Genomic DNA, 72089 nt, shown 5'->3' with positions numbered 1-72089 from the left:
CTATTAACCGGAGGCCCAGCCCAGAATTGTTGTTTTTCCCTACTTCAGTGTTTCGAAGAAACGGAATATCAAACGGAGTCCAAACGGAATGAAACCTTCGGGAACGTGATTTTCTCACCGAATGTGATCCAGGAGACTTGGACCCTACGCCAAGGCATCAGAGAGGCGGTCACGAGGGTGGGGGCGCGCCCCCCCTAGGGCGCGCCCCCTGCCTCATGGGCCCCTCGGAGCTCCTCCGACGTACTTCTTCCTCCTATATATACCTACGTACCCCCAAACGATCAGAACAGGAGCCAAAAACCTAATTCCACCGCGGCAACTTTCTGTATCCACGAGATCCCATCTTGGGGCATGTTCCGGAGCTTCGCCGGAGAGGGCTGGCATCACAGAGGGCTTCTACATCATCATAGCCTCCCCGATGAAGTGTGAGTAGTTTACCTCAGACCTTCGGGTCCATAGTTAGTAGCTAGATGGCTTCTTCTCTCTCTTTGAATCTCAATACAAAGTTCTCCCCCTCTCTTGTGGAGATCTATTCGATGTAATCTTCTTTTTGCGGTGTGTTTGTTGAGACCGATGAATTGTGGGTTTATGATCAAGTCTATCTATGAATAATATTTGAATCTTCTCTGAATTCTTTTATGCATGGTTGGTTATCTTTGCAAGTCTCTTCGAATTATCCGTTTGGTTTGTCCAACTAGATTGGTAGTTCTTGCCATGGGAGAAGTGCTTAGCTTTAGGTTCGATCTTGTGGTGTCCTTTCCCAGTGACAGAAGGGGCAGCAAGGCATGTATTGCATCGTTGCCATCGAGGATAACAAGATGGGGTTTATTTCATATTGCATGAATTTATCTCTCTACATCATGTCATCTTGCTTAAAGCGTTACTCTGTTTTTAACTTAATACTCTAGATGCATGCTGGATAGAGGTCGATGAGTGGAGTAATAGTAGTAGATGCAGAATCGTTTCGGTCTACTTGTCACAGACGTGATGCCTATATACATGATCATGCCTAGATATTCTCATAACTATGCTCAATTCTATCAATTGCTCAACAGTAATTTGTTCACCCACCGTAGAATACTTATGCTCTTGAGAGAAGCTACTAGTGAAACCTATGGCCCCCGGCTCTATTCTCATCATATCAATCTCCATCACTTTAATCTTGCTTTGTTTTTACTTCGCTTTTTACTTTTCACTTTGCATATTTATACCAAAAATACCAAAAATATTATATCTATTAGATCTCACTCTCGTAAGTGACCGTGAAGGTATTGACAACCCCTAATCGCGTTGGTTGCGAGTAGCTATCGTTTTGTGCAGGTACGAGGGACTTGAGCATGGCCTCCTACTGGATTGATACCTTGGTTCTCAAAAACTGAGGGAAATACTTACGCTACTCTACTGCATCATCCTTTCCTCTTCGGGGAAATCCAACACAAGCTCAAGACGTAGCAAGAAGAATTTCTGGCGCCGTTGCCGGGGAGTCTGCGCAAAAAGTCAACATACCAAGTACCCATCACAATCCCTATCTCCCGCATTACATTATTTGCCATTTGCCTCTCGTTTTCCTCTCCCCCACTTCACCCTTGCCGTTTTATTTGCCCTCTCTCTCTCTATCCTCCCTCTCTATTTGCCTCTTTTGCCCGCTTGCCTTTTTGTTTGCTCGTGTGCTAGTTTGCTTGTCGTCATGGCTAGTCTCATATCTTCTCCATTGTCTCCGGAGAGTGAAGTTTTAAATTTTAAACAAAGGGAGAGAGAAAATCTAAAAGATGCTTGGTATAGAATTTGCAATGCTCAAAATAGATCTACTAGGAAGCAATCTACCTTAGTTCTTCTCCGCAATTTTTATGTAGGTGTTAATCCTTGGTATAGATATATCCTCGATACCATTACCGGAGGGAACTTCTTGGGTAGCCATACTTTTGATTCTTATAATGCTATGTTAGATTTATTTGGCTCACCACATCTTTTGGTTAATGGAACCATGTTAACTTTGGAGCATGTTATGCAAAGACTTGAAATTGTTGAAAATAAAGTTGCTACTATTGAATTAATTGAAAATCTAGATAAAAAGATCCACAATCAAATTACTCAATATGGATCTAAGGTAGGAATGACTTTGAAAAATATTAAGGAAAAGGGACCCATAGTTAATGAGAAGATAAACTTAGATTCTACTAGAGTTGGTAAACTTGAGGGTATCATTACAAACTTGGGAACCGCTTTTTCTTCCGTAAAGAATACTCCAAGTCCTCCTACTAAAATTGCCAAGCTTAAGTATGTTCCTAAAAATAAGGGTAAATCATCTAGTAAGGAAACTGCGGATCTTAAATCTATAAGTATTCATCCCAATCTTTTTGCTATCATTAAGGAACCAATTGCTACAAATGAATTTTTCGATCTTGTGCCTAAAAGTTTGATAATCACTAGAAAGAAAGACATTACTAAGGGAAATAGATGCCTCATCGAAGAATTGCCTACTAAAGACGGCAATACCTAGATCTATCCTCGCTTTTATGCCTAGCTAGGGGCGTTAAACGATAGTGCTTGTTGGGAGGCAACCCAATTTTATTTTTATTCCTTTATGTTTGCTCCTGTTTAGTAATAAATAAATTATTTAGCCTCTGTTTTGGTTGTGTTTTTTTGTGTTTAATTAGTGTTTGTGCCAAGTAGAACCGTTGGGAAGACTTGGGGAAAGTCTTCTTGAACTTGCTGTAAAAAAACAGAAACTTTAGCGCTCACAAGAACTTCTGTCATTTTTATTTTAAGAGTGATATTTAGTTAATTCTTTTTTAAGATGATTAATAGATAAATTCCTCACATCCATAAATTTATTTTAGAATTTTTGGGGTTCCAGATCTTACGCTAGCTTCAGATTACTACAGACTGTTCTGTTTTTGACAGATTCTGTTTTTCGTGTGTTGTTTGCTTATTTTGATGAATCTATGGTTAGTAAAATAGTTTATAATCCATAGAGAATTTGGAATACAGTAGGTTTAACACCAATATAAATAAAGAATGAGTTCATTACAGTACCTTGAAGTGGTCTTTTGTTTTCTTTCACTAACGGAGCTCACGAGTTTTCTAATTTAAGTTTTGTGTTGTGAAGTTTTCAGGTTTTGGGTGAATTCTTTTGATGGATTATGGAACAAGGAATGGCAAGAGCCTAAGCTTGGGGATTCCCATGTCACCCCCAAGATAATCCAAGGACACCAAAAAGTCAAAGCTTGGGGATGCCCCGGAAGGCATCCCCTCTTTCGTCCACTTCCATTGGTAATTTACTTGGAGCTATATTTTTATTCACCAACATGATATGTGTTTTGCTTGGAGCGTCTTGCATTATTTGTTTCTTTGTTTGTTAGTATGCCACAATCATCCTTGCTGTACACACCTTTTGAGAGAGCCATACATGAATTAAAATTTTATAGAATACTCTATGTGCTTCACTTATATCCTTTTTAGCTATGTAGTTTTGCTCTATGTGCTTCACTTATATCTTTTGAGCTAAGTAGTTTTGCTATATGTGCTTCACTTATATCCTTTTGAGCTATGTAGTTTTGCTCTATGTGCTTCACTTATATCCTTTTGAGCTAAGTACTTTTTCTCTATGTGCTTCACTTAGATCTTTTAGAGCATGGTGGTGGATTTGTTTTAAAGAAACTATTGATCTCTCATGCTTCACTTAAATTATTTTGAGAGACTCTTAATAGCATGGTAATTTGCTTAATAATAATATGCTTGGTATTCAAGATTTGTGAAACTTTCTTTTGAGTGTGTTGAATACTAAGAAAAGTTGGATGCTTGATAATTGTTTTGAGATATGGAGGTGATAATATTAAAGTCATGCTAGTTGAGTAGTTGTGAATTTAAAGAATACTTGTGTTAAAGTTTGTGATTCCCGTAGCATGCACGTATGGTGAACCGTTATGTGATGAAGTCGGAGCATGATTTATTTATTGATTGTCTTCCTTATGAGTGGCGGTCGGGGACGAGCGATGGTCTTTTCCTACCAATCTATCCCCTAGGAGCATGCGCATAATACTTTGGTTTGATAACTTCTAGATTTTTGCAATAAGTATATGAGTTCTTTATGACTAATGTTGAGTCCATGGATTATATGCACTCTCACCCTTCCACCTTTGCTAGCCTCTCTAATACCGCGCACTTTTCGTCGGTATCATACACCTACCATATACCTTCCTCAAAACAGCCACCATACCTACCTATTATGGCGTTTCCATAGCCATTGCGAGATATATTGCCATGCAACTTTCCACCGTTCCATTTATTATGACATACTCCATCATTGTCATATTTTGTTCTAAGTATCGAGTTGTAATTGTTGAGTTGTAAGAAAAATAAAAGTGTGATGATCATCATTATTAGAGCATTGTCCCAAGTGAGGAAAGGATGATGGAGACTATGATTCCCCCACAAGTCGGGATGAGACTCCGGACGAAAAAAAGAGGCCAAAGAAGCCCAAATAAAAAAAGGAAAAAAAGAGAGGCCATAAAAAAAGAGAAAAGGCCCAAATAAAAAAATATAAATAAAAAAATGAGAGAAAAAGAGAGAAGGGACAATGTTACTATCCTTTTACCACACTTGTGCTTCAAAGTAGCACCATGATCTTCATAGTAGAGAGTCTCTCATGTTATCACTTTCATATACTAGTGGGAATTTTACATTATAGAACTTGGCTTGTATATTACAATGATGGGCTTCCTCAAATTGCCCTAGGTCTTCATGAGCAAGCAAGTTGGATGCACACCCACTTAGTTTCTTTTCGAGCTTTCTTATACTTATAGCTCAAGTGCATCCATTGCATGGCAATCCCTACTCACTCACATTGATATCTATTGATGGGCATCTCCATAGCCCGTTGATACGCCTAGTTGATGTGAGACTATCTTCTCCTTTTTGTCTTCTCCACAACCACCATTCTATTCCACCTATAGTGTTATATCCATGGCTCACACTCATGTATTGCATGAAGATTGAAAAAGTTCTGAAAAAGTTAGAGTATGAAACAATTGCTTGGCTTTTCATCGGGGTTGTGCATGATTTAAATACTCTGTGTGGTGAATATAGAGCATAGACAGACTATATGATTTTGTAGGGATAACTTTCTTTGGCCATGTTATTTTGAGAAGACATAATTGCTTTCTTAGTATGCTTGAAGTATTATTATTTTTATGTTAATATAAAATTTTGTCTTGAATCTTTCAAATCTGAATATTCATATCACAATTAAGAAGATTTGCATTGAAATTATGCCAAGTAGCACTCCGCATCAAAAATTCTCTTTTTATCATTTACCTACTCGAGGACGAGCAGGAATTAAGCTTGGGGATGCCTGATACGTCTCCAACGTATCTATAATTTTTGATTGCTCCATGCTATATTATCTACTATTTTGGACTATATTGGGATTTATTTTCCACTTTTATATTATTTTTGGGACTAACCTATTAACCGGAGGCCCAGCCCAGAATTGCTGTTTTTTGCCTATTTCAGTGTTTCAAAGAAACGGAATATCAAACGGAGTCCAAACGGAATGAAACCTTCGGGAACGTGATTTTATCACCGAACGTGATCCAGGAGACTTGGACCCTACGCCAAGGCATCAGAGAGGCGGTCACGACGGTGGGGGCGCCCCCCCTAGGGCGCGCCCCCTGCCTCGTGGGCCCCTCGGAGCTCCTCCGACGTACTTCTTCCTCCTATATATACCTACGTACCCCCAAACGATCAGAACAGGAGCCAAAAATCTAATTCCCCCGCCGCAACTTTCTGTATCCACGAGATCCCATCTTGGGGCCTGTTCCGGAGCTCCGCCGGAGAGGGACGTCATCACGGAGGGCTTCTACATCATCATAGCCTCTCCGATGAAGTGTGAGTAGTTTACCTCAGACCTTCGGGTCCATAGTTAATAGCTAGATGGCTTCTTCTCTCTCTTTGAATGTCAATACAAAGTTCTCCCCCTCTTTTGTGGAGATCTATTCGATGTAATCTTCTTTCTGCGGTGTGTTTGTTGAGACCGATGAATTGTGGGTTTATGATCAAGTCTATCTATGAATAATATTTGAATCTTCTCTGAATTCTTTTATGTATGATTGGTTATCTTTGCAAGTCTCTTCGAATTATCCGTTTGGTTTGTCCAACTAGATTGGTAGTTCTTGCCATGGGAGAAGTCCTTAGCTTTGGGTTCGATCTTGCGGTGTCCTTTCCCAGTGACAGAAGGGGCAACAAGGCACGTATTGCATCGTTGCTATCGAGGATAACAAGATGGGGTTTATTTCATATTGCATGAATTTATCTCTCTACATCATGTCATCTTGCTTAAAGCGTTACTCTGGTTTTAACTTAATACTCTAGATGCATGCTGGATAGCGGTCGATGAGTGGAGTAATAGTAGTAGATGCAGAATCATTTCGGTCTACTTGTCACGGACGTGATGCCTATATACATGATCATGCCTAGATATTCTCATAACTATGCTCAATTCTATGAATTGCTCAACAGTAATTTGTTCACCCACCATAGAATACTTATGCTCTTGAGAGAAGCCACTAGTGAAACCTATGGCCCCCGGGTCTATTCTCATCATATCAATCTCCATCACTTTAATCTTGCTTTGTTTTTACTTTGCTTTTTACTTTTCACTTTGCATCTTTATACCAAAAATACCAAAATATTATATCTAGCAGATCTCACTCTCGTAAGTGACCGTGAAGGGATTGACAGCCCCTAATCGCGTTGGTTGCGAGTAGGTATCGTTTTGTGCATGTACGAGGGACTTGAGCGTGTCCTCCTACTGGATTGATGCCTTGGTTCTCAAAAACTGAGGGAAATACTTACGCTACTCTGCTGCATCATCCATTCCTCTTCGGTGAAATCCAACGCAAGCTCAAGACGTAGCAGCTGGTTGCCTAGTGTGGGTGCGGCCATGCCGCGATGTGCGCGAGCTCGTAGAACGCAAGGCTACGACGGACGGTGGTTCTAGGGGTCGCGGGAACGGTTGCTAAGGCATGGAATTGGAGGGGTAGGAGGAGGGGGAGGACGCGGTGCTCACCGCCGTTGCTGGGAAGGCCTGAGGGAGAGTTGAGGCGGCCAGAGACGGCGACGATGGGCAGCGGCCCGAGGAAGAATCCGAGTTCGGGGCGGTATCGTGGAGGCTTCCGGGTCCTTGTGGCTCGGTGGCCAGAGGAAGAAGGGGAGGTCGCGGAGGTCGGGGACACGCCGACGAGGTTGGAGGGGCTCGGTGGCCGCGGCGGTGCGGCGTTGGGACGGAGTGGATCCACCGCGGGAGAGAGTGAGGGAAGGCGAGATCTAGGGGAGCGGATCTGGGAGGCGAGTGGGCGAGTGGGAGAGGGGATCGTGGAGGTGGGGCCGCTAGAGGCCTCAACCTCCCCGCGGCGACGTCGGCGAACTGGTCGGGGTCAACCTCGCCCCTGTAGCAACACAGAGCAGAGGAACAGGAAGGGAGGGAGCGACCGATGGAGGGGTTAGGTGGGCTTGCTGGGCTGTTTTGGCTAATGGGCCACATGGCCTAGTAGATTAGTTTTGTTTTCATTTTCTTTTGTCTTTCCTTTTGTTTTCTATTTCATTGCTATTTTATTTTAAGTTCCTATTTTTTCAGTTTTATAAAAATGAACACTAGCACCTAAAGTTGTACTTATAATCATACTACTGCCACATTAATGCTCAACCCAAAAAAATAGTTTAATATTTTATAAAATTCAATAGGCATTTATTTAATTGTTTTAACTACTATTTTAATTATCTTAGATCCTTTAAACATTTTAACAAAGTTTGGTTTCTTCACCATAATTACCTATACAATATTTGGTTCACTCCGAACATTTTAGTTTTAATATTTGAAGACTTTTATTGTTTGCTTGATTTTGAATTTTAATTTCGAATCGATTTTGAGCTAACACGAGACTTAACAACAGTAACCGAGGTGATGTGGCATCATTACGAGGGGGTTACTGTAGCTTAATTATTCGGACGTCACAATTCTCCTCCACTACAAGAAATCTCGTCCCGAGATTTAAGAGGGGGGAACTAAGGGGGAAAGGTCTTGTTACGAAACTTAACCAGTCTTCTCGGTCTTGGTTGCTCTTCTCGAAGTGGTTGATCCATTACCTTGATGTCTTTAATTTTCTGCTTGAGGTCATCATGATGAATTCGGCATCCTTTCTTCGAGAACTCCATCGTACTTATGAAAGAATAAATGGTGGGTATGTTCCAGGAGAACGGACCTCTGCAAGGTTGACTATCTGGTAGCTAACATCGGGGACGGTAGCGGAAAGTAACTCTCGAACTGAAAATTAAGAAAATATCAAGAGTAAAGTAAGGAGGTTACCTGAGAAGTTTCAAGCGGGTAGGCAATCGTTCGATGCCTGAAACAACATGTGAAAGGGGTTCAAAGCAACGGGAATAAGTATTATGTCTGATACCAGAATTGATGATCTCTCGGAGGGTGGCTCGTGAATTACATACGACGTCACGCGCGAGGAATAACTTTGGAAACTGAGGGTGTACAGGAGAGTTAGGTTTCCATCCTGTGGAACTATGGGTTATGGGCCCACCATGTGGGTTAAAAGTAGGAGGAACGGTGACATCTTGCATGGTCAGGATAGTAAGGCATGTCAGAGGGTAGCCTGTCAGTTATGTCGGCAACAACGTCGGTACCAAGGGCGAGGGACGAAGAGAACCATTTTCCTGCTTGTTGGACGAGGCGGACCAATAGGCAAAGTTCTCGTCCATCGGTGGCTACCGGAATGTCATCAACAATAGTAACAGGGTCTTGCTGACAGAATCGTACACCGAGGTGTTTACATAAGCAGAAGAATATTACCGCTTAGATCATATAGATCACAGGAAAGGTTAAACCAAACAACGGAAAGAAAAATATGATTATCAGATTAAACAGAACAATGGAAAGGAAAATGTGTTTATACACATATTTCAAGAGTATATCCTTCCCAAGGACAAGCAGAGCACGATATCCATGATAGGATATAATGTAGAAAACTCTTTTAGGTAAGGGGAGAGAAATTTCAGGACATTACCCATACAACGGTGTTTGGATAATTGAGCAGGAAACATTTAACATTAGGCTTCAAATGTTCTTGTCGAAAATTGGAGTACCATAGACATGCTTCGAGATAGCATTGACATGGTCCTCCAGCAAGTTCGGGCTTTGGATACACAAAGGATCCATCAGGAACAACTTATAAAATAAGTCTTACGATTTCCTCATGGAATAATCGCTAAGCTTGCTAAAAAGGAAACTATAACAACAGGTCCTCCGGCCAGGTGTGCTGGGCATGACATCATTTTACCGGGTCATATGAAGACCAATGTTATGACTCTTGGAAAACGTTCCAACCATCATATCTGACCGAGATTCAGATCTGATTGGTGTCGGGATACCACAGACTCAGGATGCCTGAGTAAGGAAAGGTGCAACGCCATTGACGAGATGACACTATAAGATTCTCGAGCAATGATCTATGGAAGCAAGTTCTGAAACAAGAGTTCATCATTAAAACCAATGAGAGGATGAAAAGGTGGCTGATGGACTCAGCGACAATTCATCGAGGTTTCCGAAAATACGGATTCGCACAATTATGAGAACAAGGAGAAAACATTTGTCAGATCAAATGTTATATTGATGTATGCTCGAGGAAAACCTACACAATTAAATGTTGGTTGAAAGGTGCACGCGAGATATGGGTTTAGGTAGCATGATCAATGCTAGAATGGTGATTCATTAAATAATAGTCTAAGAATGAACTGTTGACCATTAACTCCAAAGCAATAGGGTTGCTAGAAGTTTTGAAGTCGCACACCATAGTTCAATTGTCAGTTTTCCGGTTAGAAACATCACATGGATCAAGGAATGAACGTATATGGCAATAAGTATCGCCTATATCAAGAATTCTTAAGAGGTGGTGAAATTCTCACGACATTCTTGACATAAAAGATGGTAATACTCCAAGGTAAGGAACCAATGCTGGATAGCAAGGATCTCAAGGTATAACACGAAACACGAACAAGTTTGTGTTGAACAGAAGGCAATAAAGTGGTCGATGATAAAACAATTCATCGAGGGCAAGGATGGTATTTCTCATCATGAATTCGATATATATCTTGGAAAAGCTTAGGATGTTGATGATGACCACGACACAGTTGTCGATAGATTTCATGAAGATGTAATCGATTGGCGATGACATCAAGTCAAAGGTATGATGAAGCGAAAGGTTAATGGAACCAAGGGTACGACACAAACTCCAAACCAAGCTTGCTGTCCAAAGCAAAATGATGGGATGAGGAAGATCGACGTAAGCTTAGCTCATCGTCAAAAATTGTGCTCTGGGAAGAAGGACCAGGTAGCACAATTAAATTTTAGCACGATAATGATATAGCCGATCAGGCTTGGGATGACTTGAAGGATTATTAAACTCATAAGCAACAAAATTTTTACTTATAGTTATTGAATCGGAGTGCGGAATCAATTCAGCTATCGGTGTTCTCGAGTGACTAATAACTCATGACCCGAGGAAAAATTTGAATCAACAAGAAATAATTGTAGATGAAGAACTCATAAGGAGTTATGTAGTTTCATGATATTCTCGAGATACCAGAAGGTAAAACTCGAAGGTAGAGCAGAGTAGAGGTTGGGCAGGCGTATTTGAAAGTGCAACTATCCCTAGGTGGTTTTGGTAATTCATAACAACATATGGCTCATTGAGCTAATGCTATTCCAAGATGATTATTTCAGGAAAGCTCAATGATTGGCATGGCATGGATGTGAAAGTGGAACCCTCAAAATGCTAAGGACAAAGGATTGGCTCAAGCTCAAAATCTCAAGACTCTTCATTTTATATTTTAGTGATCCAAGATCACACTGAGTCTTTAGGAAAAGCCAATACTATCAAGGAGGGATGAGGTGTTGCTTAATGAGCCTCTTGCTTCATGTGCTTAGTGATATGCTCCAAAACCCTCAACTACTTTCCCATATCCACATATGACCTAAACCCTAAGCCAAACTCGGTCCTACCAATTCTTTCTATCCGGCGCCACCGAGTTTCACTTGTCATAAGCCACTGCCAAACCCTAGCAAATCGGTTCTACCGATAGGGATCTCGGTCTCACCGAGATGGGATTGCAAACTCTCTGTTTCCCTTTCGTAACTTTTCGGTCTCACCGAAAGAGCGAATCGGTCCCATCGAGATTGCAATGTAAATTCAGTGTTTCCTTTTTGTAACTTTTCGGTCTCACCGAAAGAGCAAATCGGTCCCACCGAGTTTGCCTGACCAACTCTCTGGTTAGCTTATTACCAAAATCGGTCCCACCGAGTTTGTGTAATCGGTCTCACCGAGATTACGTTATGCCCAAACCCTAACCATATCGGTCCTACCGAGTTGCATGTCAGTCCCACCGAAAATCTCTAACGGTCACTAGGTTTACCTTTTCGGTCCGACCGAGTTTGTTGATTCGGTCCCACCGAGATTGGAAAACTGTGTGTAACGGTTGGATTTTGTGTGGAGGCTATATATACCCCTCCACCTCCTCTTCATTCGTGGAGAGAGCCATCAGAACACATACACAATTCCAACTCATATGTTCTGAGAGAGAACCACCTACTCATGTGTTGAGACCAAGATATTCCATTCCTACCATATGAATCTTGATCTCTAGCCTTCCCCAAGTTTCTTTCCACTCAAATCTTCTTTCCACAAAATCCAAATCCTATGAGAGAGAGTTGAGTGTTGGGGAGACTATCATTTGAAGCACAAGAGCAAGGAGTTCATTACCTACACACCATTTGTTACTTCTTGGAGAGTGGTGTCTCCTAGATTGGCTAGGTGTCACTTGGGAGCCTCCGACAAGATTGTGGAGTTGAACCAAGGAGTTTGTAAGGGCAAGGATATCGCCTACTTCGTGAAGATCTACCGCTAGTGAGGCAAGTCCTTCGTGGGCGATGGCCATGGTGGGATAGACAAGGTTGCTTCTTCGTGGACCCTTTGTGGGTGGTTGCTTCTTCGTGGACCCTTTGTGGGTGGAGCCCTCTGTGGACTCGCGCAACCGTTACCCTTCGTGGGTGGAGCCCTCCGTGGACTCGCGCAACCGTTACCCTTCGTGGGTTGAAGTCTCCATCAACGTGGATGTAGGATAGCACCACCTATCCGAACCACGGGAAAAACATTCGTGTCTCCAATTGCGTTTGAATTCTCAAAACCCTTCCCTTTACATTCTTGCAAGTTGCATGCTTTACTTTCCGCTGCCAATATACTCTTTACATGCTTGCTTGAATTGCGTGATGATTGCTTGACTTGTCCTACAATAGCTAAAATCTGCCAAGAACTAAAATTGGGAAAAGGTTAAGTTTTTATTTGGTCAAGTAGTCTAATCACCCCCCTCTAGACATACTTTCGATCCTACAAGTGGTATCAGAGCTTTGGTCTCCATTTGCTTTGATCTCCATAGCTTTTGGTGGTCATAGCCTTAGTTTCACAACCTAGGAGAGTATGGCGTCTAGCGAGGGAAATTATCACCGTAGAGGTCCTTACTTTGATGGTACTAATTTTTCTAGTTGGAAGCATAAAATGGAAATGCATATTCTTGGACATAACCCCGCCGTTTGGGCTATTGTGTGTGTTGGATTGCAAGGTGACTTCTTTGATGGGAAAGAACCAAACCGTGAAGCTACCGCGGATGAGTTGAAGATGTTGCAATACAATGCTCAAGCTTGTGATATTCTCTTCAACGGATTGTGCCCCGAAGAATTCAACAAAATCAGCCGTCTTGAGAATGCAAAGGAAATTTGGGACACTTTGATTGATATGCACGAAGGTACCGACTCCGTCAAGGAATCCAAGTTGGATGTGCTTCAAAGTCAACTTGACAAGTTCAAAATGAAGGATGGTGAAGGTGTCGCTGAAATGTACTCTAGGCTTGCTCTCATCACAAATGAGATTGCCGGCTTAGGAAGTGAAGAGATGACCGATAGATTCATCATCAAGAAGATTCTAAGAGCCTTGGATGGAAAATATGATACCGTGTGCACATTGATCCAAATGATGCCCAATTACAAAGATCTCAAACCAACGGAGGTGATTGGAAGAATTGTTGCTCATGAGATGTCACTTAAGGATAAAGAGGAACTTCACAACAAATCAAGTGGTGCCTACAAAGCCTCATGTGAAGCCCCTACATCATCAAGTGAGAAACAAAACTTCAATGAAGAATTGAGCTTAATGGTGAAGAACTTCAACAAATTCTACAAGAGTAGAAGCAAAGATAGAAGCTTCAAGTCAAGGTCCTACAATGACAAAAGATCTTCTAGTCGAGAGCGAAACTGCTACAGTTGTGGAAGACCCGGACACTATTCCAATGAGTGTACGGCTCCCTACAAGAGAAGAGAAGATTCTCCAAAAAGAAGAAGCAAAGAATCACCACCAAGAGAGAGAAGGAGTAGAGATGATCGTTATGAACGAAGATACTCACGGAGAAGCAAGGATTCAGAAAGGAAGGAAAAATCATCAAGGAGCTACACAAAATGAAGACATCAAGATCATGTTGGTGAATGGGTATCCGGCTCCGACTCCGACAGCTACTCCGAGAGAAGTTATCACTCCGACTCCGAAGATACTCAAGATGAAGGTGTTGCCGGTCTAGCACTTGTGTCAACCAACTCCTATGACATATTTGACTCACCAAATGAAGGAATTGGAAGATGCTTCATGGCCAAAGGTCCTAAGGTAACACACCCCGAGTATGTTGATTTCAATAGTGATGAAGATGACTTGTTAGGTGATGATTTGCTTGTTGACAACTCTAGTGATGAATACTATGATGAAACGTCAATTAATCATGCTAATCAAGATAAAACGAATGACAATGATAAGGAGAAGATTGAGGCTCTAACTAAAGAACTAAACACTCTTAAGTTAGCTCATGAAACTATCTTCGAAGATCATCGAGAACTTTTAAGAGCTCATGAGAAATTACGCTTTGAAAAGCTCAATCTTGAGGAAGAGCATGAGTTCTTAAAAGCAATCAATGATGATCTCCGCAAGAAAAGTTCTCCTTACATTGCCAAGCGTTTACTCTTATCCACTTACATGCCTCAAGTCAAGTCTAGTAACAAGGACAAGAAAGATTCTTCCTCTAGCAGTAACAATGATCATGCTAAATCCAATATTGTTGCTTCTAGTAGTTCTCTTGATTCCACTAATGATTCTCTTAGCCAAGTTACACTTGAGCAAGAAAATAGCTTATTGAAGGGAATTATAGAGAAAGGAGTGTACAAAAGCCTTGCCGGGAGTAAGCAATTCGAGGAAATTGTGCGCAAGCAAGGAATGCACCAGAAGAATCAAGGTGTTGGTTTTGAACGAAAGTTCAATGCCAATGGAGTTGAGTGGGAAGAAGATCAATACCCCAAGACAAAGTTTGTTCCTCAACAAGAGAAGTATGATACTTCTTTCAAGGGGACACAAGCTCAAGATGATCTTCCACAACAAGACTACAAGCAAAAAGGCAAGGACAAGCTTCAAGAGGAAATTGATGCATTTGAAGAAGCTCCTAAGACCTTAGTCAAGTGGATTCCCAAGACTACTTCAAGTTCCACTTCATCAAGTACGACTACAACTCCAAGGATTCCCATCAAGATGGTGTGGATCCAAAAGAAGAAGAACTAGAGAGTTCTTGAGGGTGACTCCGCCAACATACTTCACTCTTATCATTTTGGCAAGAACAAGTGCAATCAACTTCCACATCTTGCACTAGTTCAAGGAGTCACAAACCCTCTTGTTGGTAAGACAAGGGACAAGGTAACCTAAAAGTTTTCATGGACATCATCTTGTGTGTGCATCACTCTATGTCTATGGATATCCTTGTTTGTTCCTTGCGGGACTAACCCATGTAGGTATTGAAAGTGCAATTCACTCAAATGGATAGCTCCAAGTGATCTACATCAACATTGAGCATCCACATCTTCAACATCTACATGAAGTCATCATCAACAAAACCCGAGGTTAGTTCATCCCTCTAAGGGGGGATATCACATCTAGGGGGAGCTTTACTCTAAGACTTGAGCTAAAGCAACTCTAAAGATGTGAACACAACAATGCTTTATGTAAAAGTGGTAACCCCACTTGAGCTTAAACGATGAGTATGACCTATGGTCAAGTGTTCTCACTTGACTCCTAAGTCAATATACTCATATATAGATGACCTTGTCATCGCAAATTGCTTGATAGATGCTAGAATTGGTTATGCATGCCTTGTCACATATTTCATTTGCCATCTTATTGTGTGAGCATGCTGGTTGCATATTTTACTCATTCGAGGACATCCACTTGTTGCTTTGATTGTTCGGTTTTATTTCCTTTTGCCAAGTGGATGGACAAGAATGCCTAAGAACCTCCCTAGCTATCTATGCTTCTCTCGTCTCAAACTCTATTCATGCTAGATCACAAAATTTGATCAAGTCAGATTCGAACCACTCTGTGTGAGGGGCGCTCGGAGTCCCCGATTCATCATAGACTTAAACTTCCAAAACCTCTTTATGATTCTCGGTCTGACCGATACCCTACTTTCGGTCCTACCGAGATCATTAAGTTGATCTATGTTTTCGATCTCGGTGCAACCGATTTGAACCATTCGGTCACACCGAGTTGCAATAACTGTATACAGTTTTGCATCTCGGTGCCACCGAGTCGTTCCACTCGGTCACACCGACAGGGTCGGGCTATATATAGTCACGGGCAAAAATTTGGAAATTTCCCCGAACCCCTTCGCCCGCGCAATAGCCTGCTCTGCCAACTTGGTCTCCGGATCATCTCCTCGCCGCCAGCCGCCTCCAGTCGCTGGTCTCCATCGCCGTCAACGGAATTCAACCCCGCCGTTGCCGCCGTAGCGAGTCTCCGCCGAACTAGGGTATGGACTCGATCACAGTGCTATTCCCCGTCCGATTCCTAGCACATTGTGTTCTTAATGATTCTTGCCACGATTGAAACACTCCTATCCAGTCAATGCGTTCGTAGATTAGTTTTGATTCGAAAATTTTAGGGTTAGGTTTCCGCCGAGACCATCTCGGACCCACCGAGTTGAAAAACTCGGTCCCACCGATTTGGCTTATGCCATTGCACAAGTGAGACTCGGTCTGACCGAGAATTACTTATCGGTGTGACCGATTTTGGAACTCTGTGAAACCCTAGCAGTCTCGGTGCCACCGAACTGTGACTCGGTCTGACCGAGTTCACTAGTTTAGGTTCCAAAACTGCTTCGGTATCACCGAGTTTAAAAATCGGTAGATCCGAGATGATTTCAGTGGGAAACTAAAACTAAGTTTTTGAATTATTCTTTTGCAAAAATCTCTGCATTTTGTGATGCTCATCTATTCTACCTCATCTATAAACTATTCACAGGGTCAGCAGACAGCTTGTTCATCATGTCAGATCAGAGTGACAGCCAGAATGTGTCAGAACAGCAAGTGCACATGAGTGAGGGCACTAGTCCCTCAAGTTCTTCAGATGATGGCAGCAGAAGTACTCCTAGCAATCTGCCAAAAGCTGCCACCAGACAGAGGAAGAAGAGAACTTCAGATTCTGAGGATGAAGATTATGTGGCAGAAGAGGAAGCCACATCAAAGAGAGTTGAGCCAGCTCAAGGCATAAAGCCAGGGATGAAAGTCAAAAGGCCAGCAGGCAGGCAGCCTATGCCAAAGGCCAGAGCTTCAACCAAGATTCCTGAGAAGTCCACTCCCATAGAGCCAGTTGCCGCTGAAGGCAAGAAAAGGAAGGAAAGGGTGAATAATACCGTAGCCAGAGTGCTTGGAAAGGCTTCCATCATGGAAGAAGATGAAGAAGAAGAGGTTGCTGCACCAGCACCTAAGGCACCCAAGCTAATGGGTGATGCTATCAAATCAGGGGCTACTGCATCTAAGCCCAAGGAAGCACCCAAGGCTGCATCAAAGGTCAAGACAGCTCCAAAGAGAAATACGAGGAGCATACCTGCAACTGAGAAGAACAAGGCCCCGGTGCCTGAAGCTGCTAAAGAAGATGAGGAAGAGCAAGTTCTTAGAAAACTCAAGCCCAAGATCCCAGACCACAACGATGCTCATCCTGTGGCTGAGGATATGAAGCTCAAGAGAGACTCAGGGCTCAGGAAGTGGAGAGAAGCAGACCTGTATGCTTCAAGGAGGAGGACTGCTGTTGACTACAGATTTCACACCAAGGAACAGCAGGACTTCTATGAGACAGTGTTGCTTGATAAGAAGCCAATAGTCTGTGATATGAGATGGGCTGACTGGCAATACATCAAGGACAATGAAGAACACTACCCTGGAGTGTATGACAGCTTCAATGCTTGTGGAGTAGCAGACTTTGTTGGGCAGAAGCTCACAAAGTGGAACGAGGAACTCATTATGCAATTCTACTCCACAGCACATTTCTACCCAGATGGAAAGATCACATGGATGTCTGAAGGTACGAGGTACCAATCTACAGTTGCTGAGTGGGCACAACTCATTAATGCCCCAGAGGAGCATGAGGATGACTTAGATATCTATGCCAAGAAGAAGATGGACCATAACTCAATGTCAAACATGTACAAGGAGATCCCAAATGAAGCACTTGATACTTTCAAATTTGGCTCAGTGCACTATCTTCTGTCAGGGCTGCCAACTATTAATTGGATTTTGAGGCACACTCTGTTGCCCAAGTTAGGTGATCACAAGATGATCAGAGGCCATGCGATCAACTTGCTACATGTATTTGATGTGCCTCAGAAATTCAAGGTCATGAGCCTCATAGTAGAGACTATCAAGAGGACTGCAGCAGATCAGAAGAGGAGTTGTGGTTATGCCCCTCAGATTCAGGAGTTAATCAACTCCAAGATGGGCACGGGCATATACTTTTTGGACAAGGAACACCTGCCCATCCGTCCAAATTTTGAAGATAATCAAGTTGTGATGACTGAGAATGAACCATCATCTGCCCAAGCACAAGCAAAGAAGGAGAAGGCAAGGAAGGAGAAAGCTGCCAAGATGCCAACTCAAGAGGAGGCATCTGAATATTTCCTGAAAACCAAACAAGAGCAGCTTGGTTACTTGATTGCATCCACCCTACGGATTGAGCAAGGACTAGCCACCCTAACTCAAAACCAGGCAAGCTTAGAGAGAATCATGGAACAAAAGTTCTATGACTTGGATGTCAAAGTAACAGAGATTCAGACTGCAGTGGAACAACTTCAGGATGACATGCAGGAGAGGAGAGGCAAGACTACAACTGATGCATTTGCCAGAGTGCCAGTGCTACAAATGATATAGCCGATCAGGCTTGGGATGACTTGAAGGATTATTAAACTCATAAGCAACAAATTTTTTACTTATAGTTATTGAATCGGAGTGCGGAATCAATTCAGCTATCGGTGTTCTCGAGTGACTAATAACTCATGACCCGAGGAAAAATTTGAATCAACAAGAAATAATTGTAGATGAAGAACTCATAAGGAGTTATGTAGTTTCATGATATTCTCGAGATACCAGAAGGTAAAACTCGAAGGTAGAGCAGAGTAGAGGTTGGGCAGGCGTATTTGAAAGTGCAACTATCCCTAGGTGGTTTTGGTAATTCATAACAACATATAGCTCATTGAGCTAATGCTATTCCAAGATGATTATTTCAGGAAAGCTCAATGATTGGCATGGCATGGATGTGAAAGTGGAACCCTCAAAATGCTAAGGACAAAGGATTGGCTCAAGCTCAAAAGCTCAAGACTCTTCATTTTATATTTTAGTGATCCAAGATCACACTGAGTCTTTAGGAAAAGCCAATACTATCAAGGAGGGATGAGGTGTTGCTTAATGAGCCTCTTGCTTCATGTGCTTAGTGATATGCTCCAAAACCCTCAACTACTTTCCCATATCCACATATGACCTAAACCCTAAGCCAAACTCGGTCCTACCGATTCTTTCTATCCGGCGCCACCGAGTTTCACTTGTCATAAGCCACTGCCAAACCCTAGCAAATCGGTTCTACCGATAGGGATCTCGGTCTCACCGAGATGGGATTGCAAACTCTCTGTTTCCCTTTCGTAACTTTTCGGTCTCACCGAAAGAGCGAATCGGTCCCATCGAGATTGCAATGTAAATTCAGTGTTTCCTTTTTGTAACTTTTCGGTCTCACCGAAAGAGCAAATCGGTCCAACCGAGTTTGCCTGACCAACTCTCTGGTTAGCTTATTACCAAAATCAGTCCCACCGAGTTTGTGTAATCGGTCTCACCGAGATTACGTTATGCCCAAACCCTAACCATATCGGTCCTACCGAGTTGCATGTCAGTCCCACCGAAAATCTCTAACGGTCACTAGGTTTACCTTTTCGGTCCGACCGAGTTTGTTGATTCGGTCCCACCGAGATTGGAAAACTTTGTGTAACGGTTGGAGTTTGTGTGGAGGCTATATATACCCCTCCACCTCCTCTTCATTCGTGGAGAGAGCCATCAGAACACATACACAATTCCAACTCATATGTTCTGAGAGAGAACCACCTACTCATGTGTTGAGACCAAGATATTCCATTCCTACCATATGAATCTTGATCTCTAGCCTTCCCCAAGTTGCTTTCCACTCAAATCTTCTTTCCACAAAATCCAAATCCTATGAGAGAGAGTTGAGTGTTGGGGAGACTATCATTTGAAGCACAAGAGCAAGGAGTTCATTACCTACACACCATTTGTTACTTCTTGGAGAGTGGTGTCTCCTAGATTGGCTAGGTGTCACTTGGGAGCCTCCGACAAGATTGTGGAGTTGAACCAAGGAGTTTGTAAGGGCAAGGAGATCGCCTACTTCGTGAAGATCTACCACTAGTGAGGCAAGTCCTTCGTGGGCGATGGCCATGGTGGGATAGACAAGGTTGCTTCTTCGTGGACCCTTTGTGGGTGGTTGCTTCTTCGTGGACCCTTTGTGGGTGGAGCCCTCCGTGGACTCGCGCAACCGTTACCCTTCGTGGTGGAGCCCTCCGTGGACTCGCGCAACCGTTACCCTTCGTGGGTTGAAGTCTCCATCAACGTGGATGTAGGATAGCACCACCTACCCGAACCACGGGAAAAACATCCGTGCCTCCAATTGCGTTTGAATTCTCCAAACCCTTCCCTTTACATTCTTGCAAGTTGCATGCTTTACTGTCCGCTGCCAATATACTCTTTGCATTCTTGCTTGAATTGTGTGATGATTGCTTGACTTGTCCTACAATAGCTAAAATCTGCCAAGAACTAAAATTGGGAAAAGGTTAAGTTTTTATTTGGTCAAGTAGTCTAATCACCCCCCCTCTAGACATACTTTCGATCCTACAGTATTGATCTGCAAAAGTCAAGTATTTTAACTTGTCCGAGTAATAGAATCAAAGGAGAAAAATCATGGTCGGAACCACGGTTGTAAAGGACCGAAAAAAGATACAGAACGAACGTATAACAAGGGGATAATTATCATTTACAAGAAGCTTCGATGATAAGTTCCACATCGGGTCCATGGGCATGAACGCAAAGGCTCAAGATCGACTCCCACTTCTTTAATGCATAACCTTTCATTTTACTTCTCCCTTTTGATGAGGCTGTAGTGTAGAAGTTTTATCTGGCGAAACAACAAAAGAGTATGACTCGCGAAAACTTTCGGGTTCATACGGTTTGGGGAAGGTATAGGTTCAACCCATCGAGGAATCTTAGGAGCATATACCACAATTTCAGGAATAAATAACACAAGCTCGATAGTAGAGCATGCTAGGGAAAGCAGAGGATACAATTTACCAAAGGCATTATGTATCCGAGGAAAGGCTCACAAGCTTATAGAATATGAAGGACGCTGTCGGATAAAATCCAACAAAGGATCTGGTGGTCCACAAGGGATCTAATGTGAGCATCGGTACTCAACCAGAGGAAGAAGGAATGCAAGGAGATCAGTTTATAGAAACAACTGACTAACTCAAAGTTCAAATGCAAAGGAATTATCAATTCCAAGACAAGGGATCAGAAGCAATGCTCTGATTAGGGATGGATAAGTTGAATAGCTATAGAGGTACAATCGATGGCAAAATTTGATTGGTCGAGATCCAGCTCATGTTTAAAATGACGTCTGAGTCGGAAGGATAAATTCTAGGGAACAACTGATGATTCTGTGCATTCACACACATGTTGAATCAAAAGGATCAGAATGAAAATCACAAAGGTTTTTAAAGTAATTAGCTAGACCAATGGAATTAACCGGAATGCAAGTATGCAAGAATTCCAAGAACAACAGGCTGTTGAGGATTTTCGAAAGATCAAATAGTATTTCGAAGTCTTTTGCGGAACACAAGAACAACTAGGAATGAGTGGATACTCGATAAGTCCGAGGAATTATCCGTAGGGGTATTTATGTGGCAAGGAACTGCAAGGTAGTAAGCTCAAAGGATTCTCGAAACAACGGGAAGCAGTTCAGGGCATCTTGTAATAACAAGATCAATGGGATTGAATGTAAGAATGGCAGGTGTATGCAGTTATCAATAGGGATATAACAGTGGTAGGGAATTTGCAAAGGCGGTGGGTACAAGTGTCTCGGGAGAACATCGTAGAGTAACCTCCGAATCTTCTGGTGCAGCAGACGATCATCGGTAATAAGGTGCTCTCCGGATGAAAGTGATCACGAGATCCTAATGTTAGAGTTAGCAAAATCATTTAACCCGAATAGAAGAGAGATTAGAGTCCCAGAGTATAGACGAGGAATAAAAGATCCTAATACCACCCAAATGGCGACATGGGCCCGTAAGGCACACAGCCATATTAGTAAGAAGTTTTGTAATGTCTAGACTCGACTTCGGCCAAGGAGTGTGGAAGGGGGATTTCTATAGGTAGTTGGCTCTGATACCAACTTGTGACGCCCCCAATTTGACCGTACACTAATCATACACGCAAATGTGTACGATCAAGATCAAGGACTCACGGGAAGATATCACAACACAACTCTAGACACAAATTAAAATAATACAAGCTTTATATTACAAGCCAGGGGCCTCGAGGGCTTGAATACATAAGCTCGAAAACACAAGAGTCAGCAGAAGCAAAAATATCTGAGTACAGACATAAGTTAAACAAGTTTGCCTTAAGAAGGCTAGCATAAACTGGGATACAGATCGAAAGAGCCGCAGGCCTCCTGCCTGGGATCCTCCTAAACTACTCATGGTCGTCGTCAGCAGCCTGCACGTAGTAGTAGGCACCTCCCGAGTAGTAGCAGTTGCCACGATAGTGGCGTCTGGCTCCTGGACTCCAACGCCTGGTCGCAACAATCGGGTATAGAAAGGGGGGAAAGGGGGAGCAAAGCAACCGTGAGTACTCATCCAAAGTACTCGCAAGCAAGGAGCTACACTACATATGTATGCATTGGTATCAAATGGAAAAGGGGTAACATATGTGGACTGAACTGCAGAATGCCGGAATAAGAGGGGGATAGCTAGTCCAATCGAAGACTACGCTTCTGGTAACCTCCATCTTGTAGCAGAAGAAGAGAGTAGATGGTAAGTTAACCAAGTATCATCGCATAGCATATTCCTACCCAGCGATCCTCCCCTCGTCGCCCTGTGAGAGAGCGATCACCGGTTGTATCTGGCACTTGGAAGGGTGTATTTTATTAAGTATTCGGTTCTAGTTGTCATAAGGTCAAGGTACAACTCCAAGTCGACCTGTTACCGAAGATCACGGCTATTTGAATAGATTAACTTCCCCGCAGGGGTGCACCACATTTCCCAACATGCTCGATCCCTTTGTCCGGACACACTTGTCTGGGTCATGCCCGGCCTCGGAAGATCAACACGTCGCAGCCCTACCTAGGCACAACAGAGAGGCCAGCACACCGGTCTAAATCCTATGGCGCAGGGGTCTGGGCCCATCGCCCATTGCACACATGCACGTTGCGAGGGCGGCCGTAGAGCAGACCTAGCAACCTCCATTACAAAGGAAGTTGCATTACGCGGTCCAACCCGGCGCACGCCGCTCAGTCGCTGACGTCACGAAGGCTTCGGTTGATACCATGACGTCGAGTGCACATAACTGTTCCCGCGTAGTTGGTTAGTGCGTATAGGCCAGTAGCCAGACTCAGACCAAATACCAAGATCTCGTTTAGCGTGTTATTTAGAAATAACCGCGGACACCGACCAGGGCCAGGCCCACCTCTCTCCTAGGTGGTCTCCGCCTGCCCTGTCGCTCCGCCTCATATAACAGTCGGGGGCCGTCGGGAACCTAGGCCCACCACTACCTGGGTGGAACCACCTGCCCCTTCAGCCCCCAACATCGGAATCACTTGCGGGTACTCAACGAGCCAACCCGACTTTAGTCACAACATGTATAGTATGTATGCATAGTATATACCCGTGATCACGGCCCGATAGTATAGCATGGCAGACTGACAAGAATGTAGGGCCGCTGATGATAATCTAGCATCCTATACTAAGCATTTAGGATTGCAGGTAAGGTATCAACAGTTGTAGCAACAATGACGGGCTATGCATCAGAATAGGATTAACAGAAAGCATTAACATGCCACACTACTCTAATGCAAGCAGTAGAGAGAAGAGTAGGCGATATCTGGTGATCAAGGGGGGGCTTGCCTGGTTGCTCTGGCAAGAAAGAGGAGTCGTCAACAGCGTAGTCGATCGGGGCACCAGCAGCGGCGTCAGTCTCGTAGTCTATCGGAGAGAAGAGGGGGAAGAAACAATGAATATAATGCAAACAGACGCATAGCGATGCATGACATGAAAAGTAGTGGTGCTAGGGGTGCCCTAACGCGATATGAGGTGGTACCGGTGAAGGGGGGAAACATCCGGGAAAATATCCCCGGTGTTTCGCGTTTTCGGACAGATGAAATGGAGAGAGAAAGTTGCGTGTTCGCGATGCTAGGGATGCGTGGCGGACAAATGGACTGCGTATCCGGATTCGTCTCGTCGTTCTGAGCAACTTTCATATACAAAGTTTTTCCATCCGAGTTACGGATTATTTTATATGATTTTCTACAGTTTAATTGATTTTCTAAATTTATTTACTTATTTAAATCCAACATTATCCAGAACAGTGAATGATGATGCAAGCATGACATCAGAGTGATGTCAGCAGGTCAACTGGTCGATTGACCAGTCAAACCAGACAGATGGGTCCAGTGGGACCCACATGTCATTGTCAAGGGCACTAACAGGGGGGTTAGACTAACTAAATGGGTTAATTAGTGGGTGGGGCCAGTAGCCAGTGAGAGATTAAGGTTTTAATTAACTAATTTAATTAATTAGCAATTTATCTATTTAATTTTTTTTGTTTATGGTGTGGGACCCGCATGTCAGCGCCACTGGGCTGCCTAGTCAACAGTTGACTGGGTCAACCCAGTCAACGGGCCCCCCAGGACCCACTGGTCAGCGACCCAGGGGCGGGGCCCATCGATCCACGTCGGCAGCGGCGTTTGGGGAGCTCCAGTGAGCGTTCCCGCGGCGTAGGGGCGTCGGACCTTGCCGGACTCGCCATTCCGGCGATCATTTCGGGCGGGGGCGGTTGCTACGGGACGGGCGCAGTGTCGCGCATCCATCTACGGCCTTAGTTGGGGCGGTGGGCGGCCGGAGCGGCGGCGAGGTCGAGCGGGGATGCGGCGACCGAAGTAGGAGGCGGTGGCGCGGGCGGAGCAGAGCCACGGCGGAGCTGGGGCGATGGGAGGCGGTGACGGGCAGGGGCTCGTCGACCGGTCAGCCGACGCACGGGCCACGCGAGCATCGGACGGGCTCGGGCGGTGCACGACGGGGTGAGCGGAGGCGGGCGGGATCCGCGGCGGCCAGCGATAGAAGCGGCGACGCGGGCATACGCGAGCGGCAGCCAACAGCGGCCCGAGGCGGGCTCGGACGGAGGAGCGCGATGCGGAGGCGGCTCAGGCGCGAGTGAGGGGGGCCGCAGGGAAGCGCCGGCAGCGGCGGGTTGCAGCAGGCGAGGAGCAGCGGCAGGAGCAGTACGCGGCGGCAGCGGGCAAGGGCGGGCGACAGCGGGTGCGCGCCCGCACGCGCGGGCACGCAAGCGGGCACAGAGGCGCGCGGGGGTGCATGGGAGCGCCCAGGCGACGGCTGTGGCTAGTGGCGGCAAGCAGCAGTAGGGGCGGAGCAGCAAGCAGAGAGCAGCGCGGCTGCGACGGAGCTCTACGTCGGTACGGCGAGGGCGCGGCCAGGGAGCTGCGAGTGCACGCGTGAGGAGCGGCCAGGGCACTGCCGACACGCGGGCTGTGCTCGTGGTGTGGGCGCGGCCATGCCGCGATGCGCGCGAGCTCGCAGAACGCAAGCCTATGGCAGGCGGTGGTTCTAGGGGTCGCGGGAACGGTTGCTAAGGCACATAATTGGAGGGGTAGGAGGGGGAGCACGCGGTGCTCACCGCCGTTGCTGGGAAGGCCCGATGGAGAGTTGAGGCGGCCGGGGACGACGACGATGGGCAGCGGCTCGAGGAAGAAGCCGAGCTCGGGGTGGTGTCGGGGAGGCTTCCGGGTCCCCGTGGCTTAGCGTAAAGGAAGAAGGGGAGGTCGGGGACACGCCGACGCGGTCGGAGGGACTCGGTGGCCGTGGCGGTGCAGCGTTGGGACGGAGTGGATCCGTCGCGGGAGAGAGTGAGGGAAGGCGACATCTAGGGGAAGCGGATCTGGGAGGCGAGTGGGCGAGTGGGAGAGGGGATCATGGAGGCGGGGGCGCTAGAGGCCTTAACCTCCCCGCGGTGACGCCGACGAACTGGTCAGGGTCGACCTCGCCCCTGTAGCGACACGGTGCAGAGGAACTGGAAGGGAGGGAGCGACCAATGGAGGGGTCAGGTGGGCTTGCTGGGCGTTTTAGCTAATGGGCCATATGGCCCAGTAGATTAGTTTTGTTTTCATTTTCTTTTGTCTTTCCTTTTGTTTTCTATTTTATTGCTATTTTATTTTAAGTTCCTATTTATGTCAATTTTATAAAAATGAACACTAGCACCTAAAGTTGGACTTATAATCATACTACTGCCACATTAATGCTCAACCCAAAAAATAGTTTAATATTTATAAAATTCAATAGGCATTTATTTAATAGTTTTAACTATTTTAATTATCTTAGATCCTTTAAACATTTTAACAAAGTTTGGTTTCTCCACCATAATTACCTATACAATATTTGGTTCAATCCGAATATTTTAGTTTAAATATTTAAAGACTTTTATTATTTGCTTGATTTTGAAATTTAATTTCGAATCGGTTTTGAGCTAACGCGAGACTTAACAACAGTAACCGAGGTGACGTGGCATCATTACGAGAGGGTTACTGTAGCTTAATTATTCGGACGTCACAATGCCACTGATTGACGCGGTGTGGTGAGTGATCACTAGCAAGTGACCCAGCGAGTGGCCGCCGCTGTTCATGGGTAGATCATCAAATTACTGTTCCCCGATCTCGCTTTGCTGAGTGGTAACACGTCCAGTAACCACCGAATCTTTCTTCTTCCCCGTGCGGGCCTGGTGGAGGCGATCGACGTACTCAGTAAACTCCGGTACGTCTTCACTCGTGCGCTCTTTGCGCAGACAAACATTTCCCGCCGGTGCCCGCCGGCGCAACCAAGATCAGACAATATCATGTGCATTGTCGTCGTGTGCCTACGCGGATCACACATGTGTTTACAATGCATGCATCAACCAAGTGGCACCATTCAGAAAATCATTTTCTGAAAATGAACCACAAAAGTGCACCAGCCGCCCACAAGTCAAAGAGATCGTGCATGCATAAACAGATAAACTAGTACGTAGATGCTTTCGCTGGCTCAATGTTTGTACTGCCTGGAAGCACCGAGGTTAAACTCCTTTGATTTGTCATCCCAATTGTCAACTTAATTGCCTGCGGTCTTACCCGGAGTTTGTGATTGGGTCCACGTGTTGCGCGGCCGGAGCGGCGGCGGTGCGTGCGAATGGCGCTGAGGTGGATTCACTGCACCCGATCCAAAGGCGTCGGCGTATCTCCCCGCTAATTCGCCGCGGTGACCGCGCTTTAGCCCACCGGGCATTGTCCACCAAAAGCGAAAGGTGGCATTGCACGCACGGGAATAATCCCAGTGCGTGTTCGTGCGTGCGCCCATAAAATTCCATGCACGCACGCTCATTGACAAAACGGCGTGGTCGACCAGCTAGCTAGCCGCTGCTTTCCTTGACGCGCACGCACACCCCCGAGCTACCAGCAATGGCCGCTCTCGACCTGCGGCGGTGGCTTGTGGCCCTGCTCGTCGGTTCACTCGCCGCGGTCCAGGTGTGCGGCGGGGCGCCGTGGTTCTGGCCGCCGGGCGGGGACGACCCCGGGCGGCTGCCTGAGCTGGCGGGTGATGGTGGAGGCCAACAACGCCAAGTTTTGCCGCGCGGTGCCGGCGCCCTGCGTCGGGTACGTTTGGGCCTACATGTCCTGGGGCCAGTACGGCCGGGACGTGGGCAGCGCGGCCGACCAGATCGCCGCCTACGCCAGCCAGGCCCCCGCCGCCGGCGACGGCCTCGACGCCTGGGTCCTCGACATCGACGACACCTGCCTCTCCAACCTGCCCTACTACCAGGCCAAGCAGTTCGGGTGCGTGACGTGCACAACGCTTCCCGGCAGACCATGCATGCACTGAACTACTGACTGGATATTTTGTGGTGCTTGGTTGCGCATGCATGCAGGGCGTACGACCCGGCGGCGTCCAAGGCGTGGGCGAGCAGGGGGACGTGCCCGGGGATACCGGCGATGGTGACGCTCTTCTGGGCGCTCAAAGCCGGAGGCTTCAGGGTTTTTCTTCTCTCCGGGAGAGACGAGGAGGCTCTCGGCGCGCCCACGGCTGCCAACCTCGCCGCTGCCGGGTTTGCTGGCTACGACCGGCTCATCTTGAGGAACGATACGACACCAGTTAGGGCAGGTACAATGGTGCTATTTTAGAAGTGACACGTAGAATTGATGATGAGGTGAAGAAGAGAGAAGTCATAAAAAGACAGGAGATAATCTCTTAACATAATATGTCTCATCAGAGCATCTCCAACAGGCACCGAACGCGCCACACGCAAAAAACAGCTTATAGCGCGTGCCCATCGCCTAGTTTGGCGCGGCGCGCAGCTCTGGCTCCAGCAACCGCGCTAAAATGCAGCGCGCGCGACACTCGCACAAACAACATATGCATTCAAAAACAAAAGCAAAAAGATCAAAACAAACAAAAATAAATAGTTCAATTTCGTTTATTACAACTCAAACAAACAGTTTGTCGTTCAATACAACAAATGGTACAATTAAACACAACAAATAGTTCAACAATACAATAACAAACGCACAAATCATGATGCTCTTTGTCGTCCATTCCATGCCCACCACTTCTCAATGTGATCCTTCTGAAGATCATTATGCGCTGCGGGACGTCGAATGGCATGATAGGAGGCAACAAAACGGGCCACCCTTTCAGCCCTCCGTCGCACTCGCACGGGATATCCCAAGAGCTCATACTGAGAGTAGTCTACATCTTGGCCACGCTCATTCTCGATGATCATGTTGTGCATGATCATACAAGCATGCATTATGTACCAAAGCATCTTCTGATCCCAAAATCTAACCGGTCCTCTCATAATAGCAAATTGGGCTTGCAAAATTCCCAAAGCTCTCTCCACATCTTTTCTAGCCGCCGCCTGAGCATTGTGGAAATCAAGTTCTTTCTTACCTTCTGGCTTTTTCAACGGCTTGACAAAGGTTTGCCACTTTGGATAGATGACATCCGCTAGATAATAGCCATAGTTGTATGTACGGCCATTTGGTACAAAATGCACCGGTGGCAACTCCCCATTTGCAATCTTACTCATCAGTTGTGACTGGTTGACAACATTGATGTCATTCAAAGATCCAGGCATTCCAAAGAATGCATGCCAAATCCAAGTCTCTTGATCGGCCACCGCTTCATGGATTATAGTGGAACCCTTTTTTTGGCTGTGGAATTGCCCATCCCATGCCTTTGGACAATTCTTCCAACTCCAATGCACACAATCTATTGAGCCAAGCATGTCAGGAAAGCCGCGAGCTTTGTTCATCGCCAAAAGCCTTGCGACGTCTTCAGCGTTGGGAGATCTCAAATACTCCTCGCCAAACACTTGCACAATTCCGACTGCGAAGCGCTTGACACACATGATGGCTTGGCTCTCACCTATAGCCAAGTGATCATCAACTAGATCAGCCGGTATACCGTATGCCAACATATGCAAAGCGTCTGTCACCTTCTGAAACGTGCTATGCCTGAGCTCTCCGGCGGCATTCCTCCTTTGCTGAAAAAAGCGGTCATGGCTCGCTAGTTTCTCTGCAATGCGCCTGAACAACTCGGTGCTCATCCTAAACCGGCGACGAAAATACGACTCGGGGTATGTGGGATTCTCTGCAAAATAATGCCTGATCAATCTGTTGTGAGAATCGATCCTATCCCTCCCAATTTTCTGCCGACCCATAACCGAACCCCCGTGCTTTGGTTTTTTTATTAATATGCATAGCTAGGATCATTGCAAGATCCTCCTCCTCTTCCATATCAAATTCTTCTTCGGAAGAATCATACGACGAACTCATCTACAATGTTGAATACTATGCTATAAATAAAAAACTACAATCAACATGCACGAAATTCATGGCTTTTGAGCAATACATACCTTCTAGGCGTTTTGTCGAACACCTTGCGGGCGCCGAGCGGCAGCGAGCGCGCGGGCGCTGTTCGTCGGAGGACCAGCGCGCGCGCGGGGTGGCGGGACCAGAGGGGGGCCGGAGAAAGCGCGCACGGGGCGGGGATAGGCCGGGGAAGCGCCGGAACGGTCGCCGGGTGGCGTGGTCGGCGGCGGCGGCGCGGCTGGATGGAGGGTGGGAGGTGCGAGCGAGCGCGCGAGCGCGCGAGAGTCCAGCGCGCGGGAGCGGGCGCAGCAAATAAGCGGCGCGCGATTGAGTTTCGGCCTCGCGCTGGGCTACGTATACCGCGCGCGCTGTTTTCACGCGCCCGCTGGAGCAACTATTCCGGTTGCGCGCGCGCTAAAACGGGGAATTTTGCGGCGCGGCGCTAGTTCGGCGTGCCTGTTGCAGATGCTCTCATGTTTTTAGAAATTATTAGTTATTGAAGATAAGGCTAAGAAATGACCCATTGTATACGTTTTTTTATTATCTTTAAATTACATGTAAAATTTAAGATAAGAATATCTTATCAATCATTATACATGTCCTTATGTACGACTATTTTTTTAGCAAAGTGTACAACTACCTTTTTTTAGCAAAGTGTACGACTACCTAGGGTGTACATTCGAACCAGCCTAGCATCTCGACCCAGGCCAACAGAGTTTACAGAATGGTCCAGACTGCTCACACACGGCCCATACACTTCGGAACAGACAACACTAGTATTTTTCTTTTACCACCCCTCAAAAACTAGTATTTTTTTACTTTATTTTTTTTGCCTAAAAGAACTAGTATTCTTTTCAGTATTGCTAAATCTTAGTCGATTGAGACTTGATTATGTCTCAATCGATGTTATATTCGTGAGAAACATTGAGATCCATGCAATTTTTATTTATTTTTTACATGTTATATCACTTGACTTAGCCACACCCATGTTATGTCACTTTCAGTGGATTGAGACCTAACCGCATCTTTTTTTCCTGGAACAGAACACTATATGTCTTTGACCTGTTTCAGGCCCCTTTTTGATCCATCTATGCCCAAGTTGAGAAAAAAAGACCGGAGTTACAAGTCATACTTCCTCAATTTCTTTTTTAGTTTGCATATAAAATTTACTCAAAGTCAAACTAAACAAAGCTTGACCAAGTTTATATAAAAAAATATCAACAACTATAATACCAAGGTCATATGGTATATGGAAATTAATTTGTGACGCATCTAACAATATTTATTTCATATTGTAAATATTGGTATATTTTCTTATAAAATTAGTCAAACATTATAAAGTTGGACTTTGATTAAATTTTATATGCAAACTAAAAAGAAACGAAGGGTGTTTTGTACCATCTTAAGGCATCGTACGTCACACTCACACATACAGTACGTACGTACGTACTGACACGGACCGTGCTGTTGGCTCCTTCCTCTCATGGCCATGGACTTGGTACATCGTACTATGGTACGAGAAAATTCACGTGCGAGTGACAGCACGCACAAAAACAAAAAAGATCAGGAAGGATATATTCTTCCAGTAGCAACTAGGAACTGAGCTAACTTCCAACCGCACAGTATATAATAGTCGTCCCTATTCTATGTATACGTGCACATTCTACGTTCCACTGAATCCTTGGACAGCGAGCTGACGTGAACTTGGTGAGACGCGACAGATACTTTGCCGTCCACATGTATCATTGCTCGGTATAGACATGCGCGTACGGACTGATTGGCACCGTGTTTTGTCCGGTGGACGGATGTTGACGGTGCGGTGTGTGTGTGCATGCAGGAGCGCGGCGTACCGGGGGCAGAGCTCGGTGGTGTTCAAGTCGGCGGAGCGCCGGCGGCTGGTGGAGGAGGGGTACCGGATCCGCGGCAACGTCGGCGACCAGTGGAGCGACCTGCAGGGCGACTGCGCCGGCGACCGCGTCTTCAAAGTGCCCAACCCCATGTACTTCGTCCCTTGACCGCCCGAACAATGTAACATGTAAATAACGTGACGGCGACAGGCGCCGCACCGCTATATATATTTGTACAAAATGTTCAAGAATTTTAAAAATAATTCATGATTTGATAAAATGTACAAGATTTTTTAAAAAAATTGTGAATTCGAAAAATGTTTAAATTATTAAAATAATTGATCGTGAATTTAAAAAAGTAATGATTCAGAAAATGTTGAAAATTAAAAAATAATGTTCACAGATTCAAAAAATTGTTCGTACATTTTTAAAAACTGTTTAAACAATTTCATGATTTTAAAAAATATTTATGAATTTTAAAGATTATTGCAAATTGAAATAAATAGTCGAAATGAAAAAAAGAGATAAAGAAAAAAAAGTAAGAAAACAGAAAATTGAACAGAAAGATAATAAAAAATAAAAAAGAGAAAAGACCGAAGGAAAAAATAAAGAAAAATAGAAAAAACGGTACACGGAGCCTATCCCAAAATCTATCTTAGGGTGTGGGATGCGGGCGGCAGCACGACGGTGGTACAAGTTTGCCGAGGAAAATCTCCAACAGCGTCAGGGCTAGAGGGCGGGGTGGCGGGGCTGCACCGGAGCGCCGCCCACTGCGGGCGATGGTGGCCGGCAGTTCGGCTGGTGGCCCATGATGCCAGGTTGAAGAAGATGCGCCAAGAGGAAGAAAACGTTTGGAGATGGGAAATGACTTGACGGCCGTTAGATCAGAGATCACAATGTTCAACTGACCCGACTAATCCAAATTGAGATTTCAGTCGACTGGCACTGTCCCTTTCTTTCTATGGGAAATGATTACAATCATCCAGCCGATTTTACTCCTCCCGTCTGTCGCGTCGAGAGCCAACCACGTGTCGTCTCACACACAGAAAAGTCTCGGGATTTTGCTACATCCTCAATATTTCTGAAACGTGGGAAAAGATTCGGTTCAGCCGACCGGTTGCTCGCACGCGTCCGCTGGATGAGTGGCCGTTAGATCAAAAGTTATCATATAGTGCTCAAAACCTACACGTGATAAATATCTAGAAACATCTCGCAGGACAAAGCAACCTTAACCATTCGTCAACAATTGGTCCCCAATCTCAATCACCACGAGGGAAAACTTCTTCAACATTATTTTTGTTGCGAAACTCCTTCCGCAACAACATCAATGTTGCAAAAAAGCAAAGATGAAAAAAAAACTGCAATACAACTTGTCGTCCCTAATCCCTATCCTCGTGGCGAAAAAATTCTGCAACATCATTCTTATTGCGAAAGTCCTTCCGCAACAGCACCTATGTTGCAAAAAAAATGAGGCAAACAAAATTCTGCAATACAACCTTTTGTAAAAGTTTCTGCAACAAAGGCCTCTGTTGCAAAAGAATTCCGCAACACCACCTTTGTTGCAATTATGAAAAGAGCGATCGATCACTGATCCAACGACTGTCGAGACGGCGGATCTTTTAAAAAGATCCGCCGGCCGACGCGTAGCAGGCCCCCTCTTCTTCTATACGTTTATTTGAGGGAGAAAGGTTGCAATCTCTATTGAGGAACCACCGCAATGGCAAACAATCAACATCCACGTCTACAACTTCCGGCCCACTTAAGACGAGCCGTCGGGGCGGACGCTCCTCAGCACGAGCCGCACGCCGTGCTCCGGTTCCACGGTGAGCCTAAGCACCGGCGAGTGTAGGTAGTCTGGCGACAGAGCGGCCTCGAACCTGAAGAGCAGGAGCGAGAGCAGCACCTTGAGCTCGGCCATGGCGAAGCCCTGGCCGAGGCAGGTGCGCGCCCCGGCGCCGAACGGCAGGTACGAGTGCAGCTGCGGCCTCGCCGCGAACCGCTCCGGGTCGAACTCCCGCGCGTCGGAGCCCCATAGCTCCGCGTCCAGGTGCACCGTCGACACCGGCACGTAGATGTTGACGCCTCCGGGCACGCGCACGCCGCCGAGGGTGAGCTCCCGCAGCGCCTGGCGCGACACCACCGAGCCCGCCGGGTATAGCCGCAGAGTCTCATGGATGACCATCGTCAGCTGCTTCATTTTCTGGAGCGACGACAAGTCCGGCGCGGCGCCGCCGGCGAGGGCTTCCCTCGCCTCGTCCCTCACCCGGCGCTGCCACTCCGGGTGGAGCGCCAGGAGCATCATGCACCAGGCCGCCGTCACGGCCGTGGTCTCGTACCCGGCGAAGTATATGTTCTTGCAGTTATCGACGACGAAGTCCTCGGCCGCCGCGACGCCGACGCCGGCCTCGGCCTGGCCGCTGCGGAGCATGGCGTTGAGCAGGTTGTTCCCGCCGTCCGCCTCGCCGCTCTCCCTCACGACGTCCAGTATGAGCCGCCGCACGCGCCGGTTGAGCCTCCACGCCTCGCTGTTGCTCCTCGTGGGCAGGAACCTGAACCCGGTCATCTCGGCGAGCAGGTTCGGCCTGGACACCGTCTTCTGGAGCTCCCTGATCATGGCGAAGATCCTCTTGCCCTTGACGTAGCTGCTCCCGAAGCACGTCCGGGAGATCACGTCCCCGGAGTAGGCCCTCAAGTCGTCGTCGACCGTAAGCTCCAACACGCCGCCGTCGGTCCCGGCCACCCTGGCTTCCCACGACCGCACCAGCGCCCGCGCCGAGTCCACCATAAGATCCACCATACCCTAGGAATCGGAAGTCGAGCAGATGATATTCTGTTCATTTTGCCGTCAAAAACGAACTGGAACATCGACATTTGCAGTGCGTGGGACGTAAAGTGATGATATGTTACCATACCTTGACCTTTTCGGGGAAGAACTCGGGGGCGATGAGCTTCCGCTGGCGTGCCCAGGCGTCGCCGTTGGACTTGAGGATGCCGTCGCCGAAGAGCGGGTGGTGCGTGACCTTCATGTAGGAGCTCTTGCCGAGCTCGTCGGGCGAGACGGAGAGGCACACGTCGCGGACCACGGCCGGGTCGCTGGCGTGCAGGAACACCATGTTGCCCACGGAGTAGGTGAACACCGGGCCTAGCGAAAACAAACAGCAGAGCAAAAAAATCAGTATCCAGCAGATCAAAACCTTGGGCCTAACTTGTTCGCCGGTGCACGCATGTATGGCTCGGCTCCCGTATCCGTCCATGATCGTGATCGATCAGTCCTGGCATCCTCGGTCGTGCAGCGCCGGCCGGGCCGACTCTTTCGGCGTCGGGACAAAGGAGCGGCGCGAAAGGCGCGAGCCGCCCTCCGCCGCGCTTTTCGCCGGCGGGCATGCAGCGGCCCCGTCTCCTTGTCGCTTGCGGTTGCGGAGTATCGAGAGACGGGGACGGGGACGGCATCCTCATCGGCTCACGTCGTCAAGCCATGTTGGTCAAGGGAATCTGTGGTCGTCGATGGATGGCTTCTACTAGTACTCGTCGGCTCATGGCCATCAACGAATGACTTGAGAATTTTGATTGCATGCTGGACATCCCGATCAGACACGCGACAACACTGTCGATGGGACCGGCTATATGTTATGTGAGTTGCCTGAAAATTTATTTTGTGAAGTCAATTTCTAGACTGTTAAGATTAACGGCCGTCCTTTTCTTCTTCTCCCTCCCTCCATTTTTTTCCCTTCAATCATTTCTTCCCCCCACAAAATCAAAATCAACATAACCAAACTGTATATAAATTCGGCCATTTTTTTGCGGGGGAAATTCGGCCAAGTTACATATAGCTATTGTGCTATCCAATCACATGACAACATGCGATGCATGCGTCGCATTGCTGCACGACCCAACGTTCGGAATATGTGTGTATTTCATCGCTCAGTAAAGCTAGGTCAATGATGGACCTCTATTGTTGTTATGTCGACTTTATTTCTACCAGACTCTGGTTTGTGGCTGTGTGCAGCCTAACTATGCAGACACCAGATGTTGCCGATGATGCTTTATATCCTCTTGATACTACATTTAGTTAATAAAATTGCCCTTTAGAGCATCTCCAACAGGCGCCCAAAATCTGCTTCGCGCGTTAAAATTCGGGTTTTTGTGGGGCCGGACAGCTTCAGCAGAAGCTGTAAAATAATGCGCGCGCAAAAAGGATTGTGCGCGCGCTAAAAAACGCTACCGCATGCTGCAAATTTGAGACGCCGGACTGCGTGCGCTTCACAATTTATATTACGAGTTTTTTTGGGCGCGTGTTTTTGGGCATCTGATAAACCATTGTTGGGTCCGACGCGTTAAAAGTGCTACAGTGGCACGCTAAAACTATTTTAGGGCGCGAAACTTTTGTGCTCTTGTTGAAGATGCTCTTTCTAGAGAAAAAATCCAAAAAATACAAGTGATTCTCATAGTTAACATTGAATTTCTGTAGGTGCAAGTATTCGCGCACTATGTGTGGTATGGTATTGAATTTTCAGTTAGTGCTTTACCCTGATGGAACGGATTGCTATCCCTGTAGAGACATGATGAAGCATATACCTAGCTACAACAGCCACCACTCCTACCTCAATTATTGTTTCTTCTCTAGAACGTATTGCCATTTCCGGCAGGCAGAAAGCGCACGCAACACCCAATTGTGGACATAGTTTTTGTTGCGATTCGATCGTCTCCATTATTGCCTTTATAGCTAGCTAGCTACTGTGGTGGTTAATCAACAAAGCAAAGCACCAAGCATATATTACATCACTGATCGATGCCCATCGATCAGCTGGAGATGATATATAAATTTTTCTTCTTCGATTAAAGACATGAGATATCCTGCTAGGTATTTTTTTTCTCTCTCTCTCTCTCTCTTTCATGATGCAAGGAAGGTGAAAACTAGAGCGTCTAAAATGGAACGGAAGGTCGGTCTATCCAAGTATCCGTTCGTCACCTGGTTCATTTCTCTACATTTTTGCGTCAGTTTTGCACGCCTTCGAAAGACGCTACCAAACCAACAAGGATTATATATCCACTCACGCGGAAAAGGGAAATGGAAAGAAGAAGAAGCTGGCCACACATCGGTGCAGTTGATACCTAACCGCGTAGTACTGTTCGATCGAATCAAACTTTCAATCAGCAACGAACAACCGAGCTAATCATAATCCATGGCTGCGCGTACGAGATCAATGGAGAGATCGAGAGAGAGAGAGAGAGAGTGTGAGAGAGAGAGGACATATCTTTGCACCACGCACGCACGTACCGTACTCGTTCCTCCACTTCTCGTAGAAGGGAAACACGGCGGAGCGGTAGTCGTGCACGACGTCGCCGGCGTCGCGTGTCCGTTTGGCGGCGGCGGCGGCCTGCCTCATGTCGGCGAGGTTGCCGTAGGGAAAGGACGGCGGCGGCCCGCGGACCCCCTGCCTCCTCAGCGCGCGGCGGACCCTCTCCGGCGCCAGCCAGAGGATGCGGTAGAGGTAGAGCGCCAGGGCGCACGCCCCTACGCAGCACAGGCTCGCCGCCACGCCCACCGCCGGCGCCACCCCCATCCTCACCCTCTAGACTCTAGTAAAGCTCTCTCTCTCTCTCTCTCTCTATCTATCTATCTATCTGTGCTGTGAGCGGGAGGGAATGAGTATATGATTGTGTATGCCGGTGCGGTGCGGTGCGGGTGACGACGCGGCGGCAAGCTAGTGTCCAAACCCCACCTTTAATCTTGGCCGGGAATACACATATAGCTGTGCGGCGCCGGTCGTCGTCACGTTATTTACATGTTATTATACATTGTTGGGTCGGTCAGGGGACGAAGTACATGGGGTTGGGCACCTTGAAGACGCGGTCGCCGGCGCAGTCGCCCTGGAGGTCGCTCCACTGGTCGCCGACGTTGCCGCGGATCCGGTACCCCTCCGCCGCCGGCGCTCCGCCGACTTGAACACCACCGAGCTCCGCCCCCGGTACGCCGCGCTCCTGCATGCACACACACCGCCATCGGCTTACTCTCATCAGGACAAAACACACGGTGCCAATCGGTCCGTACGTGCATGGGGACATCAGAATTCAGGACGGCAAGCAGAGGGTTGTCGCGGTTCAGGAGCTTCACGTCAGCTCGCTATCCATGGATTCAGTGGAACGGAGAATGTGCACGTATATAATGTGTACGGCTAGTTGGAAGTTAGTTAATTCTAGTTGCTCCTGGAAGAATATATCCTCCTGATTTTTGTGTGTGTTTGTGCGTGCTGTCACTACCACGCGAATTTCTCGTACAGTAGTACGATGTACCACCAGGTCTGTGGCCATGAGAGGAAGACGCCAACAGCACGGCCGGTTTGCGTCAGTACGTACATGTGACATGCGACCGAACGTGCCTTAAGATAGAGTGACTGGTAAGGAGTAACTTGGCTTTTTTCTTTTGGCTAGGTCTCAGTCGGTTAAATGACATACTCCTCCCGTCTCAAAATTCTTGTCTTAAATTTGTCTAGATACAAATGTATTTAATACTAAAACATGACTTGATACATTTGTATTTAGACAAATTGATGTATCTAGACAAATTTAAGACAAAAAATTTGGAACGGAGTGAGTAACATGGAAGAAATTTTTTTTTGTAAGGATCTCAATATAAGATCTTATGGATCAGTCGACTAAGACTTAGTAAGACTACTTTTTGAGGGAGCTACTAAATCTTAGTTGATTAAGACTTCACGAAGTCTCAGTCAACACGTCAACCGTCGGATCCTTACTTGCTTCAAATTCACGTTGGGAGTGAGTTTGTCTCGTTTCGGCCTGTTAACGTATGCGTCATCCCGTTTTTCTTTTTCTGTGCATTTTCATTGTTTGGGCTCTTTTTTGTTCGCGGGCTACGGGTTGCACCGGGATGTGGAGTCTGCGGGGGCCTTTTTCTGCGTCTTTCCTGTGACTTGTTTCTTTCTCTTTTCATTTCAATTTCACTTTTTTTATGGTGCAGCGGTGGATGCCGGTGGTGAACTTACCTTTTTCTCTTTTCGTGCGTTGTTATGTTTTAGGGAGACAAAATGGCCTCGTTCATTTTTTGCCAGTTGTAAATTTTTTTATTCCTTCTTTTAAAGCGCATTTTTTTAAAATACGAAGTACATGAATATTTTTTGTACAAATATTTTTATTCTCCTAAAATTTTCTATTTCTTAATTTTCTATTTTTTAGTAAATACACTAATACTTATAAAATTATACGAACATTTTTGTATAAATTTTCTTCTTTTTATAAATGTTTTTGTTATACACACATGTCCCATCTGCATGCATGCAATACACATGAGCCTTTTATTTGAAAGATATTGCTTGTTTTTCTATTTCTTAATTTTACATGATTGTAATTGTGGGCTCTTTGCAAAAAAAAATACTATAAGTGTGTGCAGTTTCATGTATGCCACCAGGCACACAACTGCAAGTGTCGCTAGCTACTGCATCTTCACGTCTTCAATGTGACTACAACTTGGTTGTGTTTTTTTGGAGAAGAGGCAGTTGCATGTTTGCCACCAACACGCAACGGCAAGTGTCGGCCACGACTACAATGGCATGTCTTCAACTTGACTGTAACTTGGTGGTCTTTGTCTAAAGGAGGCACTTGCATGTCTACCATCAACATGCAATTGCAAGTGTCGCCTCGGACTGCAATTGTATGTATTCAATGTGACTGCTACTTAGTGATGTTTTATCGGTGGGATGCATGTTTGGTACCAATACGCAACTCCAAGTGCCACCAACGACTGCAATTGCATGTCTTCAACGTGACTGCAACTTGGTGGTGTTTTGTCGGGTGGAGGGGTCAGTTGCATGTCTACCGCCAATTCGCAACTGCAAGTGTCACTTCGACTGCAATTGAATGTCTTTCAATGGGAATGCAACTCTGTGGTGTTTTGTCGGGAAGGGACGGTTCCATGTCTACCGCTAGGCACACAACTGCATGTGTCACCCCTCGGCTGCAACTCGGTGGGAGGGCAACAATTACATGTTTGCTACCAATACGCAACTCCAAGTGCCACCAACGACTGCAATTGCATGTCTTCAATGTGACTACAACTTGGTGTTGTTTTGTTGGGTGGAGGGGTCAGTTGCATGTCTACTGCTAATACACAACTACAAGTGTCGCTTCGACTTCAATTGCATGTATTTCAATGGGAATGCAACAACGTGGTGTTTTGTCGGGAAGGGACAGTTCCATGCCTACCACCAGGCAAACAACTGCATGTGTCGCCTCTCGGCTGCAACTCGGTCGTATTTTGTCGGGAAGAACAGTTGCATGTATGTCACTAGGCATGCAACTCCAAGTGTCATTCCTGATTGCAACTGCATGTCTTCAATTCGACTGTAACTATAATGTTTTCTGTTGGGTAAGGTGGCAGTTGCATGTCTGCTACTAGGCATTCAGCTACAAATGTTGTTCCCGATTGCAACTGCATGTCTTCAATTCGACTGCAACTCTGATGTTTTTGTCGGGTAAGGGGGTAGTTGCATGTCCGCTGCTAGGCATTCAGCTGCAAGTGTCACCCTTGACTCCAACGACATGTCTCCAACGTGAGTATAACTCTGTGGTATTTTTGTCAGGAGGGCTAGTTGCAACTCTGTCACTAGGCATGCAACTGCATTTATCGCCCTGACTGCTATTACATGTCTTTAAGTCGACTATAACTCAGTGATGTTTTCTTAGGGAATGGGGCAATTGCATGTGTGCCACTAGACATGCAACTGTAAGTGTCTTCTCAAGTGCAACTGCATCTCTTCAATGGGTCTGCAACTTTGTGGTGTTTTCTCGAGGGAGCAACAGTTGCATGCCCGCCAATAGGAACACAACTGCAAGTGTTGCTCCAACTAAAAAAAGTGTTGCTCCAACTACAGCTCGATGGTGTTTTTGTGGACGGACAATTGAATGTCTGCCACTAGGCCTACAACTGCAAGTGTTGCCTAATCGCAACTATATGTCTTAAACGCAATTTCAACTCTGTGGTGTATTGTCGTGGGAGGAGGCAGTTGCAAATCTGCCACCAGGGATGCAACTGCAAGTGTTTCCCCAACCGCAATTGCATGTCTTTAACATGACTACAAACTTTTATGGTGTTTTGTTGAGGGGGGGGGTGTCAGTTGCATCTCTGCCAGTAGCATGCAACTACAAGTGTCTCCCCTAACCGCAACTCTGGGACATTTTGTCGTGGAAAAGAGGTAGTTGCATGTCTGCCAGTAGGCCCACAACTACAAGTGTTGCCTCCAACATCAATTGAATTCGTTCAGATGTCGGCTGGATAAGATTTAATTAAGTCTCAATCGGTTGTGTCGTATGCACACCCTATTATTAACTTTGTTTAATTTTCTTTTCCATTTACTGCTCTTTATTTTTATTTTTGTGTTTTGCTTTTTGTTATTTTTCTCTGAAAAAGGTGTTTGGATTTTTTTAAACATGCCACAACAACCTAGTTGCATGTCTGCACCTTATGTGCAATTATATATGATGGGCATCTTATTTTGTTAGTTGTACCATTGTCAATTTTTGAATGATAGTGAAAATACAAAAACACGAGTAAACCAATGCTCGGCCTAACCCAACCCAGGAAAGAAAATATTGCACGAGGAATATTTTTAACTAATATTAAAAGTTTTCTAGTTGCTTGATATTTTTCTCAAATACATGATGAATCGTTATAAAAATACACGAACGCATTTTTTATTTCTCTCTCTCTAAATTGATGTTAATTGGTTATAATTCATGGAATCAAAAAATAAAATAACAAAACTTAAGTAGGAAATGAAAAGAAAACTAGTCACAACAGATAGAAACCAGACGTTAAGAAAATTGTACGTACAACCCCTTTTTTAGGGGTACCTACAACAACTAATATACCCGGCTGATGCACCACACGAGTCGATGAGTCAGCAGCGCCGAAGAAAAATGTTGCACGAACTCGCTGGCCCAACGCTAATACGAACAAAGACATGGCCAGCCTAAAAAGCACGAACTCGCCGTTTTCACCATTGGATTCCTCGCGTTGAGATCTTCAAAACTAGATCCATGTTGACAAATTTTGATGAACTTTTTTTTCACAAAAAAAGAATAAAAACCGAACGAAAAAATAGAACCGAGAGCACGTTTTTTTTCTTTCCAACAGAGACATGGCCGTACCTTTCGCGAAAGCACAATTATACCTCTCGCGGAAGAAAATTTTCCGAAAGGCACGTGCGTGCCTCTCAGAAAAGCACGACCGTGCCTGTCGCCACCCCATCCACCTCCACGCTCTCTAGTAAAGCTCTCTATCTGTATCTGTGCGCGGGAGGGAATGGGAATCGTTGGGAAGGAAGAAGATATGATTGTATACGCCGGTGCGGGTGATGCGCGCGGCGGCAGCTAGAGTCCAAACCCCACCTGGGGCGGGGATACACGGCCACCCCATATATATAGCGGTGCTTCGCCGTCACGTTATTTACATGTTACATACTAGTAGTACATTGTTCGGGCGGTCAGGGGACGAAGTACATGGGGTTGGGCACTTTGAAGACGCGGTCGCCGGCGCAGTCGCCCTGCAGGTCGCTCCACTGGTCGCCGACGTTGCCGCGGATCCGGTACCCCTCCTCCACCAGCCGCCGGCGCTCCGCCGACTTGAACACCACCGAGCTCTGCCCCCGGTACGCCGCGCTCCTGCATGCACACACACACCGCACCGTCAACATCCGTCCACCGGACAAAACACGGTGCCAATCAGTCCGTACGCGCATGTCTATACCGAGCAATGATACATGTGGACGGCAAAGTATCTGTCGCGTCTCACCAAGTTCACGTCAGCTCGCTGTCCAAGGATTCAGTGGAACGTAGAATGTGCACGTATACATAGAATAGGGACGACTATTATATACTGTGCGGTTGGAAGTTAGCTCAGTTCCTAGTTGCTACTGGAAGAATATATCCTTCCTGATCTTTTTTGTTTTTGTGCGTGCTGTCACTTCTAAATTTTTTGTTTTAGATTTGTCTAAATACAGATATATCTAGTTACGTTTTAGTGTTAAATACATTCGTATCTAGACAAATCTAAGACAAGAATTTTAGGACGAAGGAAGTACTATGTACCAAGTCCATGGCCATGAGAGGAAGGAGCCAACAGCACGGTCCGTGTCAGTACGATATGTGTGACATACGACCCAACGTGTCTTTTTTCTTTTCTTTTTTGCGGTTGCGGGGCGAACGTGTCTTAAGATAGTGTGACTTGTAACTCCGCTCTTTTTCACAACTTTTCATGGTATGGCTTTAGTACAAAATCGTGCATGAAACTGGTCAAAGATGGTGTTCTGTTCGAGTGTTGCCGAAAAAAAATAAGGACTGCTATTTTAGATCCGCCCCGTAGCAAGCCATCGAATCTGACAATTGTAGTTTGCAAGAGATATCTTGTTGCCGAGACAGAGAGGTTATGTTGCGGTTTTTTTTGCAACATAGATTGTGTTGCTAGATTTGTTTTTGCAACATGAGTCGTGTTACAGAATATTTTTGCAACATAGGTCGTGTTGCGGGATTTATTTTGCAACATACTCCCTCTGTCCGCTGAAGAGTGTACATCTAGAAATTTTAGGATAAATTATGAAGTTAAGTAAATTATGCATTGGAAATGTGCAAGACACCATCTCTCCCATCTTTAATTACCCAACCCCCAATGAGCTAAGTGCATGTAAAAACTAAGAAGACCATGTGTAGATTGCTATTGGTCTTGATTACCGTGTGATGAGAGAGAAATATTTTTTTCTATTTTAAAGTGCATTGAAAAGATAGAAGTACACTCTTTTATGGACAAATTTTGAAGCCAAACATACACTTTTCACCAGACGGAGGGAGCAGGTCAGATTGCGGGATTTAGCCATTGCAGGGCTCTAGCCCTTGGTCGGTTTGCAACAAGGGACTAGTAGCAAAACCTTTTTCTGAAATAATGGACCAGTTGGATAACGTGGACATGAAGGGTTGACTCCGGACCGTATGACAGAGCCCATCCACCGGGCATGGAGTGGGTGGACGCTCGCATAAGATCGGTCGGTCGAAAGGAATCATTTCCAAAAAAAAAATAGTGTTTTCTGTTCAGCCTGTATGGACCTTTTTTTTTGAGAATCAAAGGTATGGACCGTGGGTAAGTGACCATTTGGTGAGCAGTGGTTGGCTGGGCCGATTCGATCAGCCTAGCTAGTCGTACGTAACCCTAAAAAGAACTAGTCGTACGTACCTCAAGATGAGTCGGTCGTACCCGGCGAAACCGGCTGCGGCGAGGTTGGCGGCCGTGGACGCGCCGAGAGCCTCCTCGTCTCTCCCGGAGAGAAGAAAAACCCTGAAGCCTCCCCCTTTGAGCGTCCAGAACAGCCTCACCATCGCCGGAATCCCCGGGCACGTCCCTCTGCTCGCCCACGCCTTGAACGCCGTCGGATCGTAAGCCCTGCATGCATGCCAGATCAGACGCCACAGCACAACCAATCACTACATGCATGGTTGTGTACGTCACCGTCACGTACCCGAACTGCTTGGCCTGGTAGTAGGGCAGGTTGGAGAGGCAGGTGTCGTCGATGTCGAGGACCCAGGCGTCGAGACCGTCGCCGGCGGCGGGGGTCTGGCTGGCGTAGGCGGCGATCTGGTCCGTCGCGCTGCTCACATCCCGGCCGTACTGGCCCCAGGACATGTAGGCCCAGACGTAGCCGACGCAGGGCGCCGGCACCGCGCGCCAGTACTTGGCGTTGTTGGCCTCCACCATCACCCGCCAGCTCAGGCAGCCGCCGGGGTCGTCCCCTCCCGGCGGCCAGAACCACGGCGCCCCGTCAGCCACCTGGACCGCGGCGAGGAGGCCGACGAGGAGGGCCACAAGCCACTGCTGTCGCACGGTGAGACCGGCCATTGCCGGAGCTACGGCTACCTCACTAGCCCTGGGGTGTGCGCGCGCGTCAAGGAAAGCAACGGCTAGCTGGTCGATCGACCACACCGTTTCGTCAATGAGCGTGCGTGCATGGATTTTTATGGGCGCACGCACGCGAACGCACTCGGATGATTCCCGTGCGTGCAATGCCACCTTTTGCTTTTGGTGGACAATGCCCGGTGGAAAAGGCAGCCGCGGTGGGCTAAAGCGCGGTCACCGCGGCGAATTAGCGGGGAGATACGCCGACGCCTTTGGATCGGGTGCAGTGAATCCACCTCAGCGCCATTCGCACGCACCGCCGCCGCTCCGGCCGCGCAACACGTGGACCCAATCGAAACTCCCGGTAAGACCGCAGGCAATCAAGTTGACAATTGGGATGACAAATGAAAGATTAAACTTCAGTGCTTCTAGGCAATACTCGTACTTACGGACATTGTGCTAGTGAAAGCATCTAGTTTATGCATGCACGATCTCTTTTACTTGTGCGCTACTAGTGCAACTTTTGTGGTTGATGCATGATGCATGCATGTATAACATATATGTGATCCGCGTAGGCACACGACGACAATGCACATGATATTGTCCGATCTTGGTTGCGCCGGCGGGCACCGGCGGGAAATGTTTGTCTGCGCAAAGAGCGCACGAGTGAAGACGTACCGGAGTTTACTGAGTACGTCGATCGCCTCCACCAGGCCCGCACGGGGAAGAAGAAAGATTCGGTGGTTACTGGACGTGTTACCACTCAGCAAAGCGAGATCGGGGAACAGTAATTTGATGATCTACGCATGAACAGCGGTGGCCACTCGCTGGGTCGCTAGTGATCACTCCCACGCAGCATCGATCGATTAGTGGCATGTACTAGCTGCTAATTAATCAATTGTCTACGACTACAGACGCCTATGGTAGTACTCCTAGCCACAGGACAGTCGGACTACAAGGCCATATCTTGCAGATCCTGGTGGCTACGTCGAACTGGGACATGCATCTAGGCTAGATTGTATATGTCAGAAGCTGAATGTGCGCGAAGTTTCGCGTGGATGCAACAGCACTGGATATGGTCGAGGACGAGGAGTCAGCTATCAGCGCGCGCATGCAATGCAAGTTGGGGCGATGCGTCGATGTTGAAAAGGAATAAGACTGTTGGTGCCTTGAGGCGGAGGTATATGCACAGAGGAAGGTTGTGATGCCAGACTTAACCACCAGAGGATAGCTTAGCAGCTAGGAATCAAAATCCACAAGACTTTGCAGGAATAGGGTGCCCTTTTCAGACGAATAGCTGCCGGACTTTCTTTGCCACCGGGCAGAATAGCTGCCGAACTAATGCTGCCATGACGGCTACTTCCTCCGTTTCTAAATATAAGTCTTTTTAGAGGTTTTACTATAGACTACATACGGATGTATGTAGACATAGTTTAGAGTGTAGGTTCATTCATTTTGCTTCGTATGTAGTCTCTTATTAAAATCTCTAAAAAGACTTATATTTAGGATCGGAGGGAATAGAATACTGTGGTACATGGGGTGTAGGAAGCATACAAGCGATATAGTTAGGAGATGGCGACTCCTCCTGGCGATCAGAGATGGGCGGCGCATCTGGTTTCCGACCTCCACACGCCGGCCCTTCTGGTCTTCTGGCGAGGGACAATAGCCCGGCGAGTTCGTGCCCATCGTCTGCTACTGATCAACGACCGGGGCGGCTGCGGCGACGCGAGAGCGGTGCGGCTGGGGGAGGAGATCAAGGAAGGTATGCAGATCTCGTTCTCCTGCCATGTGGCGCTTGTGGGCGGGAAACAGTGCAGGGAGAGATGCGGCGCGGGGGTCGAGGGAGAGGAGAAGGCGAACCGCTATGTCGACTGTGACATAAATGCGGGAAGTGGGGTGGAGACGTCATCCACCATTCCCACAGATGCAGAGAGGCAAAAATCCCCTTCCTCTTCCACGTTCGCTCATATGGCTTTGGGTTTCGATGGCGTCCTGGAAGAGATCGCTCGAGGCGGAGATGACGGTGATTGCAGAGGGAGACGAAGGGAAGATGGAGAAGATGAGGGAGATCCTCTCGTGGTTCCCGAAGAGGGAAGATCTGAAGGCGGCGACGGCGCAAGGATTTCGGATGCTCACAGAAGAAGAAGACACCCGCCTGTCTCCAGATGGTGGGGCGGTGGGGCCACTGCGGATGATGTTGTGGGCGATGGAGGAGGCAATCTCCAATGACCCCAAATACACTATTAGGAAAAGGGCTATAGATAATATGTACAGTAATGACACACCACACATGTGGTGCGCCACTATTATATACTAATGGCGCACCATGTGTTGGTGCGCCATTAATGTCCAAATACTAATGGCGCATCACATCCACGATGCGCCACTAGTAATTTTTTTTTCAAAAATACTAATGACGCATCAGGGGATAGTGCGTATCACTAGTTTTAACTAGTAATGACGCACCGGTAAGAGATGCGCCATTGCTATCTATACGTATGGCGCATCCCTACCAGTGCGCCATTGCTATCACCCCTTATTCCCTCCCTCTAGTCACGTTCTCTCCCCTCCCCTTCCTCCTGACACACCCACCCACCTCCCTCGACTTCGATCTAGATCGGGAAGCCCCGGCCGCATCTTCCCCCGCCGCCCATGCCTCACCCCCCTCTCGTCGCCGCCGCCAGCCTCCGCTGCCGCCTACTCCTCTCCTCGCCGCTCGCCTCCTCCCGCACCCGCCGCTTCCTCCCCCGCGCCATGGAGTCCTCCTCGTCCCCCGCACCATGGAGCACGCAGGTGAGCGACGCGACCCGATCGGGGCTTGCTAGCTTCGTGGAGTGACACTAGTGGTGCGTGTTGGGCTGGGTACTGTACTGATGGCTGCCTCATTCGTGCGGCGGGGTGGGGATTGATGTGCAGGTGGTGCGGCGGCGGGGGAGTACGAGGAGGTGCTGGATCGGCTGTCCTCGCTCATCACGCAGAAGGTGCGCGCGGACACCGGCAACCGCGGCAACCAGTGGGACCTCATGGGCCGCTACCTCCAGGTACTCCGTGCCCTCCTTCATCCTCCTCCTCAACTGCGATGTGGGTGGGGATGTGTTGTCTGATCTAGAGGGCGGATTTGGTTCTTCAGATTCTGGAGCTGGAGGAGCCCATCGCGCGGATGAAGGTCATCCATGCCGCCGGCACCAAAGGTCATCCATGTCGCGCGACCCGATCGGGAAGCTCCGATTCATCTGCCCACCAGTCAGGTACGCCCTCTCCGCTCCGCCCCGATTCACCCCTTGCATCAGTACGACGATGCCCTAGGGAGAAAGGGAGCTCAAGGCAGAACCAGGGCTCTTGCCCGTGGATCCTTCCGTACCCCCAGTCCCGATCCCGTGTATGGCGTAGAAATCCCTCTGCCCGTCTGCCGTAGCCGAGCTCCACAGTTGGTCGCTTGGTATTTTTGAAGGGGGGAATGAAGGTTTCAGTTGATAGATGATTTATTTCTGGTCTTATGATCCAATTGCAACAAGTGCAGTAGACAGTTAATTGATGATCCTCATCCTGTGTAGCTCGCACTCCATAGCAGGGAAGGGGGAAGTAAATTCAACTGAGTCCAGCACCTGAAATCGTGTATCTACCACTACCAGGTTTCATTTTGGCAGATGTGAATAATATAAAATCCATGAAATTCAGTCCAAGAATCTGGTCCTGTTCTGCACATAGTGCAGACACTAAGCAGCCATGGAAGAATTCCACGTGCTATTATGACTATATATACACCAAATCTTGTAACCCCTGGATAGTGCAGCTTAGTTTTAGTACGTCGGCTGCATCAGACTTCCAGTAAGCATTGCCACGATAAATGAATTGCGTCGTGTGTCTTTGAAATACTTGTGCAGAGCGATGCATATAGGTTTTTCCGTTTCAAGCTATATGTGTTGCATTCAAAGGGAGCTCTCTTTCCTGCACGCAGCTCAAGCAAAACAAATAAACAACGGAGTTAAGCAGGGTCTACACTGTTGCGTTTGTTTCTTAAAAAAATTACCTGAGATATCTCACACATATCTGTAGAGAATAGTTTTGCAATAGCAGTCTTCTTATTTCCAACGGTTTTAGCTTGAATGGATCTCCCTCTGTCTCTATTTCTGGGACAGCAGCAGCAGCAACCTAGTCGTCGTCGTCGTCGATGGCAGGGTTGTAACCTCACTATCACGCTAATGGACGCAAAAAAGAATAGTGGTAGTACTATCAATGGTTTAGTCAGCGCCTCAACAACGTCTGCACTACTTCTGGTATTGTTTTTCAGTAGCTTTTTTCTGCACCTTTTTCTTTCAGTTATTAGTGCTGCTGCCCCATGAACACATTTTTTAATTTGACTATACATTCAAATGAAGCCTTTGTTAAGTACACACTCCAAAATTCAGTTAACAGTAGCCTAACTGGATTTTCTGTTTCTGAATTTATAAAGTCACTTTATATTCATTTTATAAATTAACAGTAGCTTCAAAATTAAGTATCATTCGCATGGATCAACTGTTATTTTATTTTGTGGAGGATAAAGTTCAGATCATGAATAATGGCATTACAAGTGAACTTGGCACAATTACACAAGTCCTGAACCTCATAGAATCTGACACTAGCAAGTCTTCATTGGCATGCAAGTACTACTTTTACATTGTCATGAAAGGAACAATTAATTTGACATGTATCATTGGTACTGCTAAAACATTTCGTTCATTTTTCAACAAATTTGGTGAAGACCACTTCATATGTATTTTGCATATATGAATTATCTCCTGTTGCTTTCTAAGATGTTAGTTCTTTCAGTTCTAGCCATCCTATCTTTAATTCCTGGCTGCTGGACTACCTGTAGGACAACGAGTTCATCTGCGGCAGCTATCGCTGTGAGCAGTCCGTCCACGACGCGCTCCGCAACGTCTTCGCCGGGCACAACGAGATCCTCAACGTCTGGAGGTAAGTCACCGGCCATCTGTTTCCTGATGAATTTTCTTTCTAACTCAATGTGATCGGATGTGACTAGTACATTCAGATTTACTCTTATTTTCTTTTCAAATAGTACTAGTAGTCTATATTCCAGCTGTGCGACTACCTGTAGCCACTTGAACCGATGAGAATTATTCAAGCCTACCTATAGCCACTTGAACAAATGTCTATCTCAGATCTGCTCATCTAAAAAATCCAAGTGGAGTAGTATACTGGTAGTATAGTATAATAATATTGTCAAAAGGTAAATGCCCTGATTATTTAGCTCTGTCAGATAAATACTCGTCGAAAGTGGGCTCCTATCAAAATTCATTTCCATTATAATCTTACTCATACAATATTCACACCATGTAATTCTGGAAATATATGCTCATATCTAGTTCTGCATAAAAAATGACAGTATTGACATGTTATAAATAGTTTGTTTGTGTTTCTGTTTATTTTGTTACATTTTGCAGGGATAAAGTGAAGAAAAAGAAGAAAAGATTACTAGAAGATTAGTTTTAGGATTTTCTTTTATTTCCTTGCAATGTTCCTTTTATTGGAAACTTGCAAAGACATTGTAATATTCTTACTATAATAAAAATTATGATTCTATTTCATTTATTGTTTTTAAATTATTTTTCCTTATAGGTTGTTTTCTGTAAATTTAGATTTTTTTGTTTTCCAAATACATTACTAGTGGCACATTTAAGCCCTTATTAGTGGCGCACCTTCCTTTATTACTAGTGGCGCACCTATAAGGTTATTAGTGGCGCACCTGGAGGGAATACCAGTGGAGCACCGAATGGTATACTAATGGCGCACCACATGGTGCGCCATTAGTAGGCAAAACTGGTGTGCCACTAGTAGGTCTTTTCCTAGTAGTGGTAGGCGCTGAAGAGGAGAGAATTCCGATCCAAGCACGCCGTCCCCGACCGCCACTCATAAGGAAGACAATCAAAAATAAATCATGCTCCAACATCATAGCATAACAAGAGACTATATGTGCATGCTTCGGGAATCATAAACCTTAACACCAATATTCCTACTAGAGCATGATTACTCATCAACATAACTCACATATCACATAATCATATCTCAAAACTATTACTAAGAATCAAGTTTATTTTGTCCAGTGATCTTCATGACATTTTTCTTTTCTTTATCCTTCTTGGATATCTATCACTTTGGGACTAATTTAAATGTGTTGCTTTTCATAAGCTCAAACAAATATAAGTGAAGATCATGAGCATACTATTTCTTTCTTTCAAAATAATTTAAGTGAAGCAAGAGAGAATTTCTTCAAAATTTTACTAACTCTCAAATAAATCTAACTGAAGCAATAGAGCATTTCTTCAAAAATACTAAGCACACCGTGCTCAAAAAGATATAAGTGAAGCACTAGAGCAAGTTCTAGCTCATAAAAGATTTAAGTGAAGCATATGGAGCAATTCTAACAAGTCATGACATAATTTTGGCTCTCTCAAATAGGTGTCTCCAGCAAGGATTGATGACTTAAAACACAAAATAAAACAAGCAAAGACTCATATCATACAAGACGATCCAAGCAAAACACATATCATGTGACGAATAAAAATATAGTCTCGAGTAAAATACCGATAGTTGTTGGAAAAAACCGGGGATGCCACTCGGGGGCATCCCCAAGCTTAGTTGGTTGCTAATTCTTGGATATTAGCTTGGGATGCTGGGGCATCCCCAAGTTTAGGCTCTTCCATCCTTCCTTCATCCATCGTAAGATAAGCCAAAACTTGAAAACTTCAATCACACAAAACTCAACAAAATCTTCGTGAGATCCGTTAGTATAAGAATAATAAACCACTACTATAAGTGTTGTATCAAACATTTCATATTTTTTGTATTATATCTACTGTATTCCAAATTTTCTATGTCAAAAACTCATCAAAGAAAACCATAGAGCCATCAAAATAAGCACACAACACAAAGAAAATAGAATCTGTCAAAATAGAACAGTCTGTAGAAATCTGACTATTTCGAATACTTCTGTAACTCCAAAAATTCTGAAAAATTAGGAAGACCTGATAAATTTGTATATTGATCTACTGCAAGTGGAATGGGTATTTTATCGCTCTCTGGTAAAAGATGAAAATTAATTTCGTGAGCGTAAAAGTTTCTGTTTTTTCAGCAAGATCAAACAACTATCACCCAAGAAGATCCTAAAGGCTTTACTGGGCACAAACAAAAACTAAAACACAAAAAACACAATCATAACAGTAGCATAATTGTGCTAACACACAAGAATTGAAAGCAAAAAGAAAAAAAAATTTATTCATTGGGTTGCCTCCCAACAAGCGCTATAGTTTTACGCCCTTAGCTAGGCATAAAGCAAGGATTTAAGTTCTGTCATCTTTGTTCCTTGGAAATAAAAGAGAAAATTTTCTATCAATGGCATTTAATTTTCTATCTTGTGAAAGCACATGGCCATTGATAGCGGAGGAAAGATTAAGCAAGTTACGAAAATTCGTATCTAAACTAACCTTCATCTCTTTAATTATTTCATTTTGATAAAAGCGCATAAGAGTAGTTGATTCAACATTTTCTCCTTTAGGTGCCAAAATATGGCTTTCATCTTTTCATAAGTATCAACAACATCCCCTTCAAGAAAACCGTTTTCAAATATAGAATCTAAAACTTGCTTGAAGGAAGAAGGTAAACCATCATAAAAACTTTTCAAGTATATCTCTATCTGATATTGGGGCACATAGCTAGCTCGAATTCTCAACAACCTATCCGAAGCATCTTTCAAAGATTCATCAAGTAAATAACGAAAAAATTCGGGATCATATTCATCACAGTGGTTAAGATTTTCCTTAACAATCCCGGTAGATCCTTCCATAACATCATTGTTTATGAGCTTAGAGAGGACAGAGGGGCTATCCAAAGCATTAAGACTAGGGAGAAAACCCTAGCTCTTTTGAGATCAGACATGGCGAGAAAACGGTGATCAGAAAAGGAGGGGCGAATAAAATGGCAAATTTTTGTGAAGTGGGGAAGAGGAAAACGAGAGGCAAATGGCAAATAATGTAAATTGGAAGGAGATGAGATTTGTGATTAGGAACCTGGTTATGAAGAAGATCCTCCCCGGCAACGGTGCCAGAAATCTTTTTGATTGCTCTCTGACTATAGCGCCAGAAAAGCTCATGTCTGCTAGGACTACGTCGGTATTTCCTCAAAGAGGATGGGATGATGCAGCACAGCGATGGTAGGTATTTCCCTCAGTGAAGAAACCAAGGTTATTGAATCAGTAGGAGAACCAAGCAACACACCGTAAACATCACCTGCACACAAATAACAACACCTCGCAACTCGACGTGTTAAATGGGTTGTCAATCCCTTTCGGGTAACGATGCCAGAAAATTGTAGTAGATTGAAATAATAGATCGCAAATAGAATAAAGTGCAGCAAAGTATTTTTGTATTTTTGGTTTAATAGATCTGAATAAAAATTTGCAAAGGAAAAATAGATCGCAAGCAAATATATGAGGAAGAAGACCTGAGGGCCGTAGGTTTCACTAGTGGCTTCTCTCGAGAAAGATAGCAAACGGCGGGTAGACAAATTACTGTTGGGCAATTGATAGAACCTCAAATAATAATGACGATATCCAGGCAATGATCATTACATAGGCATCACGTCCAAGATTAGTAGACCGACTCCTGCCTGCATCTACTACTATTACTCCACACATCGGCCGCTATCCAGCATGCATCTAGTGTATTAAGTTAATGGAAAAATGGAGTAATGCAATAAGAACTATGACATGATGTAGACAAGATCCGTTTATCTATTGCATAGATATAGATCCCGTCTTTTTATCCTTAGTGGAACGATACATACGTGTCGGTTCCCTTTCCGTCACTAGGATCAAGCACCGTAAGATCGAATCCACTATCGGGCACCTCTTCCCATTGCAAGATAAATAGATCAAGTTGGCCAAACAAAACCCAAATATCAGAGAAGAAATATGAGGCTATAAGTGATCATGCATATAAGAGATCAAAGAAACCCAAATAACTTTCATGGATATAAAAAGATATGACTGATCATTGATAACCCACAAGTATAGGGGATCAATTGTAGCCTCTTTCGATAAGTAAGAGTGTCGAACCCAACGAGGAGCTAAAGGTAGAACAAATATTCCCTCAAGTTCTATCGACCACCGATACAACTCTACGCACGCTTAACGTTCGCTTTACCTAGAACAAGTATGAAACTAGAAGTACTTTGTAGGTGTTGTTGGATAGGTTTGCAAGAATATAAAGAGCACGTAAATAAAAAGTAGGGGCTGTTTTAGGTAAAGAAGCAATAAAGTTGGTATAACGAGTGTGGAAAAGTGGTGGTAGGAGTTGCGAAATTGTCCCTAAGCAATTGACTACTTTACTAGACCGATAGCAAGTTTTATGTGGGAGAGGCCACTGCTAGCATGTCATCCCTGACTTGGAATTCTATGCACTTACGATTGGAACTATTAGCAAGCGTCCACAACTACTAATGTTCATTAAGGTAAAACCCAACCATAGCATTAAGATATATTGGTCCCCCTTCAATCCCATATGCATCAATTTCTATGCTAGGTTGAAGCTTCTGTCACTCTTGCCCTCCAATACATAGTCCTATCAACATACAACTAACCCTATGGTGCGATCAACGCGCGCGCTCATATGATGGGCACCAAAGGACAACAACATAACCACAAGCAAATTAAATCAATCATAGTAATTCACCAATCACCGATAGGACAACGAAAATCTACTCAGACATCATAGGATGGCAACACATCATTGGATAATAATATGAACCATAAAGCACCATGTTCAAGTAGAGGGTACAATGGGTTGCGGGAGAGTGGACCGTTGTAGATAGATGGGGGGAAGGTGATGGAGATGTTGGTGGAGATGGCGTAGGTGTTGGTGAAGATCTCGGTGATGATGATGGCTCCGGCGGCGTTCCGGCGCCACCGGAAGAGAGGAGGAGAGGGCCCCCCTTCTTCTTCTTCTTCTTCCTTGACCTCCTCCCTAGATGGGAGAAGGGTTTCCCCTCTGGTCCTTGGTCTCCATGGCATGGGAGGGTCGAGAGCCCCTCCGAGATTGGATCTGTCTCTCTGTCTCTCTCTGTTTCTGCGTTCTGGGATTCTGCCCTTTCACCGTTTCTTATATATCCGAAGATCCGTAACTCCGATTGGATTGAAATCTTCGCCTAGATTTTTTCTACGAAAATTAGTTTTCTTGCGGCCAAAGAAGAGCAGCAACTGCCTTACGAGGGGCCCACGAGGGTCAGGGGCGTGCCTAGGGGGGCAGGCGCGCCCCCTGCCTCGTGGCCCCCTCGGGCACCTTATCGCGTTGATTCTTCTTCCCATATTTCACAATTATTCCAAAAATATTCTCTGTCCATTTTTATCCCGTTTGGACTCTGTTTGATATGGATTTTCCGTGAAACAAAAAACATGCAACAAACAGGAACTGGCACTGGCACTGGATCAATATGTTAGTCCCAAAAATAGTATAAAAAGTTGCCAAAAGTATATGAAAGTTGTAGAATATTGGCATGGAACAATCAAAAATTATAGATACGATGGAGACGTATCAATCATAAACTCAAAGTTCATCAGATCCCAACAAACACAACGCAAAAAGAGTTACATCATATGGATCTCCAAGAGACCATTGTATTGAGAATCAAGAGAGAGAGAGAGATGAAGCCATCTAGCTACTAACTACGGACCCGAAGGTCTACAAAGAACTACTCACGCATCATCGGAGAGGCACCAATGGAGGTGGTGAACCCCATCTGAGATGGTGTCTAGATTGGATCTGGTGGTTCTGGACTCTACGGCGGCTGGATGAATATTTCGTCGACTCCCCTAGGGTTTTGGGAATATTTGGGTATTTATAGAGCAAAGAGGTGGTCCGGGGGGCACCCGAGGTGGGCACAACCCACCAGGGCACGCCTGGGCCTTTTGGCGCACCCTGGTGGGTTGTCCCCTCCTCGAGACTCCCCCCAGGTGCAACCAAGGCCCAACTTGTTCCTTTTGGTCCATAAAAAATCTCCGTAAAGTTTAGTGGCATTTGGACTCCATTTGATATTGATTTTCTGCGATGTAAAAAACACGGAAAAAATAGGAACTGGAACTTGGCACTATGTCAATAGGTTAGTACCAAAAAATGATATAAAATGACTATAAAATGATTATAAAACATCCAAGATTGATAATATAACAACATGGAACAATAAAAAATTATAGATACATTGGAGACGTATTAGGGGTCCCGGATGACATCACAGACATGACGAGGAGTCTAGAAATGTCCGAGAGGTAAAGATTGATATATTGCAAGGTTACATACGGACACCGGAATGGTTCCGAAGAAGATCAGGGATTTTTCGAAGTACTAGGAGGTTACCGAAACCCCCCGGGAAAGTTATTGGGCCTAATGGGCCATAGTGGAGGAGAGGACGCAGGCCACAGGAGGTGGGGCGCCCCCCTTGCCCCGATCCGAATTGGACAAGGGGAGGGGGCGCGGCCCCCCTATTTCCTTCTCCCTCTCCCTCCTTTCCCCTTACCCCCTCTCTGTTGGAAGGAAAGGGGGGGGGGCGAATCCTACTAGGTTTGGAGTCCTAGTAGGACTCCCCCCTTGGTGCGCCTCCCCCTTGGCCGGCCTCCTCCTCCCGCCTCCTTTATATACGTGGGTAGAGGGCACCCCAAAGGCACAACATCAATTGTCTTAGCCGTGTGCGGTGCCCCCTCCACAGTTTACCACCTCGGTCATATTGTCGTAGTGCTTAGGTGAAGCCCTGCGCGGATCACATCATCAACACCGTCACCACACCGTCGTGCTGACGAAACTCTCCCTAGACCTTCTACTGGATCAAGAGCTCGAGGGACATCATCATGTTGAACGTGTGCTGAACACAGAGGTGTCGTACGTTCGGTACTTGGATTGTGAAGACGTTCGACTACATCAACCGCATTACTAAACGCTTCCGCTTTCGGTCTATGAGGGTACGTGGACAAACTCTCCCCTCTCGTTGCTATGCATCTCCTAGTTAGATCTTGCGTGATCGTAGGATTTTTTTTGAATTACTACGTTCCCCAAAAGCTAGGTTGGTGTGGCGGGCTGAAGAAGATAAAAAAATACCATTTGGTCAAATGGAAGACCTTCTGTCTTCCAAAACAACAAGGGGGCTTAGGGGTTACAAATTTGGAACTATTTAACATTGCCCTTCTGTCCAAGTGGTTATGGAAAGTAGAAGAGGAAGATGGGCTTTGGCAAGATATAATTAGAGCTAAATATATCAAAGACAAATGATAGTCTGGGGTGGAACACAAAAATGGGGATTCCCAATTCTGGTCTAGTGTTCTCAAAATTAAAAGATTTTTTACCCTCTTGTAAAGAAAAAGCTTGGTGATGGTAAAAATACTAAGATTTTGGGAAGATTGGTGGGTAGGAGACACACCTTTAAAAGAGGCTTACCTTCTCTATACTTCATTAGCAATGATCAAAACATTTCTGTCAAAGAAGCCATTGACAAAGGATGGGATTGATACGTCTCCAACGTAACTATAGTTTTTGATTGTTCCATGCTATTATATTATCTGTTTTGGATGTTTATGGGCTTTATTATGCACTTTTATATTATTTTTGGGACTAACCTATTAACCCAGAGCCCAGTGCCAGTTTCTGTTTTTTTCCTTGTTTTAGAGTATCGCAGAAAAGGAAAATCAAACGGAGTCCAATTAACCTGAAACTTCACGGAACTTATTTTTGGACCAGAAGAAGCCCACGAAGTATTGGAGTTGGACCAGGAGAGTCCCGGGCTGCCCACGAGGGTGGGGGGCATGCCCCTTGCCTCGTGGATAGCCCGAAGATCCACCGACGTACTTCTTCCTCCCATATATACCCATATACCCTAAAAACTTCGGGGAGCAGAATAGATCGGGAGTTCCGCCGCCAGAAGCCTCTGTAGCCACCGAAAACCAATCTAGACCCGTTCCGGCACCCTGCCGGAGGGGGAAATCCCTCTCCAGTGTCCATCTTCATCATCCCGGTGTTCTCCATGATGAGGAGGGAGTAGTTCTCCCTCGGGGCTGAGGGTATGTACCAGTAGCTATGTGTTTGATCTCTCTCTCTCTCTCTCTCGTGTTCTTGAGGTGGTACGATCTTGATGTATCGCGAGCTTTGCTATTATAGTTGGATCTTATGATGTTTCTCCCCCTCTACTCTCTTGTAATGGATTGAGTTTTCCCTTTGAAGTTATCTTATCGGATTGAGTCTTTAAGGATTTGAGAACACTTGATGTATGTCTTGCGTGGGATAATCGTGGTGACAATGAGTTATTCTATTGATCCACTTGATGTATGTTTTGATGATCAACTTGCGGGTTCCTCCCATGAACCTATGCATAGGGGTTGGCACACGTTTTCGTTTTGACTCTCCGGTAGAAACTTTGGGGCACTCTTTGAAGTACTTTGTGTTGATTTGAATAGATGAATCTGAGATTGTATGATGCATATCGTATAATCATACCCACGGATACTTGAGGTGACATTGGAGTATCTAGGTGACATTAGGGTTTTGATTGATTTGTGTCTTAAGGTGTTATTCTAGTACGAACTCTAGGATAGATTGAACGGAAAGAATAGCTTCATGTTATTTTACTACGGACTCTTGAATAGATCGATCAGAAAGAATAACTTTGAGGTGGTTTCGTACCCTATCATAATCTCTTCATTTGTTCTCCGCTATTAGTAACTTTGGAGTGACTCTTTGTTGCATGTTGAGGGATAGTTATGTGATCCAATTATGTTATTATTGTTAAGAGAACTTGCACTAGTGAAAGTATGAACCCTAGGCCTTGTTTCAACGCATTGCAATACCATTTGTGCTCACTTTTATCATAAGTTACCTTGCTGTTTTTATATTTTCAGATTACAAAAGCCATTATCTACTATCCATATACCACCTGTATCACCATCTCTTCGCCGAACTAATGCACCTATACAATTTACCATTGTATTGGGTGTGTTGGAAACACAAGAGACTCTTTGTAATTTGGTTGCAGGGTTGCTTGAGAGAGACCATCTTCATCCTACGCCTCCCACGGATTGATAAACCTTAGGTCATCCACTTGAGGGATATTTGCTACTCTCCTACAAACCTCTGCACTTGGAGGCCCAAAAACGTCTACAAGACGAAGGTTGTGTAGTAGACATCAGGGATCTCTTCAATTTTAGAAGATCTCTGTTTGGGAATACTGAACAACTGTGGAAAAGTCTAAAAGAAAGATGTGAGGAGGTCTTGATGTATGGAGGGAGAGATAAACCTATGTGGATGTTGTCTGCTGATAGGAAATTATATGTAAAGTCTCCCTACCTCCATCTCATCAAAATGGATGTTGGTTTTCCACAAAAAAAATCTGAAAAACAAAAGTACTAGCGAAAATTAAATTCTTCCTATGGTTATTGAGCAAAAAAAGTATTCTAACTAGAGACAATCTATTGAAGAGAGGGTGGAAAGGTGACAAACGGTGTGTCCTGTGTGGGAGAGAGGAGACCATTGATCAACTCTTCTTCTCTTGTTCAGTTGCTAGGCCCATCTGGAACTTAGTTGGGTGTGCTTTTTGCTGGAATTTTGTCTATTTTGGGCCCAACCCAATAGCAGTTTCAGAAATTCCTATTAATCCTAGAGGCCCACGCAGCCCATTCGTGCAAGGCAAGAGGCGGAACTAAAGTTTAGTCCCACATAGTTTACTGGGAGTTGGACCTCCTTATAAGGGAGGATGTTTCCCCACATGTATGAGCATGAGAACAAGAGGGACATTCAAGCGCGCTCCTCCTCCATCGCCCGCCTCGCCTCGTCATGACGCGCCACGGGTTGCGGGAATGGGCCGAGCCGATGTCTAAATTTTTGCCATGCACTACGGGTATACGAAAGGTCACTCGGGAGTTGATTTTTTTTGCTGTAGTGGATACTTTATGTCTACTACACAACCTTCTTCTTGTAGACGTTGTTGGGCCTCCAAGTGCAGAAGTTTGTAGGACAGTAGCAAATTTCCCTCAAGTGGATGACCTAAGGTTTATCAATCCGTAGGAGGCGTAGGATGAAGATGGTCTCTCTCAAGCAACCCTGCAACCAAATAATAAAGAGTCTCTTGTGTCCCCCACACACCCAATACAATGGTAAATTGTATAGGTGCACTAGTTCGGCGAAGAGATGGTGATACAAGTGCAATATGGATAGTAGATAATAGTTTTTGTAATATGAAAATATAAAAACAACAAGGTAACTAATGATAAAAGTGAGCATAAACGGTATTGCAATGCGTTGAAACAAGGCCTAGGGTTCATACTTTCACTAGTGCAAGTTCTCTCAACAATAATAACATAATTGGATCACATAACTATCCCTCAACATGCAACAAAGAGTCACTCCAAAGTCACTAATATCGGAGAACAAACGAAGAGATTATGGTAGGGTACGAAACCACCTCAAAGTTATTCTTTCCAATCAATCCATTGGGCTATTCCTATAAGTGTCACAAACAACCCTAGAGTTCGTACTAGAATAACACCTTAAGACACAAATCAACCAAAACCCTAATGTCACCTAGATACTCCAATGTCACCTCAAGTATCCGTGGGTATGATTATACGATATGCATCACACAATCTCAGATTCATCTATTCAAACCAACACAAAGTACTTCAAAGAGTGCCCCAAAGTTTCTACCGGAGAATCAAGACGAAAACGTGTGCCAACCCCTATGCATAGGTTCATGGGCGGAACCCGCAAGTTGATCACCAAAACATACATCAAGTGGATCAATAGAATACCCCATTGTCACCACGGGTATCCCACGCAAGACATACATCAAGTGTTCTCAAATCCTTAAAGACTCAATCCAATAAGATAACTTCAAAGGGAAAACTCAATCCATTACAAGAGAGTAGAGGGGGAGAAACATCATAGGATCCAACTACAATAGCAAAGCTCGCGATACATCAAGATCGTACCACCTCAAGAACACGAGAGAGAGAGAGAGATCAAACACATACCTACTGGTACATACCCTCAGCCCCGAGGGAGAACTACTCCCTCCTCGTCATGGAGAGCACCGGGATGATGAAGATGGCCACCGGATAAGGATTCCCCCTCCGGCAGGGTGCCGAAACGGGTCTAGATTGGTTTTCGGTGGCTATGGAGGCTTCTGGCGGCGGAACTCCCGATCTATTGTGCTCCCCGAAGTTTTTAGGGTATATGGGTATATATTGGAGGAAGAAGTACGTCGGTGGATCTCCAGGCTGTCTACGAGGCAGGGGAGCGTGCCCAGGGGGTGGGCGCGCCCCCCACCCTCGTGGGCAGCCCGGGACTCTCCTGGTCCAACTCCGATACTCCATGGGCTTCTTCTGGTCCAAAAATAAGTTCCGTGAAGTTTCAGGTCAATTGGACTCCGTTTGATTTTCCTTTTCTACGATACTCTAAAACAAGGAAAAAACAGAAACTGGCATTGGGCTCTGGGTTAATAGGTTAGTCCCAAAAAAAATATAAAAGTGTATAATAAAGACCATAAACATCCAAAATAGATAATATAATAGCATGAAACGATCAAAAATTATAGATATGTTGGAGACGTATCAATACTGAATACGAACGCTGCCGCCTATTCGTTTCATCTCCCTCGTTCCCTTCAGCTCCCGGCGCAGCCTCTCGCCTCCTTCACTTGCGCCTATAAAAGGGAGGTCGCTCCTCTTAGAGAGACGCACCAGAAGACTCTCTTCCTCTCGTCACCGAGTTCCTGAGCACTGCGCTGCTGTTGGGGAACACAATATTTCAAAGAATTTCCTACGATCACGCAAGATCTATCTAGGAGATGCATAGCAATGAGAGGGGGGAGTGTGTCTACGTACCCTCGTAGACTGAAAGCAGAATGGCTAAGTAACGCGATTGATGTAGTCGAACATCTTTGTGATCCAACCGATCAAGTACTGAACGCACAACACCTCCGCGATCTGCACACATTCAGCTCGGTGACGTCCCTCGTACTCTTGATCCAGCTGAGGCCGAGGGAGAGTTTTGTCAGCACGACGGCGTGGTGACGGTGATGATGAAGTTACCGGCGCAGGGCTTCGCCTAAGCACTGCAACGATATGACCGAGGTGTGTGATACGTCTCCATCGTATCTACGTTTCCAAACACTTTTGCCCTTGTTTTGGACTCTAACTTGCATGATTTGAATGGAACTAACCAGGACTGATGCTGTTTTCAGCAGAATTGCCATGGTGTTATTCTTGTGCAGAAATAAAAGTTATGGGAATGACATGAAAATCAACTGAGAATTATTTTGGAATATATAAAAAATACTGGAAGGAAGATCCACGTCAGGGGGGCCTCCACCTGTCCACGAGGGTGGGGGGCGCGCTCCCCTGCCTCGTGTGCCCCCTGACGCTCCACCGACCTCAACCCTGACTCCATATATTCACTTTCGGGGAGAAAAACCAGGGAGAAGGATTCATCGCATTTTACGATACAGAGCCGCCGCCAAGCCCTAACCTCTCACGGGAGGGCTAATCTGGAGTCCGTTCGGGGCTCCGGAGAGGGGAATCCGTCGCCATCGTCATCATCAACCATCCTCCATCACCAATTTCATGATGCTCACCGCCGTGCGTGAGTAATTCCATCGTAGGCTTGTGATACGTCTCCAACGTATCTATAATTTTTGATTGCTCCATGCTATATTATCTACTGTTTTGGACTATATTGGGCTTTATTTTCCACTTTTATATTATTTTTGGGACTAACCTATTAGTCGGAGGCCCAGCCCAGAATTGCTGTTTTTTTTGCCTATTTCAGTATTTCAGAGAAACAGAATATCAAACGGAGTCCAAACGGAATGAAACCTTCGGGAACGTGATTTTCTCACTGAACATGATCCAGGAGACTTGGACCCTACACCAAGGCATCAGAGAGGCGGTCACGAGGGTGGGGGCGCGCCCCCCCTAGGGCACGCCCCTGCCTCGTGGGCCCCTCGGAGCTCCATCGACGTACTTCTTCCTCCTATATATACCTACGTACCCCCAAATGATCAGAAGAGGAGCCAAAAACCTAATTCCACCACCACAACTTTCTGTATCCACGAGATCCCATCTTGAGGCCTGTTCCGGAGCTCCGCCGGAGAGGGCCGTCATCACGGAGGGCTTCTACATCATCATAGCCTCTCCGATGAAGTGTGAGTAGTTTACTCAGACCGTCGGGTCCATAGTTAGTAGCTAGATGGCTTCTTCTCTCTTTTTGGATCTCAATACAAAGTTCTCCCCCTCTCTCGTGGAGATCTATTCGATGTAATCTTCTTTTTGTGGTGTGTTTGTTGAGACTGATGAATTGTGGGTTTATGATCAAGTCTATCTGTGAATAATATTTGAATCTTCTCTGAATTCTTTTATGTATGATTGGTTATCTTTGCAAGTCTCTTCGAATTATCCGTTTGGTTTAGCCAACTAGATTGGTAGTTCTTGCCATGGGAGAAGTGCTTAGCTTTGGGTTCGATCTTGCGGTGTCCTTTCCTAGTGACAAAAGGGGCAGCAAGGCACGTATTGCATCGTTGCCATCGAGGATAATAAGATGGGGTTTATTTCATATTGCATGAATTTATCTCTCTACATCATGTCATCTTGCTTAAAGCGTTACTCTGTTTTTAACTTAATACTCTAGATGCATGCTGGATAGCGGTCGATGAGTGGAGTAATAGTAGTAGATGCAGAATCGTTTTGGTCTACTTGTCACGGACGTGATGCCTATATACATGATCATGCCTAGATATTCTCATAACTATGCTCAATTCTGTCAATTGCTCAACAATAATTTGTTCACCCACCGTAGAATACTCATGCTCTTGAGAGAAGCCACTAGTGAAACCTATGCCCCCAGGTCTATTCTCATCATATCAATCTCCATCACTTTAATCTTGTTTTGCTTTTTTACTTTGCCTTTTACTTTTCACTTTGCATCTCTATACCAAAAATACCAAAAATATTATATCTATCAGATCTCACTCTCATAAGTGACCGTGAAGGGATTGACAACCCCTAATCGCGTTGGTTGCGAGTAGCTATCATTTTGTGCAGGTACGAGGGACTTGAGCGTGGCCTCCTACTGGATTGATACCTTGGTTCTCAAAAACCGAGGGAAATACTTACGCTACTCTGCTGCATCATCCTTTCCTCTTCGGGGAAATCCAACACAAGCTCAAGAGGAAGCAGCTTGCTGGACGGTGATGGGTTGGATGAGATTTATCATGTAATCGAGTTAGTTTTGTTAGGGTTTGATCCCTAGTATCCACTATGTTCTGAGATTGATGTTGCTATGACTTTGCTATGCTTAATGCTTGTCACTAGGGCCCAAGTGCCATGATTTCAGATCTGAACCTATTATGTTTTCATCAATATATGAGAGTTCTTGATCCTATCTTCCAAGTCTATAGTCACCTACTATGTGTTATGATCCGGCAACCCCGAAGTGACAATAATCGGGACCACTCCCGGTGATGACCGTAGTTTGAGGAGTTCATGTATTCACTATGTGTTAATGCTTTGTTCCGGTAGTCTATTAAAAGGAGGCCTTAATATCCCTTAGTTTCCAATAGGACCCTGCTGCCACGGGATGGTAGGACAAAAGATGTCATGCAAGTTCTTTTCCATAAGCACGTATGACTATATTCGGAATACATGCCTACATTACATTGATGAACTGGAGCTAGTTCTATGTCACCCTAGGTTATGACTGTTACATGATGAACCGCATCCGGCATAATTCTCTATCACCGATCCATTGCCTACGAGCTTTCAATATATTGTTCTTCGCTTATTTACTTTTCCGTTGCTATTTTTAACATCACTATAAAACACCAAAAATATTACTTTTGCTATCGTTACCTTTTGCTACCGTTACCACTACTATCATATTACTTTGCTACTAAACACTTTGCTGCAGATATTAAGTTTCCAGGTGTGGTTGAATTGACAACTTAGTTGCTAATACTTGAGAATATTCTTTGGCTCCCCTTGTGTCGAATCAATAAATTTGGGTTGAATACTCTACCCTCGAAAACTGTTGCAATCCCCTATACTTGTGGGTTATCAAGACTATTTTCTGGCGCCGTTGCCGGGGAGCATAGCTCTATTCTTTGAGTCACTTGGGATTTATATCTGCTTATCACTATGAAGAACTTGAAAGATCCAAGAACCAAGATTTATCCCTCAACTACGAGGGGAGGTAAGGAACTGCCATCTAGCTCTGCACTTGATTCACCTTCTGTTTTGAGTAAGTGATACGTCTCCAATGTATCTATAATTTTTGATTGTTCCATGCTATTATATTATCAACCTTGGATGTTTTATATGCATTTATATGCTATTTTATATGATTTTTGGGTATAACCTATTAACCTAGAGCCAGTGCCAGTTTCTGTTTTTTTCCTTGTTTTAGAGTATCGCAGAAAAGGAAAATCAAACGGAGTCCAATTGACCTGAAACTTCACGGAACTTATATTTGGAAGGAAAGCAACCCAGGAGACTTGGAGTCCACGTAAGGGAAGCAACAAGGAAGCCACGAGGTAGGGGGGCGCGCCCACCCCCTGGGCGCGCCCTCCACCCTCGTGGCTCCCCTGACGTACTTCTTCCTCCTATATATACCCACATACCCTAAAACGATCGGAGAGCACAATAGATCGGGAGTTCCGCCGCCAGAAGCCTCCGTAGCCACCGAAAACCAATCTAGACCCGTTCCGGCACCCTGCCGGAGGGGGCAATCCCTCTCCGGTGGCCATCTTCATCATCTCGGTGCTCTCCATGACGAGGAGGTAGTAGTTCTCCCTCGGGGCTGAGGGTATGTACCAGTAGCTATGTGTTTGATCTCTCTCTCTCTCTCGTGTTCTTGATTTGGCACGATCTTGATGTATCACAAGCTTTGCTATTATAATTGGATCTTATGTTTCTTCTCCCCCTCTACTCTCTTGTAATGGGTTGAGTTTCCCCTTCGAAGTTATCTTATCGGATTGAGTCTTTAAAGATTTGAGAACACTTGATGTATGTCTTGCCGTGCGTAACTGTGGTGACAATGGGATATCACGTGATTCACTTGATGTATGTTTTGGTGATCAACTTGCGGGTTCCGCCCATGAACCTATGCATAGGGGTTGGACACGTTTTCGTCATGATTCTCCGGTAGAAACTTTGGGGCACTCTTTGAGGTTCTATGTGTTGGTTGAATAGATGAATCTGAGATTGTGTGATGCATATCGTATAATCATACCCACGGATACTTGAGGTGACATTGGAGCATCTAGGTGACATTAGGGTTTTGGTTGATTTGTGTCTTAATGTGTTATTCTAGTACGAACTCTAGGGTTATTTGTGACACTTATAGGAATAGCCCAACGGATTGATTGGAAAGAATAACTTTGTGGTGGTTTCGTACCCTACCATAATCTCTTCGTTTGTTCTCCGCTATTAGTGACTTTTGAGTGACTGTTTGTTGCATGTTGAGGGATAGTTATATGATCCAATTATGTTACTATTGTTGAGAGAACTTGCACTAGTGAAAGTATGAACCCTAGGCCTTGTTTCCTAGCATTGCAATACCGTTTACGCTAACTTTTGTCATTAGTTACCTTGCTATTTTTATATTTTCAGATTACAAAAACCTATATCTACCATCCATATTGCACTTGTATCACCATCTCTTCGCCGAACTAGTGAACCTACACAATTTACCATTGTATTGGGTGTGTTGGGGACACAAGAGACTCTTTGTTATTTGGTTGCAGGGTTGCTTGAGAGAGACCATCTTCATCCTATGCCTCCTACGGATTGATAAACCTTAGGTCATCCACTTGAGGGAAGTTTACTACTGTCCTACAAATCTTTGCACTTGGAGGCCCACCAACGTCTACAAGAAGAAGGTTGTGTATTAGACATCAAGCTCTTTTCTGGCGCCGTTTCTGGGGAGGTGAGTGCTTGAAGGTATATCTTTAGATCTTGCAATCGAGTCTTTTAGTTTCTTGTTTTATCACTAGTTTATTTTATAATAAAAAATGGAATTAAGTTTGCCTCATACGCTTCATCTTTTTAATATCTTTAGTGAGTATGATGGAAAGGAAAATTGTGCCAAAGTGTTAGAAGAAGAATGCATTAAAACGTTTGGCACTAAATATTTGAATTATGAGCATGATTGCAATGTTGTTAGTATGAATTACTTGAATATCCATGATGCTAATGATATGCAAAGCCACAAGCTTGGGGAAGCTATGTTTGATGAAGATGATATTTTTTGTCCCCTAAGTTTTGATGAGAAAATCTATTATGATGAAAGCATGCCTCCTATTTAGGATGATTATATTGATGAAAGTGGAATTGGAGAGGTCATGACTTTATTTTGTGATGAATCCACTATTCCGGAAGAGGTTCCAATTGATTATGAGAACAAAGTTGCTATATATGATGATTATTATGATGACTTGTATGCTATAAAGAATAATGATATCCATGAAACTTGTCATCATGATTTTAGTTTTCAATTGGATTATGCCTCACATGATAGTTATTTTGTTGAGTTTGCTCCCACTACTATTCATGAGAAGAAGTTTGCTTATGTGGAGAGTAATAAAAACTCTATGCTTGTAGATCATGAAAAGAATGCTTTAGGTGCTGGTTATATTGTTGAATTCATTCATGATTCTACTGAAAATTATTATGAGGGAGGAACATATGCTTGTAGGAATTGCAATAATATCAAGTTTCCTCTCTATGTGCTTAAAGTTTTGAAGTTATGCTTGTTTTGCCTTCCTATGCTAGTTGATTATTGTTCCCATAAGTTGTTTGCTCACAAAATCCCTATGCATAGGAAGTGGGTTAGACTTAAATGTGCAAGTCATATTCTTCAAGATATTCTCTTTATGTTTCAATTTTTATCTTTTATGTGAGCATCGTTGAAATCATCATGCCTAGCTAGGGGCGTCAAACGATAGCGCTTGTTGGGAGGCAACCCATATTTATTTTTGTTCCTTTCTTTTTAGTCCTGTTTAGTAATAAATAATTCATCTAGCCTCTGTTTATATGTAGTTTTATATTTTAATTATTGTTTGTGCCAAGTAGAACTGTTGGGAAGACTTGGGGAAAGTCCTGTTGATCATGCTGTAAAAAAAACTTTAGCGCTCACAAGAACTGCTGCCATTTTTATTTGAAAGTGCTATTTAGTTAATTCGTTTTGAAGATGATTAATAGATAAATTACTCACGTCCAGCAATTTATTTTAGAATTTTTTGGGTTCCAGATTTTGCGCTAGCTACAGATTACTACAGACTGTTCTGTTTTTGACAGATTCTGTTTTTCGTGAGTTGTTTGCTTATTTTGATGAATCTATGGCTAGTAAAATAGTTTATAAACCATAGAGAAGTTGGAATACAGTAGGTTTAACACCAATATAAATAAAGAATGAGTTCATTACAGTACCTTGAAGTGGTCTTTTGTTTTCTTTCGCTAACGGAGCTCACGAGATTTTATACTTTTAAGTTTTGTGTTGTGAAGTTTTCAAGTTTTGGGTAAATATTTGATGGATTATGGAACAAGGAGTGGAAAGAGCCTAAGCTTGGGTATGCCCATGGAACCTCCAAGATAATCTAAGGACACCTAAAAGACAAAGCTTGGGGATGCCCCGGAAGGCATCCCCTCTTTCGTCTACTTCTATCGGTAACTTTACTTGGAGCTATATTTTTATTCACCACATGATATGTGTTTTGCTTGGAGAGTCATTTTATTTTATTTAGTTTTGCTTGCTGTTTGAATAAAATACCAAGATCTGAAATTCTTTAATTTTAGAGAGTCTTCATATAGTTGCATAATTATTCGACTACTCATTGATCTTCACTTATATCTTTTGGAGTAGTTTGTCATCTGCTCTAGTGATTCACTTATATCCTTTTAGAGCACGGTGGTGGTTTTATTTTATAGAAATAGATGAACTCTCATGCTTCACTTATATTATTTTGAGAGTCCTAAACAGCATGGTAATTTGCTTTGGTTATGAAACTAGTCCTAATATGATGGGCATCCAAGAGGGATATAATAAAAACTTTCATATAAAGTGCATTGAATACTATGAGAAGTTTGATACTTGATGATTGTTTTGAGATATGAAGATGGTGATATTAGAGTCATGCTAGTTGAGTAGTTGTGAATTTGAGAAATACTTGTGTCGAAGTTTGTGATTCCCGAAGCATGCACGTATGGTGAACCGTTATGTGATGAAGTCGGAGCATGATTTATTTATTGATTGTCTTCCTTATGAGTGGCGGTCGGGGACGAGCGATGGTCTTTTCCTACTAATCTATCCCCCTAGGAGCATGCGCGTAGTACTTTGTTTCGATAACTAATGGATATTTGCAATAAGTATGTGAGTTCTTTATGACTAATGTTGAGTCCATGGATTATACGCACTCTCACCCTTCCACCATTGCTAGCCTCTCTAGTACTGCGCAACTTTAACCGGTACCATAAACCCACCATATATCTTCCTCAAAAAAGCCACCATACCTACCTATTTTGGCATTTCCATAGCCATTCCGAGATATATTGCCATGCAACTTTCCACTGTTCCATTTATTATGACACGCTCCATCATTGTCATATTGCTTTGCATGATCATGTAGTTGACATCGTATTAGTGGCAAAGCCACCGTCCATAATTCTTTCATACATGTCACTCATGAGTCATTGCACATCCCGGTACACCGCCGGAGGCATTCATATAGAGTCATATCTTGTTCTAAGTATTGAGTTGTAATTCTTGAGTTGTAAGTAAATAAAAGTGTGATGATCATCATTATTAGAGCATTGTCCCAGTGAAGAAAGGATGATTGAGACTATGATTCCCCCACAAGTCGGGATGAGACTCCAGATGAAAAAAAGAGAGAAAAAAAGAGGCCATAAAAAAAGAGAAAAGGCCCAAATAAAAAAATAAAAAAATAAAAAAATGAGAGAAAAAGAGAGAAGGGGCAATGCTACTATCCTTTTACCACACTTGTGCTTCAAAGTAGCACCATGATCTTCATGATAGAGAGTCTCCTATGTTGTCACTTTCATATACTAGTGGGAATCTTTCATTATAGAACTTGGCTTGTATATTCCAATGATGGGCTTCCTCAAAATGCCCTAGGTCTTCGTGAGCAAGCGTGTTGGATGCACACCCACTAGTTTCTTTTGTTGAGCTTTCATACATTTATAGCTCTAGTGCATCCATTGCATGGAAATCCCTACTCACTCACATTGATATCCACTGATGGACATCTCCGTAGCCCGTTGATACGCCTAGTTGATGTGAGACTATCTTCTCCCTTTTGTCTTCTCCACAATAACCATTCTATTCCACCTATAGTGCTATGTCCATGGCTCATGCTCATGTATTGCGTGAAGATTGAAAAAGTTTGAGAACATCAAAAGTATGAAACAATTGCTTGGCTTGTCATCGGGGTTGTGCATGATTTAAATACGTTGTGTGGTGAAGATGGAGCATAGCCAGACTATATGATTTTGTAGGGATAGCTTTCTTTGGCCATGTTATTTTTAGAAGACATGATTGCTTAGTTAGTATGCTTGAAGTATTATTATTTTTATGTCAATATTAAACTTTTGTCTTGAATCTTATGGATCTGAACATTCATGCGAAAATGAAGAGAATTACTTAGAGAAATATGTTAGGTAGCATTCCACATCAAAAATTCTGTTTTTATCATTTACCTACTCGAGGACGAGCAGGAATTAAGCTTGGGGATGCTGATACGTCTCCAACGTATCTATAATTTTTTATTGTTCCATGCTATTATATTATCAACCTTGGATGTTTTATATGCATTTATATGCTATTTTATATGATTTTTGGGACTAACCTATTAACCTAGAGCCCAGTGCCAGTTTCTGTTTTTTCCTTGTTTTAGAGTATCACAGAAAAGGAAAATCAAACGGAGTCCAATTGACGTGAAACTTCACGGAAATTATTTTTGGAAGGAAAGCAACCCAGGAGACTCGGAGTCCACGTAAGGGAAGCAACAAGGAAGCCACGAGGCAGGGGGGCACACCCACCCCCCTAGGCGCGCCCTCCACCCTCGTGGGCCCCTCGTGGCTCCCCTGACATACTTCTTCCTCCTATATATACCCATATGCCCTAAAATGATCGGAGAGCACAATAGATCGGGAGTTCCGCCGCCAGAAGCCTCCATAGCCACCGAAAACCAATCTAGACCCGTTCCAGCACCCTGCCGGAGGGGGCAATCCCTCTCCGGTGGCCATCTTAATCATCCCGGTGCTCTCCATGACGAGGTGGGAGTAGTTCTCCCTCGGGGCTGAGCGTATGTACCAGTAGCTATGTGTTTGATCTCTCTCTCTCTCTCTCGTGTTCTTGATTTGGCACGATCTTGATGTATCGCGGGCTTTGCTATTATAGTTGGACCTTATGTTTCTTCTCCCCCTCTACTCCCTTGTAATGGATTGAGTTTCCCCTTCGAAGTTATCTTATCGAATTGAGTCTTTAAAGATTTGAGAACACTTGATGTATGTCTTGCCGTGCATATCTGTGGTGACAATGGGATATCACGTGATTCACTTGATGTATGTTTTGGTGATCAACTTGCGGGTTCCGCCCATGAACCTATGCATAGGGGTTGGCACACGTTTTCGTCGTGATTCTCCGGTATAAACTTTGGGGCACTCTTTGAGGTTCTATGTGTTGGTTGAATAGATGAATCTGAGATTGTGTGATGCATATCGTATAATCATACCCACGGATACTTGAGGTGACATTGGAGTATCTATGTGACATTAGGGTTTTGGTTGATTTGTGTCTTAAGGTGTTATTCTAGTACGAACTCTAGGGCTATTTGTGACACTTATAGGAATAGCCCAACAGATTGATTGGAAAGAATAACTTTGAGGTGGTTTCGTACCCTACCATAATCTCTTCGTTTATTCTCCACTATTAGTGACTTTGGAGTGACTCTTTGTTGCATGTTGAGGGATAGTTATATGATCCAATTATGTTATTATTGTTGAGAGAACTTGCACTAGTGAAAGTATGAACCCTAGGCCTTGTTTCCTAGCATTGCAATACCGTTTACGCTCACTTTTATCATTAGTTACCTTGCTGTTTTTATATTTTCAGATTATAAAAACCTATATCTACCATCCATTTTGCACTTGTATCACCATCTCTTCGCCGAACTAGTGCACCTATACAATTTACCATTGTATCGGGTGTGTTGGGGACACAAGAGACTCTTTGTTATTTGGTTGCAGGGTTGCTTGAGAGAGACCATCTTCATCCTATGCCTCATATGGATTGATAAACCTTAGGTCATCCACTTGAGGGAAATTTGCTACTGTCCTACAAACCTCCGCACTTGGAGGCCCAACAACGTCTACAAGAAGAAGGTTGTGTAGTAGACATCAGTAAGCTTGCGACACCTAAACCTGCTTCTGTTATTAATTTTGATATGTCGCATGTTATTGATGATGCCACTTCTGCTATGCATGATACTTATGATGAAACTACTTCTATGCTTGATACTTCTGTGCCACTTGGTGAATTTCTTGATGAACAACTTGCTAGGGCTAGAGAGAATGAAATTATTGAAACTGATAATATTGAT

General features: G+C 45.0%; 3 protein-coding genes and 1 pseudogene across 10 annotated transcripts; 2 read left to right on the top strand and 2 right to left on the bottom strand.

Annotated features, from left to right (window-relative positions):
* Window positions 1-27242: 27242 nt before the first annotated feature.
* LOC125534976 (acid phosphatase 1-like) lies at window positions 27243-31666 on the top strand (annotated as a pseudogene).
* Window positions 31667-32966: 1300 nt separating this feature from the next.
* Window positions 32967-37210, bottom strand: LOC125535633 (cytochrome P450 714B1). The gene is made up of 3 exons (XM_048698700.2): window positions 36777-37210; window positions 34411-34640; window positions 32967-34298 (listed from the first exon to the last, which is right to left on the bottom strand). Exons 1-3 carry the CDS (start codon window positions 37060-37062, stop codon window positions 33258-33260), a joined length of 1557 nt encoding a protein of 518 aa, XP_048554657.1. The 5' UTR covers window positions 37063-37210; the 3' UTR covers window positions 32967-33257.
* A 4344-nt stretch (window positions 37211-41554) lies between these two features.
* LOC125540977 (acid phosphatase 1-like) lies at window positions 41555-44475 on the bottom strand. The gene is made up of 3 exons (XM_048704488.2): window positions 44020-44475; window positions 43737-43943; window positions 41555-42175 (listed from the first exon to the last, which is right to left on the bottom strand). Exons 1-3 carry the CDS (start codon window positions 44394-44396, stop codon window positions 41998-42000), a joined length of 762 nt encoding a protein of 253 aa, XP_048560445.1. The 5' UTR covers window positions 44397-44475; the 3' UTR covers window positions 41555-41997.
* Window positions 44476-46913: 2438 nt separating this feature from the next.
* Window positions 46914-49984, top strand: LOC125535632 (folylpolyglutamate synthase). 8 transcript variants are annotated; one of them, XM_048698695.2, is made up of 6 exons: window positions 46914-47186; window positions 47310-47434; window positions 47524-47641; window positions 48536-48670; window positions 49252-49352; window positions 49841-49984. In XM_048698695.2, exons 3-6 carry the CDS (start codon window positions 47567-47569, stop codon window positions 49881-49883), a joined length of 354 nt encoding a protein of 117 aa, XP_048554652.2. In that variant the 5' UTR covers window positions 46914-47186; window positions 47310-47434; window positions 47524-47566; the 3' UTR covers window positions 49884-49984. The 8 variants fall into 8 exon arrangements, with proteins under 8 accessions (XP_048554652.2, XP_087399237.1, XP_087399236.1 ...); XM_048698694.2 differs by having other exon boundaries at window positions 46917-47186; window positions 48533-48670; XM_087543111.1 differs by lacking the exon at window positions 49841-49984 and having other exon boundaries at window positions 48533-48670; window positions 49252-49834.
* Window positions 49985-72089: the final 22105 nt, after the last annotated feature.

The sequence above is a fragment of the Triticum urartu genome, chromosome 2A (assembly GCF_056163025.1).
Source record: "Triticum urartu cultivar PI428250 chromosome 2A, HENAU_Tu73, whole genome shotgun sequence".
NCBI lineage: Eukaryota > Viridiplantae > Streptophyta > Magnoliopsida > Poales > Poaceae > Triticum > Triticum urartu.
This window is presented reverse-complemented; position numbering and strand designations above follow the sequence as displayed.

Excerpts from the sequence above, each read along its gene's own strand:
- LOC125535633 (XM_048698700.2), bottom strand. The coding sequence starts at position 37,062 with ATGGGGGTGGCGCCGGCGGTGGGCGTGGCGGCGAGCCTGTGCTGCGTA. Across the intron at positions 34,641-36,776 it reads GAAGTGGAGGAACGAGTACG|GCCCGGTGTTCACCTACTCC; the intron begins GTACGTGCGTGC and ends TGTTTTCGCTAG. Across the intron at positions 34,299-34,410 it reads TCTTCCCCGAAAAGGTCAAG|GGTATGGTGGATCTTATGGT; the intron begins GTATGGTAACAT and ends TCCGATTCCTAG.
- LOC125540977 (XM_048704488.2), bottom strand. The coding sequence starts at position 44,396 with ATGGCCGGTCTCACCGTGCGACAGCAGTGGCTTGTGGCCCTCCTCGTC. Across the intron at positions 43,944-44,019 it reads TACCAGGCCAAGCAGTTCGG|GGCTTACGATCCGACGGCGT; the intron begins GTACGTGACGGT and ends GCATGCATGCAG. Across the intron at positions 42,176-43,736 it reads TACGACCGACTCATCTTGAG|GAGCGCGGCGTACCGGGGGC; the intron begins GTACGTACGACT and ends GTGTGCATGCAG.
- LOC125535632 (XM_087543110.1), top strand. Across the intron at positions 47,435-47,523 it reads TCATGGGCCGCTACCTCCAG|ATTCTGGAGCTGGAGGAGCC; the intron begins GTACTCCGTGCC and ends TTGGTTCTTCAG.